Genomic DNA, 72,089 nt, shown 5'->3' on the forward strand with positions numbered 1-72,089 from the left:
ATCCCATCCAGTCTAATACATGTATCTCAGTATTCTCCTCAACAATATTGTCTTTTTCTAGTGTGAATACTGATGAAAAAATATTCATTTAGCACTTCTCTTATGTCCTCAGACTCCACGCACAACTTCGCACTACTATCCTTGACTGGCCCTAACCTTGCTCTAGTCATTCTTTTTATTCCTGACATATCTATAGACAGCTTTCGGGTTTTTGTGATCATACCTGCCAATGACTTCTCATGTCCCCTCTTGGCTCTTCTTAGCTCTCTCTTTAGGTCCTTCCTAGCTAGCTTATAACTCCTAACTGAGCCTTCACTTCTTACCTTTACATAATCCTTCTTCTTCCTCTTGACAAGAGATTCAACTTCTTTAGTAAACCATGGTTCCCTCGCTCGACAACTTCCTCCCTGCCTGACAGGTACATACTTATCAAGGACACGCAGTAACTGCTCCTTGAATAAGCTCCACATTTTAATTGTGCCCATCCCCTGCAGTTTCCTTCCCCATCATATGCTTCCTAAATCTTGCTTAATCGCATCATAATTGCCTTCCCCCCCCCCCCCCAGCAATAACTTTTGCCCAGCAGTATATACCTATCTATTCCATCACTAAAGTAAATATAACCAAATTGTGGTCACTATCACCAAAGTGCTCACCTATCTCCAAATCTAACACCTGACTACCAAATCTAATGTGGCCTCGCCCCGTGTTGGCCCGACTACATACTGCGTCAGGAAACCCTCCTGCACACATTGCACAAAAACTGACCCATCTAACTTGAACTATAGTATTTCCAGTCAATATTTGGAAAGTTAAAGTCCCCATAACAACTACCTGTTACTTTCATTCCTATCCAGAATTATTTGCTATCATTTTCTACATCTCTGGAACTATTTGGAGGCCTATAGAAAACTCCCAACAGGGTGACCTCTCCTGTCCTGTTTATAACCTCCGCTCATATTACCTCAGTAGACGACTCCTCATCAAAAGTCCTTTCTGCCATTGTAATACTGTTCTTGACCAACAATGCCTAGCCTACCCCTCTTTTACCACCTCCGCTGTTCTTACCCTAAACACTGGAACCTGCAACAACCGTTCCTGTCCCTGCTCTATCCATGTCTCCGAAATGGACGCAACGTTGAAGTCCCAGGTACTAATCCATGCTGCAAGTTCACCACCTAATTTCAGATGCTCCTAGCGTTGAAGTAGACACACATCAAACCACCTTCCTGCCTACCAGTACACTCTTGCAATCTTGAAATCTCATTTTTGACCTCTCTACTCTCAACCTCCTGGACACTGGAACTACAGTTCAGGTTCCCATCCGCCTGCTGAATGAGTTAAAACTCTCCCTAAGAGCATTAGCAAACTCCCCCTCCCCAGGATATTGGTATCCCTCTGGTTCAGTTGTAGACCATCCTGTTTGTAGAGGTCCCACCTATCCCAAAATGAGCCCCAATTATCCAGGTATCCAAATTCCTCGCTCCTGCACCATCTCTGTAGCCCTGTGTTCAACTCCTGTCTCACCTTGCTAGCATGTGGCACAGGTAACAAACCAGAGATAACAATTCTGTTTGTTCTAGCACTAACCTTCCAGCCTAGCTCCCTGAATTTCTGCCTTACATTCCAATCCCTTTGCCTATCAATGTTTTTGGTGCCTGTGTGGACCATGACTTGGGCTGCTCCCCCTCCCCATTAAGGATCCTGAAAACACAATCCGAGACATCACAAACCCTGGCACCTGGAAGGCAACTCATCCACTGTTGGAAAAAGCACAGCAGGTCAAGCAGCATCAGAGGAGCAGGAGAGTTTCAGGCAGGATCCTTCATCAAAGCTGGGGAAGGGGAAGGGTGCTGAGAAATAAATGGAGGAGGGTGGGGCTGAGGAAAAGCTACGTGGAATGGTGATAGGTGCTTACAGACAGGAGGAGATTGAGATTGGTCATTGGGAAGGGTGGCCTCAAAATAGAGCCACACCCAAACTGCAGGAAGAACACCTCATCTTCTCCTCAGGTGTGTACAACCTTATGGCCTCAATGTAGAATTCACCAACTTCCAAACCTCCCCATCCCATACCTCATCCCAAGTCCAGCCCTCCCTCTCCACCTCACTCCCTTGACTTAATCTAATCTGTCCATCTTTCTTCCCACTTGCCCGCTCTACCCTTCCCACTGACCAATCTCAATCATCGACCTTTTCCCTAGCCTCATCCTTCCTCCTTTTTATTTCTCAGCCCCGTTCCCACCCCCCCCCCCCCCCCCCCCCAACAGTAATGATGAACAGATCTGCACAAAACACGGTGGCACAGTGTGGGCGGCACGGTGGCACAGTGGTTAGCACTGCTGCCTCACAGCGCCTGAGACCTGGGTTCAATTCCCGACTCAGGCGACTGACTGTGTGGAGTTTGCACGTTCTCCCCGTGTCTGCGTGGGTTTCCTCCGGGTGCTCCGGTTTCCTCCCACAGTCCAAAGATGTGCAGGTCAGGTGAATTGGCCATGCTAAATTGCCCGTAGTGTTAGTTAAGGGGTAAATGTAGGGGTATGGGTGGGTTGCGCTTCGGCGGGTCGGTGTGGACTTGTTGGGCTGAAGGGCCTGTTTCCACACTGTAAGTAATCTAATCAAAAAAAAACATCGACTCTCCCACTCCTGCTGTGCTTTTTCCAGTTCCACATTTTATCAACAGATGACATTTACCCAAACCAATTTATTTCACATTTAGTGTCATATCCTTTCCTAGCTATTGCTCTCCAAGGACACAAAATCCTCTGAGGTCCCACAAGCAATGAGAAGCATTTTCTTTCTTTCTTAACCCCAGAACTGTGCCAGTTGACCCTGCTGTTCAGTATGCTCAGCAATGATTAGGCTCGATGAGCTGAATGATTAACTCTTGCACTGATTTCTTACATTCTCATGTGTTCTGAAAGTAGCAGAAAAATAATTTTAAAATAGCCAGAAAGGTAGGTTGAGCTACAGAAGGGGAGTTTGCATAGAATAATGCAAAATATAGAAACAGGTTATTCACTTCAAGAGCTCCACCTAAGCCTCTTTACACATTCATAGCTGATTGCCACTCATTTAAATGGAGAGAAATAACATGAGCTATCACCTGATTTACAGTAAAACCCACCCTGGGATCAACTGAGAGATGAGTGATATGCAAAATGTGTCATGGATAATTTCAGACTGTAATATAGAACTGGCTTAATTGAGATTGGCCTCTGCTCAGATGCTGTGTTATAAATCTTCACTGTTGTAAAGTTTTATTACTACACTCAACGTTCCCACACTGTTTTGATAAATAAAAAGCTATAAATATCCATGGTTTTGAAAACCCCCTCTGTCAGGTTGTGTAACACAGCAGCAAAGGCACAACACGGCTGGAACTGGCATGTCCCCGCCACAATACATTGTACAGAGAAGAAATAGCAGTATTCTCATTGCAATCCACATAACTGCAGCTGAAATATCCAAACCTTTGACAGCAGGTTTCAGAGGAACTGAATAGTTTGTTCAGGCTGAAAGTGTGTTCTGTCTTCATGACTAGACATAATTTACCTTGTTGGACAGGCAATGTGAGCCAGGCAATGCTGCCATTGTTGTCAGGGCATAGAACACCATGGCTCCCATTTGGAAGACAAACCCAGCTCATAATAATATCCGCTCATCACTACTAGTACAGAGTTAGATGAAAGTACTATGAACCTGCTTTACCAGGAGCATTACCAAAAATAAATCATTGCACAGGAAACATTAGAGCACATAATCAACATGAGGCAGGAGTTAAGGAGTCTTAAAGGTAGAACCAAAGACAGAACATTTCAAGAAGACAGCAGATCTTAAAGGGAATTTGGGCAATCTTGTTGTCCTCTGCAGCTGATGATGAACATGTCTACAGTAGGTAAACGTGTTGCAGTGTGGAGGGGAGTGGGGGTGGTGGGGGACTTGCACAGAGTTTAGTTGGAGTTGATGAAAGACACCATACATAGGCCATCGGTCATAGCCTGGAGAGCAGATTTGTCCTATCTTTTGCATGGGAGGAGGTCACACTTCAATGGGTTTCTTGCTTGGAGACCTGGTAAACAAATTTCAGATAAATAAGATTTGAAAGTAAACGTGACTGTTCAAAAAGAACCAATTCAGCACTTTGGAATTTAACTAAACAACTAACTAAAAAGAGAGTGACCCATAAAACTTGCCAAGCAGCCAAGCTCACTATTGAAATATCTGATTAAAAGCCAGAGCATTAGAGGGACAAGGCCCCAGTTCTTGATCATTAGGGAAGGAAGTGGGCACTAACTCAGTTCATACAACTGTGGGGGTTGGATGTGGGATTTCCTCCTGTCGTGGTTCTTTTGGGGACAGGGATGTGGGAGCAGGAGGAGGAGGGGGTCAAGGTGATTGTGTCTGGCTCACTCAATATCAGTTTTCACACATATGCTTCCTCCCTCGCTCAGACACTCCTCCTTTCTGACCTATACGTGCACACACACTCTCACTCCCCTAACCTCATTCCCTCACTCTTTATCTTCACTTTCTCTCATTCATATGTTCTCTGAACCTCATACTCTTTCCCTCATATGCTGTCTCTACTTCAAAGTCCCTCTCACTTTCTCTCTTTCCCTCTCTATCTCCCTAACACTCCTTCTCAGTCACTCTCCCTTGCAGTCTCTGACCATTACATGTTCTCTCTCATACTGTCTCTACTTCATCACTCTTTCTCACTCTGTCTCTTTCCCTCACATACACTAGAGACGTTTGAGAGACCTGCTCCTCCATCTTCACTGTAATGTGGAGGTGCCAGTGTTGGACTGGGGCGGACAAAGTTGAAAATCAACCAGGCACAACCTGGTATCATGTGATTTTCAATCTTGACTATAGTTTGTCAGTCAGCCATACCTGTACAGGGAGGAATATGTCTTGTCTTCCCATCAAGATGTTCCCCAAAACTGAGCCCCTTCCCCTGATCAGGAGAAAGTGAGGACTGCAGATGCCTGATTCCTGAAGAAGGGCTCATGCCCAAAACATCGATTCTTCTGCTCCTTGGATGCTGCCTGACCTGCTGCGCTTTTCCAGCAACATATTTTCAGCCCTTCCCCGATCCACTTGTAACTTCTCGTCAAAACTATCAAACGTGATTTGAAGAAACATTATTCATGTACAATGATGATGGTCTCCAACATGCTGTCTTATGCATCCAGCAGGTATGTGTTACTTGCCTGTAGGTGACCTTATAGAGATTTATAAAGTCATAAGGGGCATGGATAGGATAGATAGACAGGCTTTTTTCTCTGAGATGGATGAGTCCAGAACTAGAGGGCATAGGTTTAGGGTGAGAGGGGAAAGATATAGATTAGAGTAGATTCCCTACAGTGTGGAAACAGGCCCAACAAGTCCACACTGACCCTCCGAAGAGTAACCCACCCAGATCCATTTCCCTCTGACTAATGCACCTAACACTATGGGCAATTCACCTGCCCTGCATATCTTTGGACTGTGGGAGGAAACCGAATGGTCTATACTTAAACCAGAGGGTACCAACATCCTGAGGGTGGGGGAAATTTGCTAATGCTCCTTGGGAGGGTTTGAATTAATTCAACAGGAGGATGGGAAACCAAATTGTAGCTCCGGTGTCCAGGGGATTGAGTGTAGTGAGGTCAGCAATGAGGTTTCAAAGTCACAAGAGTGCACAGGCAGATAGAAAAGTAGTTTGAAGTGGGTCTACTTCAACGCCAGGAGTATCCGGAATGGATGAACTTGCAGCATGGGTTGGTACCTGGAACTTCAATGTTATGGCCATTTTGGAGGCATGGATAGAGCAGGGACAGGAATGGTTGTTGCAGATTCCGGGATTTAGGTGTTTTGGTAAGAACTGGGAAGGTGGTAAAAGAGGGGGAGGTGTGGCATTGTTAGTCAAAGATAGTAATATGATGGCAAAAAGGACATTTGAGGGCTCATCTGCTGAGGTTGTACAGGCTGAGGTTAGAAACAGGGAAGGAAAACTCATGCTTTGGGAGTTTTCTGTAGGTCTCCAAATAATTCTGGAGATGTAGAGGAAAGGATAGCAAAGATGATTCTAGATAGGAGCGAAAGTAACAGGGTAGTTGGTATGGGGACTTTAACTTTCCAAATATTGAACTATAGTTTGAATACTTTAGATGGGTCAGGTTTTGTCCAATGTGTACAGACAGGCCAATAACCATAGATTTGGTACTGGGTAATGAACTCAGCCAGGTGTTAGATTTGGAGATAGGTGAGCACTTTGATGATAGTGATCACAATTCAATTATGTTTACTTTAGCGATGGAAAGGGATAGGTATATACTGCAGGGCAAGAGTTATTACTGGGGGAAAAGCAATTGTGATGCAATTAGGCAAGATTTAGGAAGCATATGATGGGGAAGGAAACTGCAGGGGATGGGCACAATTAAAATGTGGAGCTCATTCAAGGAACAGCTACTACTTGTCCTCGATAAGTATGTACCTGACAGGCAGGCAGTGGTTGAGTAAGGAAGCTGTGGCTTATTAAAGAAGTTGAATCGCTTGTCAAGCGGAAGAGAAGGCTTATGTTAGGATGGCTCAGTTAGAGTTATAAGCTAGCCAGGACAGACCTAAAGAGAGACTAAGAAGAGCCAGGAGGGGACTTGAGAAGTCACTGGCGAGTAGGATCCAGAAAAACCCTAAAGCTTTCTATAGGTTTATCAGGTATAAGAGAATGACCAGAGTAAGGTTAGGGCCAATCAAGGACAGTAGTTGAAAGTCATGCGTGGATTCTGAGGAGTTAGGAGAAGTGTTAAATGAATATTTACACTGTATTCACACTGGAAAAAGACAATGTTGTCAAGGAGAATACTGAGATACAGGCTACTAGACTAGATGGGATTGAGGTTCACAAGAAGGTGGTGTTACAATTCTGGAAAGTGTGAAAATAGATAACTCCCCTAGGCTAAACCAGGGAGATTACAGAGCCTTTGGCTTTGATCTATATGTCGTCATTGTCTACAGGAATATTGCCAGAAGACTGAAGGATAGCAAACGTTGTTCCCTTATTCAAGAAGGGGAGTAGAGACAATCCTCCTAATTATAAACCAGTGAACCTTACTTCCGTTGTAGGTATACTGTTGGAAATGGTTAGAGATAGGATTTATAATCATCTAGAAAGGAATTCATTATTTAGGGATAGTCAATATGGTTTTGTGAAGGGTAGGCAATGCTTCACAAACCTCATTGAGTTCGTTAAGATAGGTGACAAAACAGTGGATGAGGGTGAAGTGGTTGATGTGATGATTATGGATTTCAGTAAGGTGTTTGATAAGATTCTCCATGGTATTTTATTGCATAAAATATGGAGGCATGGAATTAGGTGTAACTTAGTGGTTTCAATCAGAAATTGGCTTGCTGAAAGAAGACAGAGGGTGGTGGTTGATGGGAAATGTTAATCCTGGAGTTCAGTTACTAGTGTTGTACACTGTTTTGGGGCTACTGCTTTTTGTTACTTTATATATGATTTGCATGAAGGCGCAGAAGGATGGTTTAGTAAATTTGCGGATGACACTAAGGTCGGTGGAGTTGTGGACAGTGCTGAAGGATGTTGCAGTTTACAAAGGGCATAGATAAGCTACACAGCTGGACTGAGAAGTGGCAAATGGAGTTGAATGTGGAAAGTGTGAGGTGGTTCATTTTGAAAGAAGTAACAGGAATGAGGAGTACCGGACTAATGATAAGATTCTTGGTAGTTTAGATGAGCAGATAAATCTCAGTGTCCATATACATAGATCCCTGAAAGTTGTCACCCAGGTTGATAGGGTTGTTAAGAAGACTTAGGGTGAGTTAGCTTTAATTGATGGAGGGATTGATTTTCGGAGCCACGAGGTCATGTTGCAGCTGTACAAAACTCTGGTGCAGCTGCACTTGGAGTATTGCCTGTCGTTCTGGTCACTGCATTATAGGAAGGATGTGGAAGAGGGTTCAGAGGACATTTACTAGGGTGTTGTCTGGTATACAGGAAAGGTCTTATGAGGAAAGGCTGAGTGATTGAGGCTGTTTTCATTTGAGAGAAGAAGGTTGAGATGTAACTTGCTGGAAAATCTCAGCAGGTCTGGCAGCATCTGTAAAGAGAGAAAAGAGCTGACGTTTCGAGTCTAACTGACCCTTTGTCAAAGCTGGTCAGTTAGACTCAAAATATCAGCTCTTTTCTCTCCTTACAGATGCTGGCAGACCGGCTGAGTTTTTCCAGCATTTTCTCTTTTGGTTTCAGATTCCAGCATCTGCAGTAATTTGCTTTTATTGAGACATCACTTGATTGATAATCAGAGGATTAGATAGGGTGGACAGTGAGAGCCTATTGCCTTGGATGGTGATGGCTAGCACTAGGGAACATAGCTTTAAATTGATAGACATAAGACAGATATTAGAGGTAGTTTCTTTACTTAGAGAGTAGTAGGGGCGTGGAATGCACTGCGCGCAATAACAGTAGACTTGTCAACTGTAAGGGGCATTTAAATGGTCATTGGATAAACATATGGATGAAAATGGAATAATGTAGGATAGATTGGCTCCACAGGTTGGTGCAACATCAAGGGCCAAAGGGCTTGTACTGCTCTGTGATATTCTATGTTCTATGATATCTGATCAGCATGGAAAAGTTGGACTGAAGGGTCTGTTTCTGTGCTGTCCATCTGCATGACTCTATGAACTGAAACACAGTGCACTGGCCACCAATTCCAGAACCCAGCTCTTGGAATGAATGAAAGGAGGAATGATCACGCTTCCACTGCTCTCACAATTTGGGGCACTTTTCTTCCCAATTTCGCATCTGATAGACTCACCAGTGAATCTCTCAAAGAATTGGGGAGAGGATTGGTGGTGATTGGAGGAACAGCTCCTTGCAGAATCCTCCAGCTGTATTCATAGCATGGGGAAGATGGGCAGTGGATTGGATAGACCCCATGGCGGGCCACATTCTGACCTGCCTGCTACACAAGCCTGACATGGACTGTTTTGATGAGTTGAAAAGTGTGGCACTGGAAAAGCACAGCAGGTCAGGCAACACCCGAGGAACAGAAGAATAGTGATGTTCATCAAAATGTCACTTGTCCTGCTCCTCGGATGCTGCCTGACCTGCTGTGCTTTTCCAGCACCACACTCTTGACTCTGATCTCCAGCATCTGCAGTCCTCACTTTCTTCTGTTTTGTTGAGTGTTTGGGGTCTAACTCTGTTTAATCACCCAAGTAAAATTGCTACCATCCATGCAACTTCTTGCAAGGAATCTTGATCTATATGCACCCTCTCTTCACATGAGGCTCTTACTTCCTCCAACTCTCACTGTGCAGTCATGGACTCAGTCATCATCATTAGTGTTATGCATATAAACCATGTTAATACTATTAGTTTACATCCCTATAGCATCAACACCTTGAGATGCAGCAGGCCATTCCCTCAGCTATGTAAGTCAAATTACATATAAAATGACTTTCAGTATTGATGACTTCCTGCACCAGTCAGAATGCACTGAGTAAGTGGGGCAGGCCAGTTTGACTTAGTGCTTTTCTCAGCTGCACGACACAATCAGTTCAATCGCTGTCAAGCACCCATTGTCAGGGATTGTCTGCTTACACAGCCAAGGTAATAATTGGAAATGGAGAAAGTGAGGACTGCAGATGCTGGAGTTCAGAGCTGAAAATGTGTTGCTGGAAAAGCGCAGCAATTCAGGCAGCATCCAAGGAGCAGGAGAATCGATGTTTCGGGCATGAGCCCTTCAGGAATAATTGGAGTTGAGCAGGGCAGCTGCATCATAAAATAGACCTAGTGTTCTTTTTTCATATTTGTTCATGGGGATCTGGGCATCAGGGGCTGGAACAGCATTTATTGCCCATTCCAAATTCGTCCTAAAGATGGTGGTGAGCTGCCTTCTTTTACCACTGCAAGTCTAAGGCAATAGGTATACACTTATTTACTTACTTACAGTGCGGAAACAGGCCCTTTAGCTCAACAAGTCCACACCGACCCTCCGATGAGCAACTCACCCAGACCCATTCCCCTTCACCTAACACTACGGGCAATTTAGCACGGCCAATTCACCTAACCTGCACATATTTGGACTGTGGGAGGAAACCAGAACAACTAGAGGAAACCCACACAGGCACGGGGAGAATGTGCAAACTCCACACAGACAGTTGACTGAGGCGGGAATTGAATGCAGGTCTCTGCTGTTGTGAGGCAACAGTGCTAACCACTGTGCCACCCGATGCAGTTATGGAAGCAGTTCCAGGATTTTGACTCAGTGACACTGAAGGAACAGCAATATATTTCCAAGTCAGGAGAACTTGCAGGTGTTGATGTTCCGACATATCTGCTGCCCTTGTCCTTCCAGTGGGTAGCGATCATGGGCTTGGAAAATTATTCAGGAATGAAATCATGCAGCACCTTAACACATATAAGGTGATGAAAATGGGTAACTCTGCTCCAAACTGCTGTGGAAACATTGACACAATTGGAGCTTTCGGGTCCAAGATTGAGAGATTTTTGTTGGTCTGGATATCAGGTTGGGGGTGAGGAAGGTGTGAATAAGGATCGTGTAAATAACAATGAGATACAGATCAGGCATGCTCAAAATATGCAGTGGAACACAATCTAAAAGCTAAATGGCCTCCTCCTGTTCCAGATCCTGGCGAGTGCAGATTTATCTGTATCATTTGGAGCATATCTGGCAGCGTAAAGAGAAGATTGATTCACACTTACTTCTTAGTTCTCAGGCCTCCCTGTATAATAGTGCAGCTCCTTGGAGGAGGGCCTAGAGATTTACCAGAATGGAGTCAGGGTGATGGGCTTCTGTTAATGTGGAGAGACAGAAGCTGGAGTAGCTGGAATGGAGGAAGTTGCAGATTTGAGAGAATTATTCAAAAAGGTCCAGAGGGGATTTGAAAGTGTAAATACAGAGCATGTTGGTAGAAGGGTTGGTAACCAGGGGAGATGGAATCAAGGCAATTGGCAAAAGTATCAAATGTGACCTGAAGAAACATTATTTGCATGCAATGACGATGGTCTGAAACATGCTGCCTAAACTTTCATAATAGAATTGCAATTTAAATTGACAGAATAACATGGGCACGCTAGGGAACTGGGACAAATTGGATAGTCTGTGAAAGAGCTGGCAAGTGCAGGATGGGTTGAATGGCCTCTTATACTCTTCATTCCCAGGCAGGCAAAAAGATGGTGTGAGAAGCATTTTGTTTCCTTGGTTACAAACTTCAGTTTTCATTGTGTAAAATCAAGAAAGAATCAGATGCAAACAGGAAAAGTCATAGCTAATTTCCGATTTTATTACTGAAATGTATGCTGACATTTCAATACAAAAATCCTCAAGTCTGCAAGTTCACATCAATAATTTCAAACAAATGCACAACCATACAGAATGTGCAACAATCCCAGGATATGGTGCCTTAACACAAATCTTGAGTTTACACTTAAATACTTACATAACTTACTCAATAATAATGCAGCTTGTCATCTTTGGCATGAAGTTCAATGGCACTAAAATATAGCCGGTGTCAGGTACAAATATTCATACAAAATATATTAACATTTTTTTCTTATTTTTGCTTCACAATTTTTTTTGTAAACGGTGTGAATGCTGTCACGAATGAAGTATAGGCAATGGCCAGCAATTGCACATTATTGGAGAAAGGTCTTTATCTAAGTAACTCAGCCATTCCAGCTCCTGAACAAAGTCAATTCTCTCTATTGTCCAGATCCCAGTCACTTCTGATGGTGTCACAGCCCACACAAGCTGAAATATATAGTGAAAATTAATACCCCAAATCTGGTTTCCCATCCACATCCCTTTCTGCATGTTGTGGCTCTTGCTTGGATGAAGATCCGATAACTTGCTTTGGATCCTCACCCACTCAGGTCATAAGCCCAGATGTTTGCCAACTACTTAGGTGTGGCATCACCCGTCCCCTCCTGTCTGATAGCTCCAAACTCAGGCTTCCTGGAATGTGTCAGGGCACAGCCACCAAGAATTGGAATTGTCCCTGGTATTTTCTTGGCCTTAGTCCAGTTTCAGTCAGTGAGAAATGAAACATTAGATAATCAAACCAAGGCTTTTGATCCTGATCCACAATCCAGGCTTCCAAGATTTGTCTAGTTTTGTAAATGAGTGAAAATAATAACTGTGGCAGAAACCAGCTACCACTGAGTTAAACCTCCTGCCTTATAGTAGTGCCCTATATCATCCTGGTGAAGTCTGCTATATCCCCAGGGAAGTGAGACACATTCACAGCAAGTGGCCACAGAGCACAGATACACACGCCAATCCCAATAATAAATGGGACCCATATGGACAGTCAATTACAAGAGTTATACCTTCACTTGCAGGGGAGAGGACCCACTCTGGAAAGGATCTTTCACATTTCCGTTGTGGTTACAATACGAATGAGACCTCCACCTAGAAATTGCAGTTCCCACATCCAGACATCACCCAAGTTGTTCGGAGTGGCAATGTCAGTGGCTGTGACCACAGAAAGATATCTTTTTTATTCATTCACGGAATGAGAGTATCACTGTATGGGCCAAAATTTATTTCCATCTGTAATTGCCCAGAGGGCAGTTGAGAGAACTACATTGCTGTGGGTCTGCAGTCACATCAAGTGCCAGACCAGGTAAGGTCATCAGTTTCCTTCCCTAAACACCATTACAGAACTAGATGTGTTTTTCCAACAATCAACAATGGTTTCGTGGTCATCATTAGACTCCTAATTCCAGATCTTGACTGAATTCGAATTTGACCATTGGCCATGGTGGGATTTGAACTCTGATCAACTCTGGGTGTCTGGATGAACAGTCCAGAATTAATACCACTACACTATTGCCTCCCCTTCTGGAAGCACAAGTTGACAGAGGACCTCACCCCCCCCCCCCCACCGCCCCAAGAGGAGCAGTGTTTTCTTGAATACAATCAATGCGGGCATGCTGGGACCATCATGCTCTCTGGCTCAGAGGCCTGGCTGTCCAAGTCCTAGAATCAGATGCTCATACACACCCATTATGATTTTTAATTAAAAGGAGCACAGGACTATCTGCTGATGGGAGCATGCTCTGCCAGGTACGGTGCACCTACAGAGGGCTTGCCAACCAGGGGTTTGTTCTGTACAAAGACTGGCATCGAACCAACTGGCTCTTACTTGGAGACCCTTGCACATGGCATCAGATGACAGATTCATTCTTTTCTTGTAAAAAAAATGTCTATCTTATTGAGGAAGGTGTGTATTGCAGTGTCACTGCACTGTGAATGAAGACATTTCATTGCATGCACCAGCACAATGGCAGAACACTTGGCCACTACAAAGACTTATAAAAGGATGTTCTATGAAGTGTGATTGTGACTAAGTGTTGAGATTTAGCAGCAGCAACAGTGTGTGCTCTGTCACAAACAGTGTGTAACAAAGGGGGAAGCTGCTTGATTCCTGTCCAGGAAAAAGTGTATGCAAGAATCTCCAAGTCAAGAATGGAAAGTTTGGGAAGTGTTCAGATCTGAGTGGAACTTATGCACTTTAAATGTAACCGTTAAGCAATAGTCCCATGGTATATGGACAAGAGAAGAAAGCATACAGCTGAGCAATGATAATGTTGGAGTGAAAGTATCAGCTGCCAGTAGAGAACTGAAGTTAGCTTTTAAATGATGTTTTAGTAACAGCAGAGAATTGCACAGTGTCTAAAGCTGAAACAAAACAGGTGCTAAACAAATTGGAATTACAGCTTTACATACAGTATATATTCTGTAATAGCACCACTAGTATTGTATATTCATACTTATTTATATATTTATGCTGCTGTGAAGCTTTTTACTTGGCAGTTGTGTGAAAAAATACTGTCACCTCCTACGAGACGTTTGTGTTCATCACAGAATGCAGCTTCACAGCAGGTTGACTCATTTTAAGTTAGTTCGTGAGTGTCACCTGTCACTCAGGGTAGGTACACACTTGGCACAATGGATAGCACAGCTCTTCCCACGTGTACAACAGTCTTCATAGCAGCTTATGCATATGGTTATTGAAGGCTACATCTCCCCAGCCCTGCATTCCACACCACCCCCTCGTCCAACTATAAAGCTCCGTCCCAAAGTGCACAGAACTTTCTTCTTGTTTCCATTGTTTTGACATCTGGGCTGAGGATAAAGAAAGGCTTTCCAAAGAAGGAAATGTTTATGTTTCACCAAAGTCCTCTGTTTCTTGCCATCAGAGTCTTGTTCAGATAAGAATTTCAACCATTTCGCTGTCTGATGATTCCTGGCTTCTACTATTGCTGGAGACCATCTGTGTCACTGGCTGTGAAGTATCTGTGAGTATCAAAAATCAAGTTAAGATTCATCGATTTTCTTCTCTGCAATCTCAGATACCAGAAACTCCTCTTACGACTACAGCCCCCAGAGCTTCAGAATCACCTATATCTGATCCAAATGACATAGCCCGAATTCCTTGAAATTAGACTAGTCTCCCGGTGGGGGGTGGGGTGTCTAATTTTAAGAGGCCAGAGTGGGAATCGACACACTCTCCAAGTTTATAAGTCTATGGGTTGGCTACTGTTCAGTGACATTTGTGTCAGTTTGCCAATCTCCACCCATCTCTATGTTGAAAGACTAATTTACCACCTCCTGTCTCGTCTCCCTCTATCACTTGGTATTATCACTAGCCACAGGCACTCACCTAATGAAATGGCTGGAGGTTTGGTTACTTGCAAGCAGATTCCAGCCTCGCTATCCTCTGGGTTTCCCTGGCCTGAGGCTGTATGTTCAATCTCTACCAATTTCTCAGTCTGTGTGCTACCGTCCCTGCTCCCGTGTTTGGCATGGAATGTCACTGAGTGCACGGCCAAAGTGGCGGCTGGATCCTCCATCGGACCTTTGCTGAAAGTACCTAGGAAAATGTAAAGATTTTAAGCACTGAGCCTTAATTTGATTACACAGTAACAACCCATTATACAAACTTTAGGTAACATCTGTTTTGATGTAGTTTTTTTGCACATGAAACAAGCTCATTAGTAAAGTTCAAACTGATGTACAAAGTTGTGGGTCAACACAATGCTTTCACGAGTCTAACAACTCTCTCTCTATAAAGCTGACTGAAAACATCCCGGATGCTGACTGACTTGGCAGCCTGTGTTTGTTGGCGGCAGCACACAATGAAATTGACAAGTTTACCGTTGTCACAGAACTTTACGCAAGAGCCCACACCACTCAATCTTTCTCACCTAATCTTTTCCTGGAGACTCACAGTGTTTTATAAGAGAAGGAGCTGTTGGTTAGCCAGTTCCCAGTGATGCATAAAAATGGTACAAGACTATGATGAGTTGCCCAGCACCATTTCATCAAGGTGCAAAAAGCTAGGAGAGTTTTTGAAAGAAGTGAGATGCTGTTCCCTGGGCAGAGGAACTGGTTTAACCAATGGGATCTGACTATAAGCAATGGGCAAAAAGTGATAGGCCTGGGAGGATGAGGAGAGTTGTTTTAACACAGAGTTAATATGAGCAGAAAGGAAGGTGGAAACAGATTCAGTAATAATTTTAAAAGAAGAGGATTAGATGTACTTAAAAAAATAAGGAGCTTATTGGGGGTATGGGAACATAGAAAGTGAGTGGAACTAACCAGATAGCTCATTGAAAGAGCCAGCACACGGTATCTTGGGCAGAATGGTTTCCATCTGTGCTATATCATACTGTCACTTATTATTCATGTTAGGAAACAGGACTGAATAAGTCCATAAGGCATCCTTAAACGTGGAATCATGAGGAACAGCAGTAAATTGAGCTTATTCCATTGGATTTTGTAAGAATGAGATTGATCTCATGTCAGATTCTGAGGGTAGGTTTGACAAGGTAGATGCAGAGAGTTTCCACTAGCAGGGAAAATGTCAAACTGAAGCCCAGTTATAAATAATAGAGCTCCCATTTATGGCAGAGGTGAGGACTATCTCTGAGAGTTTGAGATTGGAATTCTCTCTCCCAGAGAGTGCTGGAGGCTCAGCTATTGAATATATCCAAGGTTCAGTTAAACAGATGATAATCCACAAGGGAGTCAAGGGCATTCTTAAAATAGGCTCAATAGGCTGAATAGTCTATTCCTGCTCCGACTTCTGAAGATTGTATGAAATGAGAAAACATTCATGTCATGTTAGAAGAATTACATTTCTAGCATTTCTTTACCTGACATGCCTTTTGTTGTTTTGTCAAGAAATTGTTCATTGTTCAGTTGGTTGACAGAACTGGCGTGGCTCACTCCTGTAGCCAATGTGATGGATGGAACAGAGCGTGCTGGGCGGAGAGCAGGCTGCTCAGCTTTTACCTGTTCCCTTCTTGAGCGCTGCTGGAGCACCTTGATGATGGCATCCTTCTCCAGGATTTGGGCGTGCAAGGCTTTGATCCTGAAGGCAGAGGAAACAGACAGAGTTACTGACTGCCAGTGACTCCTCTAAAACTGCTGCAAATTGCACAGAAAATCTTGCAAACTGTGCAGCCACTTTAAATTATTAACAATTAATTCAATGATGTATCTTCATTTTTTATAAAAACTATTCATTGTCGTGTTCAAGATGCTTAATTCAACACACGCCAACCAGAGGTACACAGTCTTACCAGAGGTACACACTTGACCGAGATTTCGAACTTGCCTCTGGTAACACATCAGCATAATTTTTCCAGAACAAGTTGGAACTGAGGCCTGTGTTCTGGTAGAGCTTTCTGTTCTGGCACATTGAGCAGCCATTGACCTGGCATTGAGATAGCCAGCATGGCATCAAGATGATAATCTCCAGATGGATGTTAGTCCATCCTTCAAGTCTGCCACTCCCACAGGACCAGCTATTGCTGAGTAGAAACCAGGACACAGTGACCAGCTATTGCCCAGTATAACCCAGACAGTGAGCAGCTATCGCCCAGTATAACCCAGACAGTGACCAGCTATCGCACTGTATAACCCAGACAGTGACCAGCTATTGCCCAGTATAACCCAGACAGTGACCAGCTGTCGCACTGTATAACCCAGACAGTGACCAGCTATTGCCCAGTATAACCCAGACAGTGACCAGCTGTCGCACTGTATAACCCAGACAGTGACCAGCTATTGCCCAGTATAACCCAGACAGTGACCAGCTATTGCCCAGTATAACCCAGACAGTGAGCAGCTATCGCACTGTATAACCCAGACAGTGACCAGCTATTGCCCAGTATAACCCAGACAGTGAGCAGCTATCGCACTGTATAACCCAGACAGTGACCAGCTATTGCCCAGTATAACCCAGACAGTGACCAGCTATTGCCCAGTATAACCCAGACAGTGACCAGCTATCGCACTGTATAACCCAGACAGTGACCAGCTATTGCCCAGTATAACCCAGACAGTGACCAGCTATTGCCCAGTATAACCCAGACAGTGACCAGCTATTGCCCAGTATAACCCAGACAGTGAGCAGCTATCGCACTGTATAACCCAGACAGTGACCAGCTATTGCCCAGTATAACCCAGACAGTGACCAGCTATTGCCCAGTATAACCCAGACAGTGAGCAGCTATTGCCCAGTATAACCCAGACAGTGAGCAGCTATTGCCCAGTATAACCCAGACTGTGACCAGCTATTGCCCAGTATAACCCAGACAGTGACCAGCTATTGCCCAGTATAACCCAGACTGTGACCAGCTATTGCCCAGTATAACCCAGACAGTGACCAGCTATTGCCCAGTATAACCCAGACAGTGAGCAGCTATTGCCCAGTATAACCCAGACTGTGACCAGCTATTGCCCAGTATAACCCAGACAGTGAGCAGCTATTGCCCAGTATAACCCAGACAGTGACCAGCTATTGCCCAGTATAACCCAGACAGTGAGCAGCTATTGCCCAGTATAACCCAGACAGTGACCAGCTATTGCCCAGTATAACCCAGACAGTGAGCAGCTATTGCCCAGTATAACCCAGACAGTGAGCAGCTATTGCCCAGTATAACCCAGACAGTGAGCAGCTATTGCCCAGTATAACCCAGACTGTGAGCAGCTATTGCCCAGTATAACCCAGACAGTGAGCAGCTATCGCCCAGTATAACCCAGACAGTGAGCAGCTATCACCCAGTATAACCCAGACAGTGAGCAGCTATCACCCAGTATAACCCAGACAGTGAGCAGCTATTGCCCAGTATAACCCAGACAGTGAGCAGCTATCACCCAGTATAACCCAGACAGTGAGCAGCTATCACCCAGTATAACCCAGACTGTGACCAGCTATTGCCCAGTATAACCCAGACAGTGAGCAGCTATCGCACTGTATAACCCAGACAGTGAGCAGCTATCGCACTGTATAACCCAGACAGTGAGCAGCTATCGCACTGTATAACCCAGATAGTGACCAACTCAGTCACTAGGACCAGCTATCACCCAGTATAACCCAGACAGTAACAAGCTCAGTCACTGGGACCAGCTATCACCCAGTATAACCCAGACAGTAAGCAGTTCAGTCACTGTGACCAAAAATAGAAGTTCCATACATTCCTTTTGTTAGGAAGGAGCTAGTCCAAGGCTTATCTTTACCAATGGAGAAATAAACACTCTGACTGAAGAAATTAATAACTAGGTCACTTAAACACATCCCAAATCAGGCCCCCACATTAATAGCTCTACCTGCTCTCCATCTCTTGATCTCGATGACTGCTCACAATGATCTCTCCCCTCTGGTAGTAAACAGGTTTCTCCAAGGAGCCATCATTGAAGCTGCTGTTTGGCGAGTGTCGAGGGGAATGATTGATAATTGTGGTGTCTCTGTAGGAGAAATGAGAAACCATTCATTTATTGAGGGAAAGCTGAGGGACGACAGGATGGATATGGTCAGAAGTATGTGGACATAGGTGAGATATCAGGATAGGTATCTAAAACCCAAGTGTCAACAAATAATAAAGTCAGTCACAAATCCAACTGGGAATTCTGGAGAAATGTCTTTATCTGTGGTAGAATTTGGCACCACAAAGAGCAGCAGAGGCAAATATTTGGAAGGATAATGAAGGAAAAAGAAAGGGAAGGATACAGTGATAGGGCGAGGTGGAGTTGGGTGAATGTTGGCCATGTGTTGGAGAAACACTGGCACAGATGAGGTGGGCTGAATTGCCTGTTACTGCCCTGGAATCTCAATGTAATTCAATGCTAAAAAATAAAATCCCAGACTTATCATTTGCTTTTGGCATCTTTTTCAAAGAGCGAACAATGGGTTTTGAAAGTTAGGGCAGTGAAAGAACAAAGTGGAACAACTGAAGAGGGGATGTGCTGTTAAAATCATGGGATTTCCAGCTCTCAGCTTGATAACTCTCAATGTGTTTTTGGCAATGATACACTGGGATGGAATGATTTATTTGGCAACTTACTGATGAGGAGTAGTTAAGTGCAAAAAGTTCTGCAAACATGGCATTTACCTCTGGGTAGCTGCAGTGGCTGCAGCATCCATTGCAAACTGCCGCATGGTGCTCTCCTCCAAATACTTCTGTTCCCATTTGGTCATATCAGCTTCCAGGGCCAGGATCCGTTCTTCCTTTTCCCTGAGCAGCTCCATCAGAGCGGGACCACTGTATTCTGTGGTTCCTGAGCTGTGGGTCATTGCCTGACGCTGTTGGGGGCAGAGAGAAGCCACTGTTAATTCTCAGGAGAATGAACTAATGGAGCCATTGCTAATGTATGTGGTACGGTGGCATAGTGGTTAGCACTGCTGCCTCATAACACAAGAACCCAGGTTTGATTCCAGCCTCGGGCGACTGTCTGTGTGGAGTGTGCACATTCTCCCTGTGTCTGCGCAGGTTTCCTTCGGGTGCTCCAGTTTCCTCCCACAATCCAAAGATGTGCAGGTGAGGTGAATTGGCCATGCTAAATTATCCCTGGTGTTAGGTGCATTAGTCAGAGGGAAAATGGGTTTGGGTGGGTTACTCTTCGGAGGGTTGGTGTAGACCTGTTGGGCTGAGGGTCTGCTTACACACTGTAAGGTATCTAAATTGTCAGAATTCCATGTACAGCTTTCAGTCTTGGCTCAGTGTCTCGCACTTTTGTCAGTTTTGGGTTCAAGTCCCACCGCAGGCACATGCTTCAGTGCAATACTGAGAGAATGCTACAATGCCATCCTTCAGATGGGATGTTAAACCAAGGGGAGATTCTTGCTCACTCAGATGGATATAAAATATCACATTTTGAAAATAGGAAGGAGATCAATGCCTGGGATCCCTCAACTAACCACGTTCACGTATAAGGTGATGGCATCGCGATCACAACGCTGCTTGCAGGAATGTGCTATATACAAAATGGCTGCTGCACCTTACAACGGTGGCTGCACATCAAAAGCTCTTCTGCAACCACACTGTTGGCTGCCTTGAGGATGTGAATGATGCTATACAAATACATGAATTATTTTTGGAGCTAGCTGCTACTTTGCAAAACTCAATTTTACTTTGAGGTAATCCCATGATGTGGTGATTAGAACATAGAAAATTACAGTGCAATACAGGCCCTTTGGCCCTCGATGTTGCACCGACCTGTGAAACCAATGTGACGTCCACCTAACCTACACAATTCCATTTTCATCCATATGCCTATCCAATGACCATTTAAATGCTCTTCAAGTTGGCGAGTCTCCCTTACTACTCTCTGAGTAAAGAAACTACTTATGACATCTGTCCCATACCTATCACACCTCAATTTAAAGCCATGTCCCCTCATGCTAGCCATCACCATCTGAGGAAAAAGGCTCTCCCTGTCCACCCTATCTGACCCTCTGATTATCTTACATGTCTCAATTAAGTCACCTCTCAACCTTCTTCTCTCTAACAAAAACAGCTCAAATCCCTCAGCCTTTCATCGTAAGACCTACCAGGCAACATCCGAGTAAATCTCCTATGCATCCTTTCCAAAACTTCCACATCCTTCCTATAATGCTGTGACCAGAACTGTATGCAATACTCCAAGTGTGGCCGCACCAAAGATACGTGATCTGGGAAATTCTAAACAAACTCTTACCTGTTAAACCCAATGCACAAAGCCAAAGACCTGGCAACAAGCTGCAGAAATCAACCCCTTGCTGGCTGGCAACAATCTCATTTTTAACCAGTAAACCCATCTGTTTATACACCGACATCCCCATATGCCACACCGCTGAGGAACTTAAATGTTTAAACATAATCTGAAAGGCAGGATGAACCCCTGTGTTAAAGTTTCGCTCTTTCTTTTACCTGTTGTGTTCGCAGGCTCTTCAATTCCTGCTCCAGTCGGTTCCTCAGTCGCAGTTCGAGCTGTTCCCGTTTCTCACAGGCTGCCTGCAGCTGTGATAGTGCATGCTGGAGCTTTTCCACCTTTTCCACATATGCTTGCTTCTTCCGCAGCTGACAGAGAGTGAGAGATGAGAAACACACCAGGATTTAGTGTCCTACTTCCTCATAATCATGCTTTTAATTCATTTGGATAGAATTTAGGCAAAGTACCTCATCTTCTAACTGAACTACTTTGGACTGGGTGCTGTTGAGTGCCTGGTCAAGGAGCCCCATTCGCTTGTGTTGTTCTTCATTCCTGTTACGGGACAAGCTTAATTCCCTTCGAAGCTGCTCCTTTTCTTGCTGCTGTTCTCGATCTGTTGGTAAATAAAGCAATCATTACCAACACGGCAACACATGACAAAGAGTTACAATATTAACATTCTCTCTCTCTCTCGATAGGGGCTGTCAGATCTGCGAAGTTTTTTCAGCTCTTTCTGTTTTTATTTTGAGTTAGGAGCAGTTCATTCAGCCTCTTGAACCTCTTTTGTGATACAATGAGACGATGGCTGATCTGATAATGGTCTTAACTCCACTTTCCTGACTTACTCTGATACCATCTGATTCCCCGGTTAGTCGAGAATCTCTGTAAATAAGTATTGAAGAGATTTAGTGACCCTGCCTTTGGTATTCTCCAGAAAAAGAAAATTACACCAACTAATGGCCCTCAAAGTTAAAAATCACACAACATCAGGTGATTTTTAACTTTGTACACCCTAGTCCAACACCAGCATCTCCAAATCATAATGGCCCTCAAAAATTGTCTCTGGATCTCCATCTTAGATGGAGAACACCTTATTTTTAAACTGTATCCTGCAGTCTGAGTCTCTCCCGCAAAAGAAATGGTTTTTCAGCATCCACCCTGTCAAGGTCTTTCAGAATCTTATACCTTTCAATAAAACCACTTCGCATTTTTCTAAACCCCAATGGATACAGGATTCATCACTTATGTCCATCAGTACATACACTAGAAATCCAGCATCAACCACAACCTATATTTATGTACGTGTCGGGGAGAAAGGAGGGACATCACTTACATAAAGAACAAAGGAAAGCATTTCTATAGCACTGGTTAATGATTCAGCTATGGCCAACAAAATGCTTTTGAATTACAGGTATTGCTAAATGTGCCAGGTTGTGTGCAGCAAGATCTCAGAGAGATGTTGACCAGATAATTTAGAGCATAGAGCATCAAAACATGCCCACCATGTTTGTGCCAAGCAACAAACACCCATTTGTCTGCACTTGATCCATAGCCTACTGTGTCTTGGCATTTTAAGTGCTCATCGAGACACTTAAGTATTGTAAGAGTACCTGCCTCCACCACCCTCTCGAGCAAAACATTCCATATATCTCATCCTCTGGAGGGAAGTTTTTTTCCTCTCAGATCTCTTCTAAACTATTCACTTCACAACTTAAACATATGCCTGCTGGTCTTAGACATGTCTGCCATGGGGAAGAGATTTGCATGGTACCCTGTCTATGCCTGTCATTATTTTGTACATCTCAATCAGATCCCCCCTCAGCCTCCTCTGCTCCAGGAAAAACAAACGCAACCTATCCAGTCTCTCCTCATAACTTTCCATCTCAGGCAACATCGCGGTGAACCTCCTCTGCACCCTCTCTAGTAAATCATGTCCATCTGATAATGTGGTGACCAGATCGTATGTATTATTCCATCTGTGGCCAACCAATGTTTTATAAAGTTGTAACTTCCCTGCTCCTATATTTACCACTCCAGCAAGTATCTTGTATGCCCTTTTCACCAACCTATCTACATGTGCTGACACTTTCAGGGATCGATGGCCTTGTCTCAAGGTCTGTTGGCTCCTCAATACTCTTTCATTCATTGTGTATTAGGCCATCAAACATGCATCATCTTGCACATATCTGACTTAAATCCCATCTGTCATTGCTTTGCCCAATTTACCAGTTGATCAATATCAGACTCTAGCCTGAGACCATCCTCTTCATGATCAATAACACCAACAATTTTCATGTAATCCACAAACTTACTAATGATACCTTTTATATTCGTATCTAAGTTGTTCATGTGCAGGACAAACAGCAAGGATTCCAGTACTGATCCCTGGGGTACACTGCTAGTCACAGGCTTCCAATTCCAATAACAACCCTCCACCTTCACTCTGTGTCTCCTGCTTGTAAACCAGTTTTGGATCCAGTTTGCCAACTTGTCTTGGAACCCCATGGGTTTTCAGATGAGACTTGCACATGGGAACTTGTCAAAGGCTTACCGAAGTCCATGTAAAACACATCAATCTTTATTTAGTCATTTTTAAAAAAAACTCAATTAAACTGAATGATCTAATTCAAAGTATGTTACTTCCATCAGTGTAGCCAACACTCAGCACTTACCCTCTGACAGTGCAGCACTCCAACAGCACTGTCCCTCTGACAGTGCAGTACACCCTTAGTACTGACCCTGACATGCAATACACTCTCAGTACTGACCCTGACATGCAATACACCCTTACCAACACTCACGTCTACTTGATCGTTACTGAGAGTGGAGACCAACCACTCCTGATTATTAAATCCAGCTTTGGCTGCATAATGCCTTTAGGATGGTTCCCACAGGAGGGTGTTATGAATGGGGTCCTGCCTGAACAGGTCTTCTTCATCAACTGCTCCCTGAACACAATCACAGATAAAAACTGATATCGATGCAGAACTGTGCCTGCCCAAGGTTGAGAAACATAATGAATTCCTGCAATGCAATAAGGAAATAGCAGCCAGCCCAGCAATGCTGACTGCCGCACAGACACAACTGAAAACATGAAATCACTTTCTAGAGAGTGGCTTTATGTTCCAAATCACAGCCCGTCTTCGGCAACTTTGCAAATAATTGTGTGAAAGCATCACAAATCCTGGCATTGTTTTTTGTTTAACTCTTCCGTAAAAGCTCTATGTATTAATATCAACAGAAACCCACATTCCACATTCCTTTCCCCTTTCCACACCCCAAGGGAATGACTGAGAGACCTTGGTAGGCTCCTAACTTCCTGCTATAAAGTTCGAGTATTCAGTAAAGAATGCGCTTGAGGATGGGAGGAGGGGAAGCTCGGCTGTTGATGCAAGTCATGGGACAAATCCCTCCTGACCTACATACTTCACAATCACATACATTCCAACAGCAACATACCTCCCAGAGTAAAGCTGCATTTAACACTTTCCTGACCATGCGAGAGCATGTTTTACACCATCGAAAATAAAACAGTCTAGTAGACAGAGGCCACAAGAAGCTGAGCAACTAAGCAACCCCAGGAGTTTTACTTTTTGAAAAAAGGCTTTTCCCATTCCAAAGCTGGGCAGATCGAAGCAAATGGGGCAGATCTTGGCATGTAACATACCAGCCTTGAATGAACATTTCTGTCGAGTGAGTTGGCAGTAATGGTGCAGTGGTTGATTTACTCTGCAGCCTGGTCTACACCAATCTCACTTTTAATAAGTACTGTAATTTCAACAGGTCCAGTGAGGTAGCTGACTATGTTTACATTTACAGGACTGTTGCAGATATAACCCACCACACTCTGTTCCTATGTCCAAATATTCTTACAACATACCAATCACAGCACTTTTCCCCAGGTTGTGCCTTAGACAGACTGCTGGCATTATTTTTACACACTCAGTCTAGCCAATTCTACTGCCTTACTTCAAAACAACTTCTGCCAGACAGACACATACTCACCCACCTGAACAAGCACACTGATACACACATGTACTCTCTATCTCACACACAGCCACTCTCTCTTTCACATACTGATACACATACACTCTCCCACATACAGAGTCTCTCTCACACTGTGGTCGCATATTGAGTGTCCTCTCACACAAACACACTACAAGGAGAGTGTCACACACACACACACACACACACACACACACACACACACACACACACACACACACACACACACACTCTCGCTCTCACACAGACACACATTCTCTCTTTCACACACACTCACACAGTCTCTCTGTCACACATACACACACACAGAGTCTCTCTCATGCACACACTCACATTCACAGTCTCCCTCTCATGCACATTCAGTCTCTCTCACACAATCTCTCCCTTATACATACACAATCTCTCCCTTACACACAGTCTCTCTCTCTCTCTCTCCTTCACATATTCGCACACACTCTCAGTCTCTTTGTCACGCACACACTCACAAGTCTCTCTGTCACACACTCACACAGTCTCTCTCTCAAACAGTCTCCCTGTCTCTCTCTCTCTCTCACTCACACACACACACACACACACACAGTCTTGCACACAGTCTCTTTCTCTCTCTCTCACACACAGTCTATCTCACAAACACAAACAGTACCTCTCTCTCACAGTCCCACACACACAGTCCCTCTCTCTCTCACACACGTACAAACAGTCTCTCTCTCTCCCTCACACTCACAGTTTCTCTCTCTCACTCACAAACCCACATAGTCTCTGCCTCACACACAGTGTTTCTCTTTCTCTCTCGCACACATAGTCTCTCTCTCGCATGCGCATACACACTCGCACGCTCGCACGCACACAGTCTCTCTTGCGTGCACATACAGTCTCTCTCTCTCACACAGGCACAGACACAGACACACACTCACACAGTCTCTCCTCTCTCTCTAACACACATTCTCTCCCTCTCTCTCTCTCACACACACGCAGTCTCTCTCTTTCTCTCTCACATATACACACACAGACTTTTTCTGTTTCTCACATGCATACACAATCTCTCTCTCTCCCACACACAGTCTCTCATTCTCACACACACACAGTCTCTCTCTTACACACAAACAGTACCACTCGCACGCACAAACATCACCGCTCTCACGCAAACAGTACCTCTCTCTCTCACACACAGTCCCACACACAACATACACACACAGACAGATTCTCTCGCTCGCACACACACACACACTCTCTCTCTGCTGAAAATGTGTTGCTGGAGATCAGAGCTGAAAATGTGTTGCTGGAAAAGTGCAGCAGGTCAGGCAGCATCAAGGAGCAGGAGAGTCAACGTTTCGGGCATGAGCCCTTCTTCAGGAATGGAGGGATGCTTGGATGCTGCCTGACCTGCTGCGCTTTTCCAGCAGCACATTTTCAGCTCTGATCTCCAGCATCTGCAGTCCTCACTTTCTCCATTCCTGAAGAAGGGCTCATGCCCGAAATGTTGACTCTCCTGCTCCTTGGATGCTGCCTGACCTGCTGCACTTTTCCAGCAACACATTTTCAGCTCTGATCTCCAGCATCTGCAGTCCTCACTTTCTCCCTCACACAGTTTCTCTCTCTCACACACAACCACACATAGTCTGTCTCACACACACAGTCAGTCTCTCTCACACACCGACAGTCTTTCTCTCTCATACACATACAGTCTCTCTCTCACACACAAACAGTACCACTCTCACACAAACAGTACCTCTCTCTTTCACACAGTCCCCCACACACACGTAAAGAGTCTCTATCTCTCTCTCTCTCACTCACACACACACACACACACACACACACACACACACACACACACACACACACACACACACACAGTCTCTGTCTCTCTCACACAGGCTCTCGTTCTTACACATACAGTCTCTCTTTCTCCCTCACACACACAGTTTCTCTCTCCCTCTCACAAACAAAGTCTCTCTCACGCACACACAGTCACTTTCTCTCTCTCTCGCTCTCTCTCACACACACACACATTCAGTCTCTCTCTCACACACACACACACACACACAGCCTCTCTCTTTCTCTCCCTCACACACACAGACTCTCTCTCTCACACACACACAAACACAGTCTCTTTCTCTCTTTCTCACACACACGCAGTCTCTCTCACAAACACACATAGTCTCTGCCTCACACAGTCTGTCTCTCTTTTTCTCTCGCACACATAGTCTCTCTCTCGCAGGCGCATACACACTCGCGCGCTCGCACGCACACAGTCTCTCTTGAGTGCACATACAGTCTCTCTCTCTCACACAGACACAGACACACACTCACACAGTCTCTCCTCTCTCTTTAACACACACTCTCCCTCTCTCTCACACACACGCAGTCTCTCTTTCTTTCTCACATATACACACACAGACTTTTTCTGTTTCTTACATGCATACACAATCTCTCTCTCTCCCACACACAGTCTCTCATTCTCACACACACACACACAGTCTCTCTCTTACACACAAACAGTACCACTCTCACACACAAACATCACCGCTCTCACGCAAACAGTACCTCTCTCGCAAACAGTCTCTACCTATCTCTCTCTCTCTCACACACACACACACACAGAGTCTCTGTCTCTCTCACATAGGCTCTTGCTCTCTCACACACACAGTCTCTCTTTCTCCCTCACACACACAGTTTCTCTCTCGCTCTCACAAAGTCTCTCTCACGCGCACACAGTCACTTTCTCGCTCTCTCTCTCACACACACACACACTCTCACACACACATACAGCCTCTCTCTTTCTCTCCCTCACACACAGAGACTCTCTCTCACACACACACACAGTCTCTTTCTCTCACACACAGAGTGTGTGTGTGAGAGAGATAGAGACAGTCTCTTTTTCTCACATATATACAATCTCTCCTTCGCTCTCTCACACATGCACACAGTCTCTCTCTCTCTCCCAGACACACACATACATATACACAGTCTCTCTCTTTCTCTCTCTCTCTCCCCCACACACAGTCTCTCTCTCTCTTTCTCTCTCTCTCTCTCACACACACACACACAGAGTCTTTCTCTCTCACAGAGTCTCTCCCTCGCGCTCTTACATACGTGCATACACACAGTCTCTCTGTCTCTCTCTCTCACACACACACAGTCTCTCTCTTTCTCTCACACATGCAGTCTCTCTCGCATACATAGTCTATCTCTCTTTCTCACACACACACAGTGTTAGTCTCTCTCACACACACGCACATTTTATCACACACACACACACACACGTTATTAGTTATTAGATTAGGCCCTTCGGCCCAACAAGTCCACACCGACCCACCGAAGCGCAACCCACCCATACCCCTACATTTACCCCTTACCTAACACTACGGGCAATTTAGCATGGCCAATTCACCTGACCCGCACATCTTTGGACTGTGGGAGGAAACCGGAGCACCCGGAGGAAACCCACGCAGACACGGGGAGAACGTGCAAACTCCACACAGTCAGTCGCCTGAGTCGGGAATTGAACCCGGGTCTACAGGCGCTGTGAGGCAGCAGTGCTAACCACTGTGCCACCGTGCCGCCCACATCTGGGTCAGTGGTCAGGAGAAAGATGGGTTTTCAGTAATGAAGGAATGCAGTTGGATGAGGGTGAAAGGCAAACAAACCCTCCATGCTGTACTTTGTTCATAGAGCATGATGTTCACTCAACTGTAACTAACAGAATCACAGCCTGCACTCAATACAACAAATGTTGCACGATAGAGTCAGAAACTGAAAAGCCAATCACATTGCTGCAACTCCCCAAATCTGACCTGGTCAGCAGAAACTAAATTGATGTTTCCAGCCAGCTTCCACTAGGGATTCAATGACTTGTCCATGGAGTGTGTCAATGGCGTGAGAAAACCACGGAGGGGATTGTACAGGGTGGATGGTACTCCAACAATTCTCTGATCGAGATGCAGGAACTGCAGCGTCTGTTATACTTAGGTGCAAAAACTATGCCATGGTCTACTTCTTAGGAATGGGTCTATTCAGTTTGAATGCTGAGAAACCGTTGCCACAAGTCTAACCCATCCAACTGCATTGATCAGTTTCCTCTCAAAATGTCAATCAATCCTTAGAAAACCCAGCAGGCTCATTGGGAGTGCACTAGGGTGAATAAAGAGGGACTAATGGAAGAGTAGTGAGTGAAAGAATAATGAATGGAGGAGTAGTAAGTGGAGATATAGTGAGTATTGAGTGAAGGAGCATCGAGTGAAGGAGTATAGAGTGAAGAAGAGTAGTGAGTAGAGGAGTCGTGAGTGGAGGGGTTCATCACAGTGAAGAATGCATCACTGCCAGGCATGAAGAATCCACGACCTGCCCTGGTATGTGCACACATTCCAGCATCAGTGAGTGGATAGTAGTGAGCAACTGGCAGTACAGGTGTGAGCTGTGTCATTTGGAAACGTCAAGGGAAGTCTATATAACACAAACATTGTTGTGTGTATGTGGAAGAGGAGTCCTTCTTGGGAAAATTAAAGTCCTCACCTCCTGTTTGTACCTGGCTCAGTAAAAAAAAAGTCAGACGTCATGCCAACCAAGTTTCCCAAACTAAACTTGCCTGCATTTGGCTCTCATATCCCTCTTAACCTTTCCTTTTCATGTATTAGTCCAAATGTCTGTTCTGAGAGCAATATTTTACGGTCAAAGTGCCACTTATATTTGATAGTTATAACTAATTAGTGACCAATAAGCTACACACTCAGAAATCTTGACTGTGTATTAAATTGAAAATGTCACAGATCCCTAGTCACAGAATCTCAACAGAGCAGATCGGCCCTCTGTTTCAGATCCTGCTTTCAATCTGCCTGGTTGTTTGTTTTGGAAAGTGCAGCAGCCTTCCAGGCTTTAACCCAGCTCCCAGGAGAACCCTGCAACGTTTGAAAGATTCCAATCAGCCAGTGAACACTGCCTGCCTTCTCTCTGACTCTCCCCTGACCTGACTGTAAGGCCACATTACCAAGGGCAAGAGCAAACCTGTTTGCTTGCGATATACTGCATGCAAGTGGCGTGTTAATTATGCTGCACAATACTCTATTAACTCTGCCCGTGTTACTTAAGAGCAAGCGAACTAATCTTTGAGGATTGGAGGAGGGAGGAGTGCAATAGCCAGAATCACCTGAGGTATGCAAAAAATTTAAACTACCTTTATTATCACAAGGCATGATTATTTCAGTGCCAAGAAGAGTTTGTTTAGTGCTCAGGTTTCTCTCTCCTTAGCTTTTCACGGTCGTTTGTAGATTTGAACTAAACCCTGAAGAGTTTGCCCAATTTGAGCACTCTTCCTAAAAGGTGTAGGATGGGGTACATTGGTAGGACATGACAGAAAAAGATGCAGAGAACATTGTTTGATAGCATTACACTTGAAGTTGAGAGTGTGCCTTTAATGGTGATTCTACCTTGCTCATGGGTTGCCAGGGAAACTGCGCAACCTTCCCACAGGCCAGAATTATGCACCCCCCCCCCTCAAGTGACTACTAGCGCCCCTCGGTAAAGTGGTAGTCCACATTCCCCCTGACCAAAAGTAAGGAACCTTCAAAGTACACTCTTTGAACGCGAAGGTCACATATTTCCATTTTGTTACACATGCTGGCACTGGGCAAAATCCACTATCACTATCACCAACCAACAGCCCATCTCTACCAGGGTTAACTTGGGATTGATTGAGCTAGACAAAACCAGAAGGAACTTGGGATTGCTCCAGAGCTGAGTGAATCATTCTGAGCTCTGAGCAGGGGAGAATGTAACCTCAGCCCCGAGAAAGTGCAAAAAAGAACCTGCCAATATTCCCTTTCATGCCAGCTGAAACCTGCCAGAAATATACCATCTGGCCCAGGAAACTTTGCAGGAGTATGGAGGAAGGCTGTCAGCAGTAATGTTCAGGGTTCAAGGAATACCCCTCAGTGAAGGGATTTAGTCCTTCCCTCAAAATAAGGACAAAAGATAAATCCATTCCTTTGGATAAGTTCCACTTGCAATGAATCTAAATCTGCCTGAAAATTCAAAGTTTAAGAAAATCTATTCAATTTCTAGCACCTTTTATGAGCCAAGAGAGCCTAATTCTGTTAACACATGTTATAGTTTAGTGTCCCTGGAATGGGGTTGGTTGTATCATTTTAACAGATAATAAACTTACTTTGGACAATCAGCCTGCTGACAATGCTCTGACCGTCTTCTGAGATCTCACATTCTTTGCTGGTCAACAGTTTATTGGCAGAGTCAAGCTTTTCTGTAAAAGGGAAAAGTACTGTGAATTGAACAATCAATTGAACTGTCAGCCCATAATAGCTAGATGCTCCATAGTATCAGTCAAAAGTCACGAATTCATCTTCAAACCACACTGTGTTAAATACAAAACATCTTAACATCTTCAATCTGATAATATTTAAGTTTAGTTATTATTATGAAGTGCAATTGAAAAAGCAGTCAGAATCCTCCCATACCTCCTACTTTGGCAAAATCTAACATGTTCCCAATGTCAATCTTCTTCCACTGATCCTTTCAATGTGCCTCAGTTTGGTCAACTACAGTTCTTGGAACTGCATATACCAAGATATTGACATGCATAAGTCCAAATTCACAATGCAACAGATGTTTGGAAACATTTTCTTTGGAACCTACAGCAAGTAATATTTAAGTGGAATTAACACCATTAACCCTTTAAATATGCAATTCTCTGACAATTCTAGTTTTGCTTAAATACAAGCAATCCTCATTTTTGCTTGTACTAAATCTCTTGATTGTTCCAATTTGTGACCATCTATATCTTTGCAAATTGGTGAAAATGGAGATTTCCGCCACCACCTTCTGATTTATGAGCTTACCTCGCAGATCACGGTTGAAATCGTGAAGTCTCCTGATCTCACTTTCCATTTTGTTTCTCATCGTCTTTTCCAGGGCTTCCCTTTTGGAAGATGCCTTCATGAGGTTGTCATAGGCTTCAGAAATCCTCTGGATTTCTCTCTCCAACTGCAGGGGCAAACACAGGGGCATGTTGAATAGTGAAGGATAATGAAATGGGATTTAGCAGCATGAGTGACACGAAATTCAATCAGACGACTTGATGCCATATAGGACAACAATATCATGCACACAAGGATGCAATGGTTCACTGATAAGAAATGCTCAGGGTGAAATCAATCCAAACGTGATATGATTGTTCAAATTCTCATAGAAGAAGACCATTCAGTCAATGGTAATTCTGTAGGTTTTCTAAGGGCTGTCAAATTCACCTCTCTCCGGCTTATTTTCTATCTTAATACAGTGGATTTCTTAAAGCAGAAGTTTCGATAATTACTTAAGAATACAATCTGTTTAAACTCCATATTAAATGCTCGATTTGCTTGTATTAATATTGGGAAGGTGGCAACTCTTTCTTTCAATACCAACTGGTTAAAGTTCGGGGAGGTACTGACAAAATTGATCCAAACCAGATCCCAGGCAGTAATTTCACAACCAGCAATGCAAATCCTATCACTGAAGGGAATACTGCACAAAGCCATTATAAAGGATACACTGAAATAACAGTGAAACATGAGCAGTGTACCCAAGCAGAATCAGGGTCTGAAGGCTGAATGTCCACCGACACAGCCAGGGCAGCACACTTAAGGGGTCAGGAGTTCAGAGATAGTCTACAGAATCAGAGCTGTGAGCCTATCATCTCTCTGGGAAAATGGGGAGTTCACTCTCAAATTTGGCGTTGACACTTTTGTAATCAGAAATTCACTTTTCCTTTCCTCAGCCCTCTGCTGCTGGGGTAAGGTCTTGTGTGTTACTTCACCCATCCCTTTTCAGGCTGCTAAATGATGCTGGTATTTTACAGTTGACATCTCTGGGTTGCTTACACCTACAAATACAGACATCCAGCAGAAACTGGTGGACTACAATCAGAGGTATGGAATCCTAATTGCTTTTCCAGTAGCAGTTCCCTCATTTCAGTCACTTTGAGGTCAATTGAGTCATTCCTAACCTCCCCCTCAGCTCTAGTTAAAATCAGCCAGTGCAGCACATACCAACAATCAAAGTTAGGACATTCCCAGTTAAACATTGTTCAGTTACTCACTGAGGCTTTCTGCTCGGACCTGTGTTGAGCCTGTTGAATACTGGTAATCCCCATAATCCCAAAGCATTCCTGAGCCAGAAGCAAAGCATGGAGGGGCCTGCATTGGAGGCCTCCCTTGACAAAGAGCCTTCTATTTCTAACTCATCAAGGGTTAGTGAGAAAGACAAGCCTCCCTGCACCTGACTGAGAAGCAAATGAAAGAGGGTCTTTCACATGGAAAAATAAAACAACTGTTGTCTCTCCCTTCAAGCCTCAGCAAATTTCATTCCTAAACCATTACAGCTGAGCTCAGAAAGGAGATGGCACACGTTTAAACTTACTGTGACTCTGCCAACTTTCTAGTCACAGCAAAAGCATTCATAAAATAGACACCAGATTGTCACATAGCTCAAATGATTTTTACTTCAGTTATTATCATACATGATTTATCAGGTGCAGAGTTTGACAGTTCCATATGAGACTAAGAACACTGCAGGAAGTTATCAAAGTGAAACGAGTCTTTATAAATGCAATGTAACAAGCTATCTCTTGGGGGCTGTGTTGTAAAAGTCTGCTGCAAATTGAACAACTTTAATTGCTCATCAAATACCCAACTAAGAGAAAAAGCAATCATTTGGTTTATTGACAAGGGTTTAGTAGACAGTGCGTCATTTGCCGATTATAAGCTGTTGGAATTCACAACCTTAAACAGCGAGGATAGAGGAATGAAATGCATTGATCTGGCTTTTAAGATTCTTGCAGAGCATTCTTACTGTGGGCGGTAATTTGTCAATGAAAATTCATGAACATATTAGATGCAATCAAAATAATAATACAGCAGTCATCACCACCTAATTTCAGCAGTGGAAAATAACACAGATATTGTAAAAACAAGAAATCATTTAAAGTATGCAGAAAAATAACAAGCAATGGCACACCTACAGGAGGCGATGGTCTGGTGGCATTATTGCTGGATTGTTAACTTAGAGACCTAGGTAATGTTCTGGAGACCCAAGTTTAAATCACACCATCGCAGATGGTGGAATTTAAATTCAATAAAAATCTGGAATCAAAAGTTGGTTATTAACTTTATTTAGAATTAATCATTATCAGTTGTTGGAAAAACCCATCTGGTTCACTAACGTCCTTCAGGGAAGGATGCTGTCATCCTCACCTGGGCTGGCCTACATGTGACTCGAGAGCTAAAGCAATGTGGTTAACTCTTAATTGCTCTCTGAAATGGCTCTAGCAACACATTGGTTCATGGGCAATTAGGGATGGACAATGAAAGCTAGCCCAGCCAGTGATGCTCACATTCCATGAACAAATTAAAAATGACTGATGGCTCTCTGAGGGCTACTCAAACAGACAACAATTACCAGCTATACATATAAATAACCTCCATAGGCAGTAGTGGCCAATAAGCTTTGAACCTTCAGATTAATTCATTGGAAACTGTTCACAACTATCTAATCCAAGAATCTGATATGTAAGTCAGATATTTCCAAATGACAAAATATTTGCAGTAACAGCATCTACACAGTATCTCCTTGTCTCATTAAACATAAATTCCTGATTTTTCTATCATACTACAACTTGTATCACAGTCGGTGTTAAATTCAAATACTTTCAAAGTATGCCCATTGATACTGAGCTATATTGTCGGATGCTACTGCATATATCCTAACTTAAAAAGAAGCACTTGACAAAAATGTTCCTTCATACCTTTTGGATTTTTGCTGATTTTTCAGTGTGGCCATCAAGCTCCTTCCTCAGGTTTTCATTCTCCTTCAGCAGCATCTCGACCATTTGTTGGGCACGGTTAATGAGTGCCACATGATCAACTGTCACCGTCTGGCTGCTGTCATGAGGGGCTTCAGTAACCAGCACTGCTTCCATGGGTGAAGAAGTTGAAGTGGGCAGGAAGCTGTGCCTCCGTGGCTGGCCAGGATGTACAGTTTGAGCTTGAGACATCCTGAAGAAAAATAATGCACGAGACATCACAATAGTTTCAGTTGTCTGGAATGTAACCCTGCTGTACGAAATACCTGCTGTTTACTTTAAGATTTTACACTGAGCTCTGAGTTTCTATGTCACCACTAGCACAGGCGCGGACAAGACACCTCACTTTAAAGTTTGATAAATAAAGAAAATTGAATGCAAACATCCTTGTTCCCAAACCACTGTTCACTATTTCAGGAAAAAAAAACCCTGAATAGCAATGCCAAACTTTATCCAAGTTCATTAAATCTAACCAGGTTAAGTTATACGAGTACAGCAAAAATAGAAAAAAGTTAAAAACTCAGAATATGTCAACAAACATTGCTTGGATCACTACTACGTAAATCAGTTATCCTTATATCATGAGTTGCAATGGCTATGCAAAGATTGTTAACATGTTTGCAAACGGAAAGCATTCATATAATGAGTGGACTATGTTCTGCAGCCTCAATCAAAGCTGTAATGCAATGTTCTTAGGTACAAGACATTCTGTTGTCAGATATTAAATCAAATGATAGGATTGTACTGTCCTAGACTTTTCCAATCTCTCCCACTCTTCAGCTTATGAATTTTTATACCATGCAATGTTAGGTTATCAGCTGGGAGGACACATCATCATTGATGGACTAACACCACAAACCATGTTAAACCTTATTACTTATCATGGTTGATGCTCACCTATCGATGAGAATTTCTTTGCATTGCACAAACTGAGTATTCTCCCGAACTCTAAACTGATGTCTCTCCTTATTTCCATGTATAACTCCTAAATTATTGTTCTGAATGTGGTCCTACTTTACTCTGAATTTATGACAGCATTTAAAACTCACTGTTTTACATTATTATTCTGTTAACAACTGGGTACATAATTTCCCTTGGGTGTGGTATGGGTAGTCCCCAATGACATCTTAATCTTTGCTAAACAACCTCTAGTTGCCATCTCTAGAAAATTTTCAGTGATCAAAAACCTACAGAACTATGGGCCTATAATAATATTCCATCTGCTCAGCAGATCTGGGTTCCAGCAATAAACTAAAAGCATATCTCCAAATTTCAGTACAAATTTACCTCTTAGCAATCCCAAATCAAAGAGGTGCCAGATACACAACCAGAAGTTCTGAGATGGATCAAAAGAAAATGATGCTGGAAAATCTGTTGCTGGAAAAGCGCAGCAGGTCAGGCAGCATCAAAGGAGCAGGAGAATCGACATTTCGGACATAAGTCTGAAGAAGGGCTTATGCCCGAAACGTCGATTCTCCTGCTCCTTTGATGCTGCCTGACCTGCTGCGCTTTTCCAGCAACACATTTTTCAGCTCTGATCTCCAGCATCTGCAGTCCTCACTTTCTCCCAAAAGAAAATGATCTCTGGTATGCAAAATGAAATTGCTATTTGCCAGAGATTGTAGGTTTATAACTCTCAACATTGTTCACTCCAAATGATCCTCCAGCCTTAATCTCTCAGTTTCCCATTGGTAATTCAAGATGTGAATTATACACCTCCCTGGAATGTGACAGGACACACCTTTGCGTTGCCACTTGTTTTACTATAGCAACAATGCTGGTTTTCAAATCTTATCAATACATTCAGAACTTGGAAAAATATTGATGGCTCTTTGGTGAGCTGAAATATTTAATTAATTTAAATTAATAGGATGGAAATGCTAACAGAGCAGAACAGAGTAATAATTTTTATTAGAGTAATTTCTGTAATAATGCAGGTTTTTTTTGTAAAAGGTTGTGATAGGGAAATGACGTGATTGCCATTAGTCCAATATCAATACCTCATGCACAAGGCATTCCTTCCCATCTATAGCAAACAGTCAAGATTATTTTTTTCTTCCTGGGCTTTGGTTCTATTATTTAAGATGATTTTATGATAACTAATTGACAATAATAGAGGTCACAAAGGAACTCCGAGAAAACTCCTCAAACAAAAGTGTACAGGGTGTATAGAATGTACAATGTAGGTCATGATGCCGCCTGCTTTTTCCACACAGGAAGCTTCAGATTTCCCTTTGGAGGTTATCTCACTTGGACACTGGGTGCAGCAGACGAACCTCACATTGCTTGACCTCTCAATGTGTTCACTCAAACATGACCAAAGAAGGAAGGGCTTGCCAGGAAGGAAATCAGCTTAAGGAAAATTGCAAGTTGACACTTATTTTTTTGTCAAGGTTGTGCTACATGATTAGTTCAATGGGTCACTCAATGATTAGGCCACAAATCTGTCATTACAATGATCTCTGCAGCCTTCTATATGAGACAACAGATCTTGCAATGAAAAAAAAGAGTGTTATCTGGCTCCTGACCTCTGTGTAAGTGTTCTTGCAAAGTGGTTGATGGTGTTAACATCTTGAATACTAAAATTGATGGTACCTAACATTCTTAAAAAGATTGTTCAGGTATTGGTGATTGACAATCTGTAAGCGCTCTCCTTGCAGGAGTGCCCTTATGGTTGCAATTGTTGAAGATGTCAGTTTATTTTACTTTTTCTACATGTTGTAAGAAGGCAGCTGATAATTAAATCAAATCCAGTATTTAAGAAAATGGACAAGATGCAGCTTCTTCACTGAAACCCAGGTTATTACTTAGACTCCCCGACATGAAACCTGAACATTGTCTCTCATTCTGTACATTATTTCTCTCTATATGTGATTGGAGCCAGTCATTATGCTGAAGTACAATATAGACATTGAAAACCTTTCTGAGCTTCACACTGAGCATTATTCAGCGAGGGAATTAATAAACAGTGGTTATAAGCAAGGGTACCAAAATTGAGATCATGAAATACTGGAGCAAGAGTTGGCCACTTAGCCCCTCGAGCATGCTCTGCTAGTCAATAAGATCATGGTTGTGCCTGAATGTACTTGTATCCATTTCCCACAAAACACAATCTCTCCATCATAGATATCTGTAGTGACAAGGCATTGGAGTAGTTCTTCTGGAACTGTCCCTACTTCCCCCAAACAAACCTGCAGGCATTACTTGCATCACTGAGCCTAGGGTACAGTGGATAAGTGAACTGAGTTCAGCAATCAAAGCAGAGATGGTGCTGGCCATGAGAAATAAGTACTGCCATGCAGGGCAGTTACTCAGTGGGTGAACACATGAACTCACAAGTCAGTTGGTAAGTTCAATTATATCAGAAGATGATGAAGAATCTTAGTTGGTTTACAGTGTGAGATAATGCAGAGTATATTTACCTTTCTGCTCTTATCTGGTAGCTGTAACCATAGTCACCAGGCACATCCTGCTGGGAGTTGAAATATGGAGTGGCAGACATATCGTAAAAGTAACCATGCTGCTGGGAACGACTGAGCACAGGAGCTGCAGACTTCACGGGGAAGGGGTATTCTGGGGGAGGACCCCGGGCCTCGATGGAATGACAGGGCATCTGAGATCCTGCCCGCACTGGCTGCCTCTGATATCTAGATAGCTGGGGGAAGCTGTGTGAGGAACTCATGGTCACCTGGCCTTTGGTTCCATTCCTCTCGAGAGAAAGTTGCAAGAGTCTCTCGCTGAGAGACCGCACATGTCCATGTTTCAATTCCTTCAGTGCATCATCATGAAGCACATGCTCTGGACTGACTTCACGTGTCACTGACTTGTCTTCAGTGCTGGCCTTCTGATTTGTTCCAGCAACCACATAAGAACCTGTGCCCACAGACTGTTGGTTCCTCTGCACAGCCAGTAGCTCAGATTGGGCTTTGGCTTCTTCATAAGAGGGGAGTTCTTCTCCATTGAATTGAAGCTGGTGTAGGCGATGTAGCAGGTTTTCTGAGTGAGCATGGTCACCCTGGTGCTCTTGACCTTGTGGCTCCTGCCGGGTGGAATGCTGGACAATTTGACTCTCCTCCTGAGTGAGGCTTTCCAAAGAGGACCGGGGGCTGCTGGACCCTCCTCTCATTGCCTGTTGCTGGATGGCCAGCAACGTGCGGTTATCCGTAAGGTTCCCATACCGCAACTGCTCCTGGATCAGTCTGTGCAGGACCGTACCTGATGAATCTTCTGCTGTTCTCATTTTAGCTCAGGTAATGGTTAGTTCCTAAAACACAAAACAGGCAATGAATTCCAAACATCACATATTTACACACACAAAAAGGTATAGATATTTGATACCAAAACAATGAAATCAATCAATTATTTTTTATATATTTCATAGAAACCATAAGGTCAGAAGGAGGCCATTCAGCCCGTTATACTCTGTGTCAACTCTTTGGATGACCTTCAGTTTCGCTAACTTGCTTTGACACACTCTGATATATTTTCTCCTTTTTTGAAATTCTCAGTTGAAAGTTCTTTTTGAAGCTAATTCTAATAATTCTGTTATTAATAACAGAACATTCAAATATTCTCCATCTAGATTCTTTTAACACTTACTATGAACTTGTGTCCTTTGGTTATCCAGCCTGCTGCCAATGAGAACCTTTCACCTCCTCAGAAAAAATCTTCTTCATTTTGAAGAACCTGTCAAATATTCGCTTAACCATCTCTGACTAACAATTCCAGCTTCTTCAATCTCTCCACATAGTTAATGTTCTTTACCTTGACATTATTCTAATAAATCTCCTTGCATCCTCAATCTTCTACATTCAATTACATTTATTTTGAAATTATTGGTATCATTGCAAAACGACACACGCCCATTGAATTCTCAGAGCAGAATGTTTCCACATTGGGCACAATGAGTGATATACAGGCGAGTTCTGGACTCTGCATTGTTCAGTGTTTCTTCCAAGCCTGGACAGTATGTGCACAACCTGCCAACACTCACTCCCCCTCATCCTCGGCAAAAATCCTGAAGCTACTTCCAAGAAAATGACACAGGATACAATCTAGAGCACTAACTCTGTCACATTGTGTTCCAGTGCCTGCCCCAGCCAAATACTGCCCACATGCATGTCCCTGGGAACCGTCTCCCTGGTGACAGCACATCAGGCTGAAGAAACAGCCGCCCTGGCTCAGGATAGCTTGTTTTATCATCATAAGATAATGGCATGAATTTGAGGAATGTCAGACATTAAATTGCAAGCATGAAATGACTGTTGCAAGAGTATGGGCAGGTGGGGAGGTGTATTCGGGGTTGGGGGGTGGTGATGGCTGCTGAGAGGCTGAACAATTGTTAGTCTGAACATCCTGCAGGACACTTCCACAATAAGTTGTGAAAGCTAAAGACTGCGAATGATTCCCACACAAAACCTCTATAATTAAAACCATCTGCATTTTGTCTGATTCCAAATGTTTAACTATATCAGACAACCTTTAGTAAAATTCACGACATAAGTGAGAGATTTGTTTTATGTTTTAAATCCTGTTTATCAGGAATAGATTATTAAAACAAAACACATTCAGGAAGGTCAGCCTGCAGCATGGCCACAGGGGTGCAGGCAGGAAGGTTTTTGAAAGTTGAGGAAATACTGGCACTAATGAAAGCATAAATCACTTAGGACATTCCGAGAATGGATGGGTGATCAAGAATGAAGGGATCCCATTATTTCTGTAATTTAGGTCTGGTTCTGATTTTAGTCCAGATCGATAGAATTTAAGGCATCTCTCACGAATCCTGTCTCAAAATTGCAAGCGTTTTTCTCGCTAAAACACCAGTATTATTACCACTTCTAACCATTCAAATTTGTAGGAAGCAGATCTGTTCCCAACATACGTTTGCAGAGGGTGGGGAAAAAAGCAGATCAGCAGATATTAACAGCAAGATACACAAACAAAAATATACTTTGAAAACATTGGGGTGCATTCCTCCTTTGTAAAGCATGGTTTTCCCTGTATGGGGCCACTAATAAAATACAACAAGACTTGCGAACGGAACTGAATTCCTTTAAGTTTCCAAAACAATAGCTCATTCACCTACCTGCAACATCCTGGGGCAAAATGTGCATTCCACCTCAATGCGAAAACATCTCTCAATCCACTACAGCACTCAAACACAAAAACCAGCTCATTTCAATCTCCAGCACTAACCCATTATCCAAAACTCTTTCCGATTTTCAATACATTCTTCATGTGTATTCAGCAAAAAGAGATTTTCCTGCCATTAACATCTTTAAAGATTATTGAAGAATTTCAGTGCTAACAACTGCAGCAGAGACTGTAGCATATCAAAGAGCCTAATTGTTTAAAAGTTCAATTATTATTTGATAAAGTTCTCTCCCCTCTTTACATCAAACTAAGAATTTTTTGTTACCTTATATACAATAAAATAAAGGTACACTATTTATTTACTATTCCATAAGTATAATTACTAGTGTAGAGAGAATATTTTATAATCTTATAAATCCTTCAGGTGAATATTTCAATGTAATATTTATCCTGTTGTAATCTAAAGTCACACAGGGTGAATACTACAATCAGAAATCATGACCAACACAGGGTGAATATTACAACCTGAGATCTTTACCAACATGGGGTGAACATTACAATCTAATCGTGACTAACTCGATGAATATTTCCTTCACTGGCTCCTTTTCGCTGGCACATTCTTGTTGAGTGAGTTCAGCAGCCAGTAGTGACGGAGGATCAGCTCACCCGGCTCACTGGGGGTAACAGCTCGGAAAGACCGACAGGTTCAACTGAAACCTGTGAAACGCGGCTGGTTGCTCCCAGATAGCGAGCAAATCACCCGCGTTGCCCCCCAAAGGAGATGAAGCCTGGAACCCAGAGGAAATAGTTTGCACCTCCTGCAAGTTATTCGCTAGAATCAAGTATGAAATCCCTTCAGTTTGTCCCAAGGTTGAATCAGGGCACAATAATAGACTGAGAAATGGGAAACTGACCTGAAACGGTATGCTCACATCGGGGAGAAAATCCGAGCTCTGCCTCAGGCTCACGGTTCGGTGCTGGAAGTGGCCGTGCTGTGGGAACTGGGAGGCGGACAGTGCTAGCTGCCTGTTTGCTTGCCTGCTGTGGAATGGCAGAATCCCAGCTGCGGCCGGGGCGATGCAGCCGCGACAGGAATCTCAGGAATGCGTGTTCCTCGCTCTATCAAAGGCCGTCCCTGCCGCACACCAAGACTCAACCTGCAGAGGGCACACACAATGAGCAAACAGTCCCACAGCTTCACGGCACAGCAGAGATTGACAATACTTCAGCCTTGTGGAAAATAACTACATGGGGGGAGGGGGTGGTGGGGGTGAATGAAAAACAACTCAAACAACCGCTTGCATTGACACCTCCACCTCCCCCCATCCCCCGCCGAGGGATGCATAACTGGGACTCTCCCTCAAAAAATTCTGATTTAGAGATGCCGGTGTTGGACTGGGGTGTACAAAGTTTTTTTAAAAATCACACAACATCAGGTTATAGTCCAACTGGTTTAATTGGAAGCACTTGCTTTCAGAGCGCTGCTCCTTCATCAGGCTCCTTGTCGGATGCTGCCTGAACTGCTGTGCTCTTCCAGCACCACTAATCCAGAACCTGTTGGACTATAACCTGGTCCAAAAATTCTAGAGGCCATCCAAACTTTCAGTCTTCAGGTCAGTGGAATTGAAATTTCGGAATTTATTAAGGAATATCGCAGAAGATTAAAGAAAAAACCAGAATGTTAACCAGGATGTGGAGGTGCCGGTGTTAGACTGACCTTGGACAAAGTCAAAAATCACCCAAAACCAGGTTAGAGTCCAATGGTTTGATTTGAAAACACTAGCTTTCGAAATGCTGCTGAGGTGCCACCAACACTTAATGAAGGAGCAGTGCCCGGAATGCTGCTGTTTTCACATTAAACCCATTGGACTCTAACCTGGTTTTGGGTGATTTTGGTTTGATATTCTCCAGAAGGGGATTAAATGTCTCCATAATTTCCCTGAGAAATCTTGTATGTTTAATTATGAAATTCCAATGAGCACAGCCTACTCGACCTCTCCTCAAAAGACAGTCCCTCCACACTTCGGATTTTAGGATCACCTTGTGAGCCTTCTCTGGACTGGACACATTGCAACTGTATTCTTCCTTAGATAGGAGAACCAAATTGTTCACAGTATTCCAGCTGTGGTCTGACTAGTGCCTTTCTAGTTTTAGCAAAGTCTGCCTTTTTTTAGTAATGCATTCCTTATGAAATAAAGGCCAACATTTCATTTGCCTTCCCTATCACTTGCTGAACTTGGATGCTAACATTTTGTAATTCATGGCTGAATGTTCCATAGCTTTCTACCATCTTTGTCCATTAAAACAATATTCAGCTCCTCTATTCTTCCTGTCAAAGTGCATAACCTCATTTCCCCACATTATATTCCATCTGCCAAGTTTTTGCCCGCACACTTAACCTATTTGTATCCCTTTGCAAACTCATCCTCACCACTTGCTTTCCCAAATATTTTGTGTCATCTGCAAACTTGTCTATAGTGCATTTACTTTCCTCATCCAAATCATCAATTTATATTGTAAATGTTTGTAGCTCCAGCACTCATCCCTGCGGCACACTAGTTAAAGTTTGTCATCCTAAAAATCTCAACTCTTTGTCCCAACTCTTTAGTAAAAGTTAAAATTCCCACATCTTTTATCAGACCTGAACACCAACTGACAGGAACCACCATGACTCCAGATTGATTCAGTCATACCAAAAGCACCAAGAAACTCTCTTTGTATGTAAGTAAAATTTAAATATTATGAATCAAGCAATTAAGACACGTAACAGTAAAATTAGAAGTAAGTTGCCTTGACTCCAGGGATTGGTTTGTTACAACTCAGATCTGAGTAATAGTGCCTCAGTTAAAGATGTACAGGCTAGTTAGTGTGGAATAAACATGATCACAGGGTCTTGGTGATACCAGAGAACACCTGAGTACAGCCTGTGTAGATCAGTTGTTGGCTGGAGAACAGTTCACATCATTGGATTACTGTGTTTACATGGGGCATTTTGGTGCTTGGCAAGAGCTCAAAGGAAGGCAAAAAAAATGTCTGTCCATAAAGATAGGTTTTATGGACTATCTTACCTGCCCATTGAGATACCAGTCCAGAGAACCTTGGAGTTTGGATGTAGACGCATACACTGTCCCTGAGGAAGCTTGCTCCTTATAGAATCCATACAGTGCAGAAGCAGACCATTTGGCCCATTGAATCCACAAACATTGTCTAAAGAGCATCCCACCCAGATACACCTTCCCTACCCCTGTAACCCTGCATTTCCCATGGCCAATTCCCCTAACCTGCACACAGAGAAACTAGAGTGCCCAGAGGAAACTCACACAGGCATGGGGAGAATGTGCACGTTTCGCACAGACAGTCACCCAAGGATGGAATCAAACCTGGATCCCTGACGTTGTGATCTGTGCTAACCACTGAGCCACCCATATTTCCTGCATGGATTCTTAAGCATCAGTGACTCCAGTTTTGACTGCTCTTTCTGCCTTTTGTTCAACTGAGGATGGAGTGGGCAATGTCACTGGCTTGATGCTTGTGTCCAAAGTGGCAGAGAAATTACAGAAAATGTTGAGCTCGGAATACGATGGGAAAGAGCCTTCGATGAGGCTTTGCCCAGTGGGAGAGAGATGAATGAAGTGGTAGAGACAGCTGAATAGATCTCTTCAATCTTTGTAACAGAAAGTCGTGTGTGCCTTATGTTGGCAGTGAGGATGGAGGGTGCAGGGCAGCGTCATTTGCCAAGATATTCAGTGGTGAAGACAAGGAGCTTGCCTTCCTTTTGTCTTCCTAGATTTCATTTTGAGGGCAGGATGAAATAATGTTGAACATGGTTCAGTCACATCTGAAGGTTATCGTAGGGAGATCTGATATAGACAGTTCTGTGACAGTGGATGTAACTCCAGGATGGTGTGATGCCTCCCAGGTGCCAGGGTCAAGGATATCACTGAGTGGCCATTGGATGTTTCGAAGGGTGAGCGAGAACACAAGTGTCCATGTCAATACCAAGGCCATAGGAAAAAAAGAGGAATGTGATCCTGCACGCAGAATGCAAGGATCTGGGATATACATTCAAATAGCAAGATAACAAAGGCAGAAATGTCTGAATTATTCCCAGTGCCACATACTAGCAACATTGGAAATAGGAAAATAGAACATTTGAATGCATGACTTGGCATGGAGAAGGTGATGTGGGAGGGAGGGATTTAGATTTCTGAGGCATTGGGAAAGATATCCCAGCAAAATGGGAACCTTACAAGCTGGCTGGGTTGCACCACAGCAGGATCATGACCAATATCCCTGTAAGAGCATTAGCTATCTTTGTGATGGGTGAGAAAGAGAGAGGCTGGGAAACTAACCAGGGAGACAAGAATGAAAGACAGAAATGCAGGGCATGAAAATGGAAGACAAAGTCAACAAGGGCTAGCAGCTGCACTATAGTCATAACCATAGAAGCTTAGAGATGTACAGCATGGAAACAGACCCAGTCCAACTCATCTGTGCTGACCAGATATTCTAAAACAATCTAGTCCCATTTGCCAGCATTTGGCCTATATCCTTCTAACTCCTTCCTATTCTTGTACCCATCCAGGTGCCTTTTACGGTGTTGCAATTATGCCCACCTTCACCACTTCCTCTGACAGCTCATTCCATACACGCACCACTCTGTGTAAAAAAGTTGGCCCTCAGGTTCTTTATAAGTCTTTCTCCTCCCACCTTAAACATATGTCTTCTAGTTTTGGATTCCCCTATCCTGGGAAAAAGATCTTGGCTATTCAGCCTGTACATGCCCTTTATGGTTTTATAAATCTCTGTAAGGTCACCCCTCAATCCCCGCAACATTCTTGTCAACCTTTTCTGAATCCTTTCAAGTTTAATAATATCATTACTATAATAGAGCAACCAGATTTGAATGTGGTACTCGAAAAATGGCCTCACCAGTGTCCTATACAGTCACAACATGATGTCCCAACTCTTATACTTAATGGTCTGACCAATGAAGGCAAGCATGCCAAATGTCATCTTCACCACCCAGTGTACTGCGACTCCACTTTCAAGGAACTGTCCATCTGCATCCCTAGGGCTCTATGTTCTGCAATACTATCCAGGGCCTAGACATCAATTGTATAAGTCTACCCCAGTTCGCCTTACCCAAATGAAACATCACATTTATCGAAATTAAACTCCATTTGCCACTGCCATTGGCCTATCCGATCACGACCCCATTGTACTCTGAGGGAGCCTTCTTTGTTATCCACTACACCACCAATTTTGGTGTCATCTGCAAACATACTAACCACACCTCCTACCTTCACATTGAAATCACCTAGATAAATGACAAAAAGCAGTCAGCCCAGGACCGATTTCTGCAGCACACCGCTGGTCACAGGACTCCATTCCGAAAAACAATACCTACCACCATCCTCTGTCTTCAAGCTAATTTTGTATCCAAATGGCTAGTTCTCCTTGTGTCCCCTGTGATCTAACATTGTTAATCATGGAGAACCTTGTCGAAAACCTTACTGAAGTCCAATGTCTTTCGCTTTGTCTTCATTAATTTTCTTTGTTACTTTATCAAAAAACTCAGTCAAGGTAGCGAGACATGATTCCCCATGCACAAAGCCATGTTGACTATCCCTAATCAGTTCTTGCCTTTCCAAATGCAATTAAGTCTTGTCTCTCAGAATCGTCTCTAACAACCTATCCACCATTGACGTCAGGCTCACCAATCCATAGATCCCTGTCTTTTTCTTACTACTTTTCTTAAATAATGACATCATATTAACCACTCTCCAGTCTCCTGGCACCTCGCCTGTGACTCTCAATGGTACAAATATTAAAGATAAGTCTGTATTCTTCATACCTAAATGCATGGAGCTATCTCAATAACGTAGATAATATTAACAGTATAAATAAATGTAAACAGGAACAATAAGATTGCAATTACAGAGACATGGCTATTGGGTGGCCAAAGTTGGGAACTGGCCATCTAAGAATAGATGGAAAAAAAAGTCGCATTTTTAGTGAAATAATGAAATCAGTGTAAAAATGAGAAAGGATATTCGTGCAGGAAGTCTCCATATGGAATCAGTCTGGGTGGAGAAGCAACAAGAGATGGAAAACATTAGTGGGAGGTGTATATAGGCCTCCAAAGTAGGTGAGGTAAGAGATAGAATTAAATAGGACATTTGACATGCATGCAACAAGGGTTCTACAGTAATCAAGGGTGACTTTAATCTAAAGGTTCACTGGGCAGACCTCATTGATAATACCATGACTGATTAATTCCTGGAATGTATACAAGCCAGATTTTCAGAGCAGTACATTGAAAAAACAATTTGGGCATTGATTATCTTAGATTAGGTTTTATGCAATTAACAATCTTGTTGTGAGAGGTCCTTTAGGAAAGAATGGTCATAAAATGTTAGATTTTTCATTGTGATTGAAAACAAAGTAGTCCAATCTAATATAGGATTCTAAATCTAAACAAGGAAAACAAAAAAGTTATGAGGTGTGAGTTGGCTCTGATAAACGAGGAAACCATTAAAAGGCATGGCAGTAGATAGGTAATTGTAAATAATTAAGGAATAGGCAAAAAAAACCAGAAAAAGTGACCCAACCATGGCTAACAAAATAAAATAAGTCCAGTATTAGATCTAAAGAAGAGTCATATATAGTTAGAGAAAAAAATGTAGCAAGTTCATTATGAAAGGTACAACTGACTTCCCAGAAAGTGATCCTGGAGAAGCAAGGATCAATTGGAAAGGAGGATTTGGAGGAGCTCAGTATTAGTTAAAAAAGAAATGCCAGAGAAATCCATAGAACTGAAAGCTAATGAATCCTTAGGATCTGATAATCTATATTCCAGGATACTAAAAGTGGTAGCCTTGGAAATGCTGAATGTGTTGGTTGTCATCTTCCAAAATACCATAACACTCTGGAATATTTCTTCCAAATTAGAGTGACAAACATAACCCCACTATTTAAAAAAATGGACAGAGAGAAAACCAGAAATTACAGACATGTTAGCCAGATATCAGTGGTAGGGAAATGATAGACTCCACTACAAAGGTTGTGATATTAGTACACTTAGAAAATACTAATGGGATATATAAAGTCAACATGGATTTATAAAAGTGAAGTCATGTTTGACAAGTCTGCTGGAGTTTTTGAGGATATATAGAATAAATCTAGATTAAATAAGGGAGAACCAATGGATGTGAAGCATTTGGATTCTCAGAAAGCTTTGATAAAGTCCTACACAAGAGGCTATTGTGCAAAATCAAAGCCAACAGGATTGGATCTAGATTTAGATTTATTTAGATTTTATTGCCACGTGCTCAAGTACAGAAGTACAACAGCACAGTGAAAAGTATGCAATTTCACCACACACTGCGCCATCTTAGTTACAAAGGTTCTTACAGAAAATGTAGATACAAAACAATAAACAAAACAAAGTTTAAAAAGTTAAGTATTACCTTCATAGAATAAGTAGCGAAATAAACAAATGAAGTAATAGTTACCATTAAAGTCCTTCTGAATATTAACTAGAAAAATAAAGAAATAAAGTTAAAAGTTATATACCTGTATTGGATTAGATTGAGAATCAATTTACATGTGGAAACAGAGTGTCGGAGAAAAAGGGACTTTTCTGGGTAATAATTGGGGTACCACAGGGTTTAGTTCTGGAGCGCATTATAATTTATAATCCATAATCTATATTTATAATCTGTATCACTGATTTGGTGAGGGAGTTCACTATAATATTTCCAAGTTTATTGACAACACAAAACTAAGTGGGGGTGTATTTAGTGAGGAGGTTGTGAAGAGTTTTTGAGGTAATTTGACAAGTTGGGTGGGTGAACAAACACGTAGTAGATGCAGAATAACATGGATAAACGTGAAGTTGTTTACTTGGGTGAGCAAAATTACAGAGTATTATTTAAATCATCGTAGATTGCAAAAGGCTGATGTATGAAGAGACCTGGGTGCCCTTGTACATAAAAACATAAAAATGTTGAAATTAGGAGCAGGAATTGGCCTTCAAGCCTGGTCCGCCAAAGAATATGATCATGACTGATCCTCTATCTCACTATCAAATTCCCACTTTCTTACCATATCCCTTGACACTTTTAATATCTAAAATATTATCAATCTCTATGTTGTGATTTCTAGCAGAATTGGATTAGAGGTTCAGTGAGGCTAATCATGATGTCAGTCATAGAGATGTTAAGCATGGAAACAGGCCCTTCGGTCCAACTTGTCCATGCTGACCAGATATCTTAACCTAATCTAGTCCCATTTGCCAGCACTTTGTCCCATATCCCTTGAAACCCTTCCTATTCATATACCCATTCAGATACCTTTTAAATGCTGTAATTGTACTAGCCTCCACCATTTCCTCTGGCAGCTCATTCCATAGATTCATAACACTGTGTGTGAAAACATTGCTCCTGTGGTCCCTTTTATATCTTTCCCCTCTCACTCTAAACCTACACCCTCAAGTTCTAGATGCCCCCATCACAGGGAAAAGACTTTCTCTGTTTATCCTATCCATGCTCCTAATGATTTTATAAACCTGTATAAGGTCACCCCTCAGCCTCGACACTCCACGGCAAGCAGCCCCAGCCTATTTGGCCTCTCCCTATAGCTAAAAGCCTCCAACCCTGGTAACATCCTTGTTAGTCTTCTTTGAACCATTTCAAGTTTCACGGCATCCTTCCAATAGGAAGGTGATCAGAATTGCACACAATATACCAATGTCCTGCACAGCTGCAACATCACCCCCCAATTCCTATACTCAATACTCTGACCAATAAAGGAAAGCTTTCCTCACTTTCCTATCCAACTGCAACTCTACTTTCAAGGAACTATGAACCTGCACCCAAAGGTCTCTTTATTCAGCAACACTCCCTAGGACCTTACCATTTAGTGTATAAGTCCTGCTCAGATTTGCTTTTCCAATATGCAACACCTCACATTTATCTGAATTAAACTCCATCTGCCACTCCTCCGCCCATTGGCCCATTTGATCAAGATCCTGTTGTACTCTGGGGTAACCTTCTTCGCTGTCACCTCCAATGACACCTCCAATTTTAGTGTCTTCTGCAAGCTTACTAACTATACCTCCAATTCTGATACAAATCTCATCATAGCCCACATTGCTCAGATCCTATAAGTTTCCATGGTTTAACTGTGTTTTTCATTGAAAAGTAAGATATAACTTTGGATAAGACTGCAATAACCAATTTGACTGGGACAACACATCTATCCTGGGACAGGCTAAGCAAAGACATGCACGAGAATTCCTAGAGGCCTGGCACTCCGACCACAACGCCATAAACAAACACATAGATCTAGATACCATCTATCAACCCCTCAGAAAATGAACAGGAAATGACATCACCACAAACCCCACAGGAGAAAGATATAAATAGAAAGCAGGAGACAACAGCTTTGCTTCAACTTGGAAGTCGCCACTGATGATGTTACCTAGCCAGGTAATGAAAGGTCGGGATATCAAACCTACAGCTCAGCGAGCAAACCTACACCCTAATTTTTCTGGTTATTTTCAGTGAAGAAATTTGAGGAAAAACACAACAATTGGTGCAGCAATAATTTAATTGCCTTTTACAGCTGAATTGTTTCACATGATAGTAAATGTGTTCCTTAATCCAGGAGGTTTGTGCACTAGACAATTGTCTCTTGAATATTTATATTTTACATCTTCATAGTCTGTGAGACATAAATGTCCACCCGATAGTGAGAAAGAAATAATAATCCATTATTTAACTCAGATGGTATTTTGCAGATAAATATTTTGTATGGAAATATTATAACTCTGGATATGATGAATAAATATTTACTCCAAAATAACTTGCACTTATTTATAGTTTATTTCAGACAAATTATAGCAATAAACATTTAGAAACCCTTCAAAGCGTGTGGAAATTGCGGAGTTGTATTTTTGGAATTTCTTTAATCTGTTTTTTCACTCCTGAAAGTGTTACCTCTTGCTTAGGGGACTATTCCTTATGTGCTATTCCCTTCTTTCAATTCTCCCGTATTGCTACAGATCACCCCAATGGATATGAAACCAGGAGCATGGAGGCTGGGTTAAGGGTGTTGTAGAGATACGAGAGATCATTAGTGAGAAGGAAAGAACAGTATAACTGGTGAATGATATCTACTGATCTGATCCATCTTGTTTACATCAAAATCCAGCTTCCATATAACCAGTGTGTTCATTTCCAAATATTACTGTTTTTTGTTACTGCTTTTTCTCTGAAAGGAGCTATTAAGTGACATGGGATGTCTTGGACAGAGCATGGCAAGTATGTAGCTATGATGGTTCTGTGAGGGCAGGAGGAATAGTTTATGTTTAGAATGTAGGACAGTACAGCACATGATTGGGGCCTTCAACCCATGATGTCATGCTAAAAACATAATTCATAGAATCCCTACAGTGTAAAAACAGGCTATTCGGCCCAACAAGCCCACACTGACTGTCTGAAGAGCATCCAACCAGACTCACCGTCTCTGTAATGCTGCTTTTCCCATGGCTACTCCACCTAACCCACACATACCTGGACAGTATGAGTAATTTAGCATGGCCAATCCACCTAACCTTTGGACTGTGGGAGGAATCCAAGCAGACACTGGGGGAACACGCAAATTTCACACTCTCACCTGAGGCTGGAAATGAACCCAAGTCTCTGGCACTGTGAGGCAGCAGTGCGAACCACTGAGCCACTGTGCTGCCTTGTATTCTTTGGACACTACTCCTCGGCACTTTTTTTTACTTTGGGAGCGATCAGTTTTCTCAGCTCTGCCTGGTCAAAGGCCTGAACCACAAATGGGAAATGTGGGCAGCCATTTGTAAAGGCAGGTGTTCACAGAGCCCTGTGCTCCTGACCTGGGAATGGAAACTGGAGCTCAAGTCTCATCAGATTTGATTAGGCTACTGATAAGATTTGAATCAGGGAGAGAAGAGTTTTGTTGTAAGGTTATTATTGAGATTCAGGAGAGATGTTTGGACGAAGTGTTATCAACATGAAACATTAACTCCGTTTCTCTCTCAACAAGCAGTGGAGTATTTCCAGCGATTGTGCGATAGATTTGCAGAATCTTCAGTATTTTCCTTTTGTAATAGACTTGGCTTGTTCAGGGATTCAAATTCAGGTTAGAGAGCCTTGAGTTAGAATAAGAGGAACCTTGGTTGGTGATTAGGATGTAGCTAATGTTAAATGTTATTTTCTATTTTGGATTGAGATGAAAGTAAGAAAAGGAGATAGTGATGCTAATAACAGAGAGTCATGAAGCCTACTCTAGCTATGAATATACATATAAATATTGGTAATCTTAATTTTGGAAATTAATACCAGTCTTGATCATATTGAAACATGATATCCTGTCTAATTCCATCCATGCTATGAAAAGACTTTTTGTGATCTTAAATATAAAAGGTCTGTTGACTCAGACAAAACACCAACTGCCGTTCAGCTGTACCCAGTTGACGACACTTACAAAAGGCAAGTTCGCGCGCGAGAGAGAAAAAAAAAGCAGTGAAGATTTAAGGAACCATTTGGTCACATTTAACTTTCAAACATTTGAGTAATTGAAGTGTGCTGATGGCTGGGAGTGTGTTTGGGAGCTGGGAGTTGCAGCCAGCTGGCCCGGCACAATCTTTACATGCAGCAGGCCCATTAGCGAGAGAAGAGCTGCCATTGTACTGTCAAAACAAAGACCGGGACATCTGTTCACTTCAGATTTGCTCCTGCACAAAGACAGGAATGTTCGAGCTATTTAACACGCAGAGAGAAAATAAAACTTCAGCCCAGACTTCCCTTCATTTAAATACACGTGTTGCAGCCTGGGCAGCAAGCAGAGAAAAAGAAGAATGCCATTCCACTGTTTTATTTATTTAGTCATTTCGTTTGCAGCTTAAAACAGTTCCAAGGGGCGTTTTATAATCTTCCCTTCTTAGTTTAACCTGCACTGAAGCTGAATGAACCATTTTCAATGTTGTCGATCTTTCAGTAAAATATTGGTTTGGAACCTGGCTGCTGGTTGAAATTCAATTCCTTTTTTCTCTGCAACTGGTTTTTAAAACCTATTCCCATTCCCAGTGACCCCACAATCATGCTCAATCTCAATCTCCCAAATTCATCTGTCAATTTCTTCTGCTCCTCAACTTTACTTGCCCAGATGTTGGCATGTAGGACACAATATGTGAGGCCATAGTATTGTAGGTGTCACCTGTCTCAATGGGTAGTAGTATCGCCTTTTTTAAAAAAAAATGTTCATGGGATGTGGGCACTGCTGGCTGTGTCAGCATTTATCACCCATCCTGAGATGCTCTGGAGAAGAGAGTAGTGAGCTGCCTTCCTGAACCACGACAGTCCATGAATCTCATCTTAGTGTGAAGAATGTGGTTTCAAGCCTGGTTCTACTCTGGGTACAAGTTTTCAATGAGATGTTAATCTGAGACCCCACCTGCCCATTATGTGAACATAAAAATATCTACAAATGAAGGCAAGTTCTCCCTGGTGTCCTCACCAGTATTTATCCCTCAGACTAAGTAGACCGCACATCATCTGATTATCATCTCCCACAACTATCACTTCATCTCTTATTAATTTTTTTTATTTCGAAAATATACTTTATTCGTAAAATAATCATAAAATAATTTGATAGTCTGTACATTTGGTCATGCCATATATATGTCAACATTTACATATACAGATCAGAAATTATCATTGTTATATACAGGTCAGTGCATTTCTCACTCATATGCCCATATATTTAGCTGAGGCGTCAGCAGAGCCCAAATGACTGCATGGGCCCCCTGTTCTTCTTTAGGCAGGCAATTGTTAAACAGTGGTCTTTCCCCACCGTGCCTTGGCGGTAGCTGCCCCAAGCTTCAGCGCGAACCTCAACACATAGTCCTGGACCTTGGAATGTGCCAGTCTGCAACACTCAGTCGGGGTCAACTCCTTCAGCTGGAAGATCAACAGGTTTCGGACCGCCCAGAGAGCGTCCTTCACCGAGTTGATGATCCTCCAGGCACAGTTGATGTTCGTCTTGGTGTGCGTCCCGGGGAACAGGCCGTAGAGCACGGAGTCCCGTGTCACGTCGCTGCTCGGGATGATTAGATTAGATTAGATTACTTACAGTGATGAACCTCGACAAACACCACTGCATTCCTCTCCAGACTTCCTCTGCATAGGCACATTCCAGAAGGAGGTGTGTGACAGTCTCTTCCCCCCCGCAGCCACTTCGAGGGCAACGTGTGGTACGGCTGAGAGTCCGGGCGTGCATAAAGGATCTCACAGGCAGAGCCCTTCTCACCACTAGCCAAGCCATGTCTTTGTGCTTGTTGGAAAGTTCTGGCGATGAGGCATTCTGCCAAATGGCTTTGACAGTCTGCTAGGGAACCGCTCGATAGGATCTGCCCTCTCCTTTTCCCGAAGGGTCTCGAGGACACTACGTTCTGATCACTTCCTGATGGACTTGTGGTCAAAGGTGTTTTTCTTTATAAACTTCTCCACGAAGGACAGGTGATACGGAACGGTCCAACTACTCGGAGCGTTCACCGGCAGCGAGGCAAGGCCCATCCTTCGCAACTCCGGGGACAGGTAGAATCTCAGTATGTAGTGACACTTGGTGTTTGCGTACCGGGGATCCATGCACAGCTTGATGCAGCCACACACAAAGGTGGCCATCAGGGTGAGGGTGGCATTAGGTGTATTTTTTTCCCCCGTTGCCCAGATCTTTGTACAGCGAGTCCCTTCATACCCGGTCCATCTTTGACCTCCATATAAACTGGAAGATGGCCCGGGTGACTTCAGCGGCACAAGTTCTGGGAATAGGCCAGACCTGTGCCACGTACAACAGCAATGACAGTGCCTCACATCTGATGACCAGGTTTTTTCCCGTGATGGAGAGTGACCGTAGTTTCCATCTGCCCAGTTTCAGCCTCACTTTGCTGATATGCTCCTCCCAAGACTTGGCGCACGCCCCAGCCCCCCCGAACCAAATACCCAGCACCTTCAGGTGGTCGGTCCTGATGGTGAAGGGAATCGAGGATTGGTCGGCCCAGTTCCCGAAGAGCATGGTCTCGGTTTACCTTGGCCCCCGAGGCCCTTTCGAACTGGTCACAAATGCACATGAGTCTGCACACGGACAGCGGATCCGAGCAGAAAACGGCGACGTCATCCATGTACAGGGAGGCCTTAACCTGCAGGCACCCGCTGCCAGGAATAGTCACCCTTCTCAGGCTCGCATCCTTCCTGATGGACTCGGCAAATGGCTCTATGCAGCACACAAACAAGGCAGGAGAGAGAGGGCAACCCTGCCTGACTCCAGATCTGACTGGGAAGCTATCTGATTCCCACCCATTGATTGAGACTGCACTGACAATGTTGGTGTAGAGCAGTCTGATCCAATTGCAGATTTCCTCCCCAAAGCCCATTTTGGAGAGAACATCTCTCATATACCTGTGTGATATCCTGTCAAAGGCTTTCTCCTGGTCCATGCTGATCAGGCAGGTGCCCAACCCTCTGTCCTGCACGTAGGAGATCATATCCCTGAGGAGTGCGAGACTCTCATCGATCTTCCTGCCCGGTACAGCACAGGTTTGGTCAGGGTGAATCACTGACCCCAGAGCAGACCTGACCCGGTTGGCAATTACCTTTGACAGGATTTTGTAATCCGCATTCAACAGTGTGATTGGTCTCCAATTTTTGAGTTCCTCCCTCTCCCCCTTCCGCTTGTAGATGAGGGTGATGATGCCTTTCCTCATAGATTCACTCATGGTACCTGCCCGAAGCATTCTGGCATACACCTCCAACAGGTCCTGGCCAATCAAGTCCCACAAAGCGGAGTAGAGCTCGACCGGTAAGCCGTTGCTTCCGGGAGTTTTATTCTTTTCGAAGGACTCGAGGGCCTTGGTCAGCTCGTCCAGAGATAGCGGCTGGTCCAGCCTCTCGTGTGTTCTGTCATCTAAGACCTCCATGATAGAGGACAGGAACGACTGGGAGGCCGTGCTGTCGGTCGGCTTCACGTCATACAGACTGGCATAGAAGGATTTACTGATCCTCATGACGTCAACCTGAGATGACGTTATCGAGCCATCTTCTTCCTTCAGGCTGCTGAGCACAGAGCTCTCTTTGTGCACCTTCTGGACTTCATCTCTTATTAATGGTGCCACCTCACCATCGTTTCTATCCCCTGTGTCCCAAATGTCCTTGAATGTTAAGTTCCCAGTTTTGGTCTCCTTGTAACCATGTTTAAGTAATGGCTGTGACATCAAATCCATTCATCTCAATTTGTGTTATCAATTTGTCTATCTCATTCATGCTGCATCATGCATTAAGATACAAAGTCTCTAAGTTTGTTCTACTGTCGAATTTCCCAACACTTGTATGGTTCCTCAGTTCTGTCCCTTGCTTTCATTTTATAGGAACAATCCACCCAATCACTAACTTTCAAACCTTCCTTCTCATTCACCTTTGATGTGTCACAGTGATAGAAGCTCAGACTTCTATTCTGAGCGAGAGTTCATTAAGCAACTAACACTTGCTGCAGATATGGTCACTGTGAATCACAATTGGGTCCATCAACTCCCACACACAGGTACCTGACCTTACATCTATGATTTATTTATTTAGTTCATAATTTGTTATTTTTTATTTCAAATTGGTCTTTCAGATTTTAATCTGTAAAATATTTCTTCTGTTTAACTTTAATCTGAATGCAATTTATAATAGATAGCCAAATTAGCGGTTATTATCAACTAGTGATATGGGGAGGCAATTGTCTAGTGGTATTATTGCTGGGAGTGTTAATCTAGAGACCTGGGTAATATTGGGGGACCTGGGTTTGAATCTTGCCAGGGTAGATGGTGAAAGATTAATTCAATAAATATATGGAATTAATGAGCCTAATGATGATCATGAATCTATTGTCAGAAAAATCCATTTGGTTCATCAATATCTTTTTGGTAAGGGAAGTACCAAGCTTACCCTGGTCTCCAGATCCATGTGTCTCCAGATCCACAGTGATGTGGTTGAGTTTGAACTGATGTCTGGGTAGTAAAGCAACCTAATCAGCCACACCATCATCCTGTTAATAAATCAAAAAAAAAGTGAACTGATTTCCAATGATTTCACTCTGTTTGGTGCTGAACTTCCAACCCTGGGTTCCAATTTATCTATTTACATACTATGAACCAAAAAAGCAAGCAAAAAGTTCTTCTTCCCCATTGCATCAAATTCCCAAGCTGCTTTTAAATCAGAGAAATATATACCAATTGGGCTGTGCCGCACCCCAGCCTAGCATATCAATTTTTCAGAAACTAAATTGCAACACCAGGTGAGACATTTATGAGAGGAATGTCATATGCCTCATACAGTGCCAGAAATATTAGTTGATTGCCAAGTGATTGAATGTTTTCAGATATTTTACCTCCTTATCTCAACATTTAAACAGGCTCTGCTCATTGATGAACTGGGTGGAATGCAGAAATGACAAAGTGGACTGTTGCCTGGCTAGGCAAAGCAGGGGTATTTGAACAATTCAGGTATGGAGAGAGGTGAATTGAGGAGACAAGGTTAGATTCTTCCAGCTCAAGGTGAAGCCATTATCAGCAGCAGCAGACAGAAAAACATTGCAGAGAGTACTGAGAAGAATGACAAGAATGCTCCCAGGACGTAGAAATATTTTCTCTGGAATAAAAATGGACTAAGATAAGAGCAGTTGTGGTTTGTAAAATTATGAAGGCCCTCTGGAAGACATATCTAAAGAATTAGATTACACTTCTGGGTGAGTCTGGAACAAGCAACCATAAACTGAGTCCAAGACGACTCCTGCCGAGTTCATGTTCCCAAAATGCAACTTCACTTGGTGTCCCTGCCTCCGCTTCGGGAAGCCCTGAAACAGGTACTGACAGGAGAAGGAAATCAAGGTGCATGAAGGTCAGGTTATTAAAATGTGAAGGACGCTGGTAACTAGCACAAACTCCAGCATAGACCAGCTGCGCCAAATACTGGACTGCAGATTGTAAGTATGTAACTTAGCTACTAGGCTGAACTGAGCTGATAATGATTTTCAGTTCTCCATCTGATAACACAGGGAGCAGGTGGGAAAAAGGCCTCAGTGCATCTCAGAAGCATAAACAATAGCAGCACATGCTTTGCTGAACTGAACAGCAGCTCTTTAGCCTGAGGGATGGAGCTAAGGTTAGAGAAACAGTGGGTAGTGCAGGTGTGTTCCTCATTGCCTTTCATCACAGCTTGTCCGCACTCACAGTCTTTGAAAACAAACCTTCAGTCTTCCACCTGTCACATAAATCCTATTTACTCAGGGAACTGGAGCAGTATTAGGTCAATGCATTTATAATTCATTTACACTGCTGTTATTGTTCTGCTTAATCTGCCTGCATGTTTGTTTACTTGTTGGAAGAACTTCATTCATACCCGACTTACACCTTAATATCAGTATAAAGCATAACAGCTTCTTACACTGTTACCTCTTACCCTGATTTCTATATATTAAAGATCAGGGATTCACAAAATGAAGAGCCTCAGAGTGCCAGAGTTGGTTGTTACTGATGAACCATTTTTGATGGAACAACAACGATTAAAGTTCATGTTCAGTAACGACAGGCAGGCCAACCTTCTGCTCTGTTCAAACAGGGAGACGCAGACTTGCTTGGCAAATGCAGTGGTCAGTATCAGACTGAACAGTGCAAATTCTGAGGCTCCCATTTTAATCTCTCCCACAGGGAAACCAGTAAAACAAAATGATTCTTGAAAATGAACATACTGGTCTTACCCAAGTTCCATTTTGAAACATATAAGGTGAGACAGATCATTTGCCAGAATTTTTTTTACTGGTTTTTCCTTTAGCTCAGCTCAGTCACCTGGTATGAAAATTTACAAACGGGGGGATAGGTTTGAAAAATTAGATCTTCATAAATTCAAATATGTAGAGCCACAGATAGTTGCTCATGAATGTCCTTTAGGGAAAGAAAGCTGCCATCCTTAGCTGTTATGGTCAACATGTGACTCCAGACACACAGCACTGTCAACTGCCCTCTAAAATGACCTAGCAAGCCACTCAATTGGATCAAACACTATGAAATCTCAACAAAGAAATGAAATCTGACAGACCACCTGGTATTGACCTAAGCACCAGAGATGACAACAGGTGAAACAGCCCTGTCGACCCTGCAAAGTCCTCCTTACTAACATCTGGGGTCTAGTGCCAAAGTTGGGAGAGCTCTCTCACAGACTAGTTAAGCAACAGCCTGCCATGGTCATACTCACAGAATCATACCTAATAGACAATGTCCTGGACCATCACCATTCCTGTATATGTCGTGTTCCACTGAGAGGACAGACCCAATAGAGACAAAGGCACAATGGTATACAGTCAGGACGGAGTTGCTCTGGGAGTCCTCAACTCTGACTCTGGACCCTATGAAGTCTCACAGCTTCATGGTAAACATGGGCAAGGAAACCTTCTACTGATTACCATGTCCTCCCTTGGCTGACAAGTCAGTACTGCTTCATGGTGAACAACACTTGGAGGAAGCACTCTGGTAAGGGATCCTTATATCCACCAAAAAAGTGGCTCAGCAGCAGCACTACTGATCGAACTGGTCAAGTCGTAAAGGACATAGTTGTTAAACTGGGTTTGCTGCATGTGTTGAGGAAAAACACAACCTCATCCTCACTAATCTGCTGGCTGTAAATATATCTGTCAATGATTGTAGCGGTAACAGTGACCACCACACAGTACTTGTGGAGATGAAGTCCCGCGTTCACAATGAGAACAAGATAGGTGGAGAGACAGGTAGTATTAAGGGGTCAGGGAGGCTGTGGAAGGATTTAGACAAGTAAGGAGAGTAGACAAAGAAGTGGCAGATAGAATACAATGTGAGACCACATCCAAACAAACCCTGCCCCATACCCTGCACCACACCCAAACAAACCCTGCACCACACCCAAACCCAAATCCTGTACATCCCGCACCACACCCAAACAAACCCTGCAACACACCCTGCACTGCACCCAACCAAACCCTGCACCACACCCTGCACTGCACCACACCCAAACAAACCCTGCATCACACCCAAACAAACTCTGCAACACACCCAAACAAACCCTGCAACACACCCTGCACCACACCCAAACAAGCCCTGTACCACACCCAAACAAATCCTGCACCACACCCAAATAAACCCTGCATCACACCCCAATACACCTGCACTACAGCCAAATACACCTGGCACCACACCCAAATACACCTGACACCACACTTAAATACACCCTGCACCCCACTCAAATACATAGAACATAGAACATAGAAACATACAGCGCAGTACAGGCCCTTTGGCCCTCGATGTTGCGCCGATCCAAGCCCACCTAACCTACACTAGTCCACTATCCTCCATATGCCTATCCAATGCCCGTTTAAATGCCCATATAGAGGGAGAGTCCATGAACTCACGAATCGCTGAGTAAAGAATCTACCCCTAACATCTGTCCTACTCTTAATTTAAAGCTATGCCCCCTCATAATAGCTGACTCCATACATGGAAAAAGGTTCTCATTGTCAACCCTATCTAAACGCCTAATCATTTTGTACACCTCTATCAAGTCACCCCTAAACCTTCTTTTCTCCAATGAAAACAGCCCCAAGTGCCTCAGCCTTTCCTCATACAATCTTCCTACCATACCAGGCAACATCCTGGTAAACCTCCTCTGCACCCGTTCCAGTGCCTCCACATTCTTCCTATAGTATGGCGACCAAAACTGCACACAATAGTCCAGATGCAGCCACACCAGAGTCTTATACAACTGCAGCATGACCCCAGGACTCCGGAACTCAATTCCTTTACCAATAAAAGCCAGTACGCCATATGTCTTCTTCACAGCACTATTTACCTGGGTGGCAACTTTCAGAGATCTGTGTACATGGTCATCAAGATCCCTCTGCTCATCCACACTACCAAGTATCCGACTATTAGCCCAGTACTCCATCTTCTTGTTACTCTTACCAAAGTGAATCACTTCACACTTAGCAACATTGAACTCCATTTGCCACCTTTCTGTCCAGCTCTGCAGCTTATCTATATCCCGCTGTAACCTGCCACATCCTTCCTCACTGTCAACAACTCCACCGACTTTCGTATCATCCGCAAACTTGCTCACCCAAACTTCTAGCCCCTCCTCCAGGTCATTCATAAAAATGACAAACAGCAATGGTCCCAAAACAGATCCTTGTGGAACACTGCTAGTTACTGCACTCCAAGATGAACCTTTACCATCAACTACTACCCTCTGTCTCCTTCCAGCCAGCCAATTCCTAATCCAAACCTCTAACGCACCCTCAATGCCATACCTCTATATTTTTTGCAGTAGCCTACCAAGGGGAACCTTATCAAACGCCTTACTAAAATCCATATACACCACATCTACCGCTTTACCCTCGTCCACCTCCTTAGTCACCTTCTCAAAGAATTCAATAAGGTTTGTGAGGCACGACCTGCCCTTCACAAAACCATGCTGACTATCCTTGATCACATTATTCCTATCCAGATGTTCATAAATCCTATCCCTTACAATTCTCTCTAAGACTTTGCCCACAACAGAAGTGAGACTCACCGGCCTATAGTTACTAGGGTTATCCCTACTCCCCTTCTTGAACAAGGAAACTACATTTGCTATCCTCCAGTCTTCTGTCACTATTCCTGTAGACAACGAGGACATAAAAATCAAGGCCAATGGCTCTGTAATCTCCTCCCTTGCTTCCCAGAGAATCGTAGGATAACTGCTATCAGGCCCAGGGGACTTATCTATTTTCACCCTTTCCAGAATTTCCAACACCTCTTCCCTACATACCTCAAAGCCATCCATTCTAATTAATTGTGACTCAATATTCACATCGGCAATAATGTTCTGTTCCTGAGTGAATACTGACGAAAAGTATTCATTCAGTGTCTCCTCAAACTCTTCAGCCTTCATGCGCAACTTGCCAGTACTATCCTTGACTGGACCTATTCCTACTCTCGTCATTCTTTTATTCCTGACATACCTATAGAAAGCCTTTAGGTTTTCCCTAATCCTATTAACCAAGGACTTTTCATGTCCCCTCCTTGCTGCTCTTAGCTCTCTCTTTAGATCCTTCCTGGCTACCTTACAAGTCTCAATCGTCCCAATTGAACCTTCACACCTCATCTTTACATAGGCCGCCCTCTTCCCTTTAACAAGGGATTCCAATTCCTTATTAAACCACAGCTCCCTCACACGACCCTTTCCTCCCTGCCTGACAGGTACATACTTATCAAGGACACTCAATAGTTGCTCCTTGAACAAGCTCCACATATCGATTGCACCCTTCCCTTGAAGCCTACTTTTCCAAGCCAAGCATCCTTAGTCATGCCTCACCACATCATAATTTCCCTGCCCCCTGCTATAACTCTTGCCCTGCAGTGCACACTTATCCCTCTCCATCACTAGAGTAAAAGTCACCGAATTGTGGTCACTGTCCCCAAAGTGCTCACCTACCTCCAATTCTAACACATGGCGTGGTTCGTTACCCAGAATCAAATCCAGTGTGGCCTCACCTCTTGTTGGCCTGTCTACATATTGTGTCAGGAAATCCTCCTGCACACATTGGACAAAAACTAACCCATCTAACGTACTCGAGCTATAGCTTTCCCAGTCAATATCTGGAAAGTTAAAGTCCCCCATAACAACCACCCTATTACTTTCACTCTTCTCCTGAATCATCCTTGCAATCCTTTCTTCTACGTCTTGAGGACTATTAGGAGGCCTGTAGAAAACTCCTAACAGGGTGACCTCACCTTTCCTATTTCTAACCTCAGCCCAAACTATCTCAGATGGCGAGTCTTCATCCATCGTCCTTTCCACCGCTGTAATACTATCCTTGACAAGCAATGTCACACCTCCCCCTCTTTTACCCCCACCTCTGACCCTACTAAAGCATTTAAACCCTGGAACCTGCAACAGCCAATCCTGTCCCTGTTCTACCCATGTCTCCGTAATAGCCACAACATCGAAATCCCAGGTACCAACCCACGCTGCAAGTTCACCTACCTTATTTCGTATACTTCTCGCATTGAAGTATACACACTTCAAGCCACCTTCCTGTTTACAGGCACGCTCCTTCGAGATTGATGCCATGTTCCTAACCTCCCTACACTCAAGGTCCTGCACCCTAAAGCTACAGTCTAGGTTCCCATGCCCCTGCAGAGTTAGTTTAAACCCGCCCAAAGAGCACTAGCAAACCTCCCCCCAAGAATATTCGTGCCCCTCAGGTTTAGGTGTAGACCATCCTATTTATAGAGGTCCCACCTTCCCCAGAAAGAACCCCAATTATCCAGATGCCAGAATCCCTCCTTCCTGCACCATCCCTGTAGCCACGCATTTAACTGTTCTCTGTCCCTATTCCTCGACTCTCTAACACGTGGCACGGGTAACAAACTAAAGACAACAACTCTGTTTGTTCTAACTCTGAGCTTCCAACATAGCTCCCTGAAAGTCTGCCTAACATCCTCAGCCCTCTTCCGACCTATGTCGTTGGTGCCAATGTGGACCACGACTTTGGGCTGCTCCCCCTCCCCCTTAAGGACCCAGAAAACACGATCAGAGACATCACGTACCCTTGCACCTGGGAGGCAACATACCAATCGTGAGTCTCTCTCGGCCCCACAAAACCACCTACCTGTGCCCCGAACTATTGAGTCCCCAATAACTATTGCTCTGCTCTTCTCCACCCTTCCCTTCTGAACAATGGGGACAGGCTCCGTGACAGAGGCCTGAACCCCATTGCTAACTCCTGGTAAGTCGTCCCCCCCACAAGTATCCAAAACGGTATACTTGTTCTTGAGGGGAAAGGCCGCAGGGGGTCCCTGCACTGGCAGCTTCCTCCCATGCCCCCTCACTGTCACCCATCTGTCTACAATCTTTGGAGTTACTATTTCCCTAAAGCTCCGATCTATGACCCCCTCTGCCTCCCAAATGATCCTAAGTTCATCCAACTCCAGCTCCAGTTCCCTAACACGGTCTTGGAGGAGCTGGAGATGGGTGCACTTCCTGCAAGTGTAATCAGAAGGGATGACCATGGCATCCCTCACCTCATACATGTTGCAAGAGGAACATTGCACTGTCTTCACTGCCATCCCTCTAAAAGTAACCTTTTAAAAAAAAACTAGGTCTAAGGAATAGAACAAGCAAAATGCAGCACTTACCTGCTTACCACAACGGGTCTTATTATCAGGTTAGAGGTGGAGGGTGGGTGGGAGGCTCTACCCCTGTAGTGCCTCGGGTTCCTCTCCTGCGCGCCTTTATAGGAAAAAAACCTACCCATGTAAGCTTGTGCTACACCAGCTTCTGGGTCCGCTCCGCACTATTTAAAAAAAGACTTTTAAATTTAAACAAACGTTAAACAAACGTAACCGCGTCTACAAACAGACACTGCCAAACAGGCCTTACCTGCTCTGCCGAGAGAGTGCGGCCTAGTCCTTGGAGCTGCGCGCCTTTATAGGAAAAAAAACCTCCCCAGGTAAGCTTGCGCTACACCAGCTTCCAGGTCCGCTTCGCATCACACCCAAATACACCCAGCACCACACCCAAATACACCCAGCACCACACCCATTTACAGACTGCACCACACCCAAATACACCCTGCACCACACCCAAATACACCCTGCACCACACCCAAATACAGACTGCACCACACCCAAATACAGACTGCACTATACTCTGCATTGCTCAAAACTGAAGGACATAATTTTAAGATGAGAGAGAAAAATTTAAAAGGGATCTGAGGGACAACCTTTTCACACGGAGGTTGGTTTGTATGCCGAATGAACTGCTAGAAGAAGAGATAGATGCAGGTGCAGTTACAACATTTAAAAGCCATTTCAACAGGGCACGTGAATTGAAAAGGTTTAGAAGGATATGGGCCAAATGCAGACAAAAGGGACTACTTAGTTTGGGAAACTTGGTCAGCATAGATGAGTTTGCCCACAGGGTCTGTTTCCATGCTGTATGATTCTATAGCTCATTCACCCTCAAATGTCTTCATTCCATGTATTAGAATAGATTCCCTACAGCCTGGAAACAGGCCCTTCAGACTGACTAGCCCACACCAACCCTCCAAAGAGTAACCCACCCACACCCACTTCCCTCTGACTAATGCACCTAACACTAAGGGCAATTAAGCATGGCCAACTCACTTAACTTACACATTTTTGTACTGTGAGAGGAAACCAATGCAGACATGGGGAGAACGGGCAAACACCACTCAGACAGTTGACTGAAGCTGGAATTGAGCCACCACTCCACCCTACTGAGAGAGAGCCCCATGAGCAATATTGTATGTTATTGAAAAGAACACTGTTCCTGTTATAAAAGAAGAAAATTCAGTATATTTTAGTTAAGCGATTATCATTGATACACGTATACAGTGTTAGTTTGCTTTCAAACAGTAGATGACTAACTTAATTCATGAAGCTCACATATGGAAGAGAAAAAATGGTTGAACTTCTCTTTCTGTGGTTAGGGACACATTTCAAAAGAGTTTGGATTGTTTGATGGCAAGTATGAGTTTGTATCCTCAGGTATCCTTTCATTCTCACTGTTCATTGCATTTCAGGGTCACTGAAGGTCATACCCAATTTTAGTGTGATTGACAAGCATTAGTATCTGACAGAGAAACAAAGCTATTTCTGAGATCAGGGTTAGCAACAGATCCAACAAAGAGATGTGGGAGCTGAATTGCTGCATCTTCTGTGCTACAGAAGAACAATATATACTTGTTAACTAATAAACAGTAATAACAGGTGCCAAAATGCTCTATGCAACTGATATTATTGTGATTAGATTTCCATCAGTATGGAAACAGGCCCTCCAGTGGCTCAGGAAATTTGGCATGTCCATAAGACCCTTCCCAACTTTTACAGACACAACATAGAAAACACACTGTCTGAGTACGTAACAGCCTGGTATGGCAACTGCTCTGTGCAGGACTGTCAGAAACTACAGAAGGATGTGTGCACGGCACAGACAGAAGCCAACCCCCCCCATCCATGGACTCTATTTAAACATCTCCTTGTTGTGGACCACTAGTCTCACCACATTCAATAACCTGGCCCTCTCTGTTTTTCTTACTCGACTTACTTGATTTAACAGTGACTTTCTCTTCGAACCCTCCATATGCTGACCTACTGCTCTGGCTCCAATCCCTCTGGCACAGTAATTATGTACTCCCAAGTGACACTAGTGAACCTCTCTGCAAGGATATTGGTGCCCTTCCAGTTTAGGTGCAACTGATCCTTCTTGTAAAAGTCCCTTCTGCCCTGGAAGAAAACCGAAAGATCCAGATATCTGAATCCTGCCCTCCTACTCCAGCACTTTAACACATATTCAACTGTATTACCTTCCTATTTTTGACCTCAGGAACTCATGGCACAGGGAGTGTTTTTTTTATTCACCCATAGGTGTTGCTGGCAGGTCAGCATTTATTGCCTGTCCCTCTAGCTGCCCCTGAGAAGGCGGTGGTGAGCTGTCTTCTTGAACCACTGTAGTCCATGTGCTGTAGGTAGATCCACAATGCCCTTGAATTCCAAAATTTTGATTCAGCGACACTGAAGGCACAGTGATATATTCCAAGGAACAGCAGTATATTCCAAGGAACAGCAGTATATTCCAAGTCAAGTGAGTGGCTTGGAAGGGATCTTGCAGGAGATGGTGTTTCCATGTATCTACTGCCTTGCACTTCCAGATAGAAGTGGTCATGAGTTTGAAAGGTGCTGTCTAAGGATCTTTGGTGAATTTCTGTGCTGCATCTTGTAGATAGCATTGACTGCTTGTACTGAGTGTTGATGATGAAGGGAGTGGATGCTTATGGATGTGGTGCCAATTGAGTGTTTTGGATCTGCTCTCATCCAAGCAAATGGGGATGAGATATTCCTGGCATGCCTTGTAAATAGCTAGTTACCTAACAAAGGAGCAGTGTTCCGCAAGCTTGTACTTCCAAATAAACCTGTTGGACTATAACCTCGTGTTGCGTGATTTTTAACTTTGTCCACCCAGTCTAACACCGGCACCTCGACACCTTGTAAATAATGGATAGGCTTTGGGAATCAGGAAGTGAGTTACTGCCGCAGTATTCAAGCCTCTGACTTGGTCTTGTAGCCACTGTATTTCTACAGTCATAGCAGTTTACAGCATGCAAACTTGCCCATGCCACTTCATTTTCACCATTTGAACTAATCTTATTTGCCTGCATTTGGTCCACATCCCTCTTAAAATCTGATACTATCTTAAACTCTTTAACATCAAATGATCAGCTCCCACATCAATGAATGTAGGAAACCTTACTCATACACTTCTGGTACTTCCACCATTGGTCAACTCTGGTGGGAGCTTTGATCATGTGAAATTCTCAACCTCCTTCACACCACTTCCTCCCTGTCATATCTCCTAACTCTAAAGTTAATCAATCTTACTCTTCAAATGTTTTTTCATCGTGATCATTTTGATTTCTCCAGATGTTTGCAACAGTGTCTTGGGCGTTCCTCAACTCCTGGAGTCAATCTCAAGGCTTCATTCCCCAAACTAGTTTGGACCCTTTAATGGTGTTGGATGTAACCAATAAGCAACCGAGGCCATTGTTTTTAATATTGGGCCCCACTTAACAACACTTGGATTAGGAAACTTAGTAGAGGTTGTCAACCTTGACAGCCATTGGCCACTGAATTCAAGAACTGCCTGCTCTGTACATCAGGAAAACCAACATTATATTGTATGAGAGAGGAGCGCTAATTGGTTGGCAAATGGACTCTGATTCATTGCAGTATTGCCATTGAGAATGCACCAGTTTGATAATGATTGACCATTGACAGGCATGCTACATTGCAGAAACACGTGTGAATCCAAAGACTGGGCAATTTGCTGCTATCTCATCCATTCATTACTTCAATATTATTTCTGATTACATATCTATAATTTCCTACATGAATTTCTTTAAGTTCCTCATTCTTATTAGATGCTTGGCTCCATACTATTTCCTGAGTATTTTGGCATGCTCCAATTAAAACGAAGAACCACAGTACTGTTAGGATGCAAAAGCAAGCCATTATGCCCAGCTTGTCTGCATTGACCCTTTGAAAATTTTAATACGGTGCCAAATTTCTGCCTTTCCTCAGTAATTCTGCACATCATTTCTCCAAAATCATCCAATGGCCTGTAGGATACCTCAACTGAACCTGCCACCACCACTGCATTTCCAGCAGCATGTTCCAGACCCTAACTACTTGTGTGAAAAATGTTTTATTTTCTCACTACACATTTGCTTTCTTAGCAAAATATTTTAAATCTCTGCACTTGGGTTCTTTATCCACTTATGACAGGGAACAATTTCTCTTTATCCATGCTGTCCAGACCCCTCATGATTTTGAAATCACCTCCTCTCAACCTTCTCTTCTCCAAGAAAAACAGTCCTAACTTCACCAATGTGTCCTCATAACTGAAGCATCTCATCCCTGGAACCCATTTTCATATATCTCTTCTGTACCCTCTTCAATGCATTCATATCCTTCCTATATACCCACACACAATACTCTAGCTGAGGTCCAACAAGTATTCTACATCATTTCACGAAAGCTTCCCTATTCTGGTATTCTATGTCCTTATGAATGAAGCTGAGGGTATTGTATAGATTAGATTACTTACAGTGTGGAAACAGGCCCTTCGGCCCAACAAGTCCACACTGACCCGCCGAAGCGCAACCCACCCATACATATACCCCTTACCTAACACTACGGGCAATTTAGCATGGCCAATTCACCTGACCCGCACATCTTTGGACTGTGGGAGGAAACCGGAGCACCCGGAGGAAACCCACGCAGACACGGGGAGAACGTGCAAACTCCACACAGTCAGTCACCTGAGGCGGGAATTGAACCCAGGTCCCTGGTGCTGTGAGGCAGCAGTGCTAACCACTGTGCCACCGTGCTTCCTACTAACTTTCTTAAGTATACTTTCTTAACAGATCTTTCAAACTGTGCTGTTTAACTTTAATGACTTATGTTCACATGCACCCAAATCTTTGCTCCTACACATCTTTTAGAATAGTACCTTTAATTTTATCCTGGCTCTCCATGTTCTTTGTTTTGAAACATCACCTCACACTTCTGAAGACCAAATTAAAGGTCAATATAATGGTAGAAATTTACAAGTCCCCCTCTCTGGGGTTGTGGTGACATATAGTGGGTGGAGGGTGGAATGAGTAAACTTAGATACCATGCCAATGGCACTGTCCCACTGTCTATCCATGCCAATTTGCCTCCATTACAATGTTAGCAGTGTTGGGGGAGACCTCTGGTGCTCCTTTCAACCTGCCAACAAATGGCCGTAGAAGAGTCTTCTGAATTGAATTAGATTTATTGTTACATGTACTCACAGTGAGAAGTTTACCAATTGCCACTTATGGTGGTATCTTTGGTACAAATGTACTTAGGTACAGATTCTGGAAAACAAATTCTGAGGAAAACGAAATCATAAAAATAAAGAACTAAAAAGTTGAGCATTTCAGACCTTCAAAATACACAATCATAGTAATAAATTAGAAAAAATGTGTAATTAACATGTTCAGAATATCAGTCGTTTCATGATAATATAAAGAAAAGAAATTTTAAGAAGGGCTATTTCAGACAAAGTCCACTTAAATCAATTTCACAGCTCTGGGCTCATGGACCCAACTCCCCCAGTTTGAATCCTGGGCTGGACCCACCACAGTGCCGATGAAAACGAGACATGGAGTCATAGAAGGTGCCACAAGGGGACCCAGACTGACGCCAATGAAACAGCCACTGAAGCTGCCTGAAGTAATCCCAGGCTGGGCCAAACCAACCATGGCACAACAAAGATGCTGCAGAAGCCACAAGAAAACCCATTGGTCTGGGACCACCTCATCTATAGCCACCGCCGAAGCAGCCTAGTCAAAGGACCCATCAATATGCAGCCATGAGGAACAACCAGACTCACTCCGCTGCAACAGCATTTCAAACCTTCTTTCTCACCGAAGCCACCAAAAGAAGGTAATATGAACTTGCTAGGGCCATCTTGACAATATAGAAGCCATTGCCCAGAGTACCCGTTGCCGGGCTCACTTGAGGCCGCGCTGCTGGCCCTGTGTGAATCCACACTCCTGGGAATACTTGTCACTGCCAATATCTTTGCTGCAGCCGAGCTCTTCACTAAGAGTTAAGTAAAATAAAAGATAAAAAAATGAGACGAGAAAGAAAAAGTAAACTGACTTTAACTGACTTGGCTTTAGCTGACTTTGGCTTTAACTGACTTTGGCTTTAACTGACTGCAGGTTGAGGCTGGAGCTCTTTGCTAATCGTACCAGGTAATGCCAGGTGATTTGTAGCCGGGTAAAGGGTCACTGCCTGCTTTACAGACTCCTGATTCCCATCAGAGGTTACCCTTAAATGTTTTCCCACACCACATTTCTCCTTAAACTCCTACTGCCCTGGTACCTGTCCATCCTGTCCATCCTGCTCCTTTGCCAGAGATTATAAACCTGGCTCCAGTCTAGGTTCAAATGTCGTCTCTAATGGCACCGCTGTAAACAGAGGTCTGTTGGCCATCTGTGAGACATCCTGCCTTAAGTTAGGATGCCTATCATGGAGGCTGGGAGTGAGCCAGCTGAATGGGGCAGGCATGGCCCTGTCGTTATGCCAAAGATAGGGACACCAAATCCATTTTAAAGCGATCACTAAGAACTTGTAAAAGTCTGGGTCATTCCCTTGTGTTTGTGCCACCATTATTCTTTCACCTGTTCCTGCTGCTAATGAACTTATAAGTCTGTCAACTAATAGATTCCAATTTACATCGCGATAGAGACATTTACTACCTGCTTGATGGTAATGGATAGATTGGACGATATGCTGGGCCATGAAGTAACATCCAATATATGAACTGAGTGTTACAATGGTTCTGAGGCTTTTTAAATTTGATGTGTTAGGGAAAAGGAAGTTAATGAAACTAGTTACAGAATGGGAGATATCTTGGCAATGCTCACTTTACGAAATTGCAATCTGTCCAGCTATCAGGTTTCATGGAGAAATATAAACCTGGCCTTTGTTGCCCTTTGTGCCCTTGATTTTAAAGTGTTCCTGTCTCAAACTTTGCAATTGAATTTGGAGTAGTCAGTGAATGACAGCCACCATTAACAGGCAACAATTACAGGATGGCATCTGCCGCAGTCTCATTATCGAGTTACATGGCTCTCCTCGTCCCTGAGCAGATGTCATGTTAATGCCTTTCAGAGATTAAAAATTCCTTGTCTTTAGGCAATCCTTCTGTCCTTTAGGACTATTGTAATTAGCAAATGTTGAAAATGTAAATCAGCCTGAACTCCTGCTGCCCTGTCTACCCTGTTGCTGACCTCGATGGCAATATGTCGAGTTTCACATTCCCCCTCTGCAAAACTCCACCTCTCCACTCACTCTCACACTTACCACTCATCAGGACACCTGCCGCATCATTAACCTCCCCTTGCCTTCAACACAGCACACTCGCAAATGTCAGTGACTAGTGACTGCAAACTCTTCCACTGTGTGGACCATCATAACTCTGATTCAATTATCATCTCACAGACAATATCCTCAATGGAGTGAAGGAGAAAGAGTATAATCAGGGTGAAGTAATTTTGAAGGGGAAAGTAGTGTGAGGGGAGTTATTGGATGGACTATTTCAAGGGTGCATTATGAAAGCACATTGTGAAGGGATGTTGTGACGGGTCACTAAGAATAGATATTTCAAGGAGGAGTTGGGAGGGGATATTTCAAAATGGTTATTGTAAGTGGGTATTGCAATGAGATATTTTGAGGAGTTAATGTTAGCATATTTAGAGGGATATTGTCAGGGTATATTTTGAGAGGTACTGTTAGGGGAATTTGTGAGGGGTATTTTTAGCTGAGAATGTTTGATCAGGGTATTGGTTCAACCTAACAAGACAATTCCTCCTTTATGTTTTCTTTCTCCATTATCATTTCAAGAAGAGATCTACTGAACTGATCTGAAT

The 72,089-nt window shown here is 43.4% G+C and overlaps 1 protein-coding gene across 1 annotated transcript; it reads right to left on the reverse strand.

Annotated features, from left to right (window-relative positions):
- Positions 1-11,297: 11,297 nt before the first annotated feature.
- On the reverse strand, positions 11,298-42,048 carry amotl2a (angiomotin like 2a). Its single transcript, XM_060835029.1, has 12 exons — positions 41,879-42,048; positions 38,294-39,135; positions 34,815-35,064; positions 31,873-32,017; positions 31,185-31,277; positions 21,487-21,632; positions 21,238-21,387; positions 19,441-19,631; positions 18,659-18,796; positions 16,198-16,415; positions 14,703-14,912; positions 11,298-14,335 (listed from the first exon to the last, which is right to left on the reverse strand). Exons 2-12 carry the CDS (start codon positions 39,109-39,111, stop codon positions 14,247-14,249), a joined length of 2,448 nt encoding a protein of 815 aa, XP_060691012.1. The 5' UTR covers positions 39,112-39,135; positions 41,879-42,048; the 3' UTR covers positions 11,298-14,246.
- Positions 42,049-72,089: the final 30,041 nt, after the last annotated feature.

Source organism: Hemiscyllium ocellatum, chromosome 13 (genome assembly GCF_020745735.1).
Source record: "Hemiscyllium ocellatum isolate sHemOce1 chromosome 13, sHemOce1.pat.X.cur, whole genome shotgun sequence".
Taxonomy (NCBI): Eukaryota; Metazoa; Chordata; class Chondrichthyes; order Orectolobiformes; family Hemiscylliidae; genus Hemiscyllium; species Hemiscyllium ocellatum.

Bases quoted from the DNA above. Each gene is read 5' to 3' on its own strand.
- amotl2a (XM_060835029.1), bottom strand. From the start codon at position 39,111: ATGAGAACAGCAGAAGATTCATCAGGTACGGTCCTGCACAGACTGATC. The intron at 32,018-34,814 runs GTATGAAGGAAC...TTGCCCCTGCAG, and splicing joins AATCAGCAAAAATCCAAAAG to TTGGAGAGAGAAATCCAGAG. The intron at 31,278-31,872 runs GTAAGCTCATAA...TCCCTTTTACAG, and splicing joins TTTCAACCGTGATCTGCGAG to AAAAGCTTGACTCTGCCAAT.